This window comes from Mytilus californianus, unplaced genomic scaffold (genome assembly GCF_021869535.1).
Source record: "Mytilus californianus isolate M0D057914Y unplaced genomic scaffold, xbMytCali1.0.p SCAF_14, whole genome shotgun sequence".
Classification (NCBI taxonomy): domain Eukaryota; kingdom Metazoa; phylum Mollusca; class Bivalvia; order Mytilida; family Mytilidae; genus Mytilus; species Mytilus californianus.
The window spans coordinates 35817980-35890068 of NW_026262626.1; the positions used below are offsets into that span (position 1 = coordinate 35817980).

The window sequence follows — 72089 nt, forward strand, 5'->3', positions numbered from 1 at the left end:
TTCCATGAAACCTTTCTTTCCTGTAATCTTGCTTTGCGATGTTTGAACCAATCTTTAAGTACCGTCCAATTAAGAATTTGGGAAAAAGGATAACGGAAAATCCAAATCACATGAAAGCGGTAAAAGTACGAGAGAAAATGTCAATTCACAGAGTAAATATACCGAATTTTACTATTACTAGAAATCTGAAAACTGCAAATTTCACTTTTATTTTTAGGCTTACATAAAGAGCTGTGATATGATTGTCAATGAGACAACTTTTCATCATCCATACACATCCCCCCTAAAAATATATATATATATATATAGAATTTGTAACTGTAGCTTACTAAAAACAGTCAGATGACTATTGTTTGACTATATCGTTGTCTTACAGTGGTCGAGGAAGATATCATTGTCAATTTGCATTTATCGAAAACGAAAATCTTAATTCCTCCGATGTTTCAAATCAAATTGCTATTGAAATAATTTTCTGCAGATTTCCACAAGTTTGATTGGTATGGTAGTAAAATTTCATGAAAACCTTCAATCTAAATTTTTGAAATTTAGAATTTTCTGTCTTCTGATGGGAGAGTTGACACTATAGACATGTATGAAAAAAATACGACATGCTTTTAAGTAAACACGAAATTTAGAATAAAACAATGAATGTTCACAATTTTAACACGCTCTGTTATTACTTGTTTACTTATCTACTTTTAAATTTCCATGAATTATTTATTCGAAGCAGTTTCAAACTGATAATGATACATGCTTTTCCTTTTGTAAATATCACATTACTAAATAATCATTGTACGCAGTAGCTTTCTAATTCTTTTTGCTTGATCATGGTCTTTTGCAACTGGTGTTGTTTTTATTCTGGCAATTGCAATTCATGGAAGGTGAAATGTTTGTGTCGTCACCGTAGATAGAATATAACTCTTGAAAAATTATTTACGAAGTTTGATTGGTCGTCTTATTCTCTGGTTTTACCATCTTCTGTATGCTACATAGCTTCATGTATGCTACATAGCAGGCATGAAAGAACACATATTTATGTTATTGGAACAAAAATGAAATACCGAAAACTATAACCTCAAACTTTTCATGATTGCTTCAAATACTGTACTGTATCGCATGTGATAAAATTACTTAAGTTCCATACATGTGAAACTTGAAAAAGTTAAAGAACCCTAAGTGGTCAAGCTCACATACCCTACGCCCCTATAAAATGGGGAAAATTTTATGTATTGGCCTGATTGCAGTTTTCATCTGTTTACGGCAAGATCCGATTCTTTCAGACAATAATATTGTCACAATTGTGTTACGCAATATACAAAAATCTATTTTTAGTAATGATAACTTAAATATCAATAGCTAGAGAGAGATCTTTCTCTTTATATATGTGACCATATATCAAAGCAAGGTTGCTAACTAATATTTAGTATTTTTGTCTCCGGAACCATTTTCTATAGCTTTGACCTTGACCTTTGCTGTGGTGACCTCAAATTCAAGAGATCTTCTCATTACATGTATATGTGACCATATATCCAATTAAGGTTGTCATCCCATTTGTAGCAGTTGATTTGCATCTGGATATAACTTTTTCTGCTGTGTGCAACCACTATGCAGTTAGAATAATGTCCAGGGAAAACTCTTTGGATTAATTCAGATGAGACAAACTTAGAACCCACTATTGACAGACTGAATGATGAATGGAATGATGAATACCAAGCATTTGGCAATGCAGGTTATCAAAGTGCTTGTGAGCACCAAAAGTGATGAAGGTTTTTTTTCGACTTGCATTGTCAAGTTTTAATTAGTCATGTCACTACATTAAGCCAAGTACTGGTCTAGAAGTACTCACAGTTACTAAAAGCTATTTAAAATCACAAATTTAACTATTAATAAACCATGTTTTTTCAAAACAATAATATCAATATGTACACCTCCAATTGATTTATTATTAAGTTGTTATAAGCAGTTCACGAAAAGTATTATCGTGTGCAATGCTAACAATACAGGTAAAGAAGTTGAAAGATAGCGAACCACCCAGTGGCAATGGGGGTTTGATATTAGTAAGTCCTTCTTAAAACCCAGCTGATCAAAATGGCTCTGAAATGATTCTTGGTTCTGAATATTGATTTTATATTCCCAGTTCAGGAATATATGTAAAACTGGACATATTTTCACTTTTAAGAGTAAACTGGAGTCTCTAAAGACCCTGTTTTGCTCACCTGGATCAATGTGCATCTTCAACAATGGCAACTTTTAACATTATAGAATAAGTTGATTTTGTTAGTTGTGATGCATTTCATAAACTTGTGACATCATTTTATATGAAGTATTATGCTGACGTTTCAGGTGTACTTCTAGGTTGAAATCATTTTATGTGTCCTCTTTTGTTGACACCTTTTTAAATGTACTCTTTTGCTGACATAATTAAAGGTGTACTATTACATCATTTTAGGTGTACTCTTTTGCTGGCGTAAAATTTGGTGTACTAATTTCTGACATAATTAAAGGTGTACTATTATGCTGACATAATTGTAGGTGTACTATTCTGCTGAAAAGATTGTAGATGTACTATTATAATGAAATAATTCTAGGTGTACTTTTCTGCTGACATTATTGTAGGTGTAATATTCTGCTGACATAATTGTAGGTGTTCTATTCTGCTGACATAATTTTAGGTGTACTATTCCTCTGGCATAATTTTAGGTGTAATATTCTGCTGAAAAGATTGTAGATGTATTATTATGCTGACATAATTGTGGGTGTACTATTCAGCTGACATAATTTTTGTTGTACTATTCCTCTTGCATAATTTATAGTGTACTATTCTGCTGAAAAGATTGATGTACTATTCTGCTGACATTATTGTAGGTGTATTATTCTGCTAACATTATTGTAGGTGTACTATTCTGCTGAAAAGATTGATGTACTATTCTGCTGACATTATTGTAGGTGTATTATTCTGCTAACATTATTGTAGGTGTATTATTCTGCTGACATTATTGTAGGTGTACTATTCTGCTGACATTATTGTAGGTGTATTATTCTGCTAACATTATTGTAGGTGTACTATTCTGCTGAAATTATTGTAGGTGGACTATTATGCTGACATGACTTTAGACATGCTTTTTTGACTAGACACCATTTTAGGTGAAATGATAGGTAAAATATATGCCACAAATTACTTTTATAGATTTTGTGTGATGCATTTCATAATTTGTGATTTTGTTTATTGTGGATTTTGTTATTTTCATTGATACCAATTTTTGTTGATTGAGGAAAAAACTTTTCGTGAATATATAATTTCGTGGTTTTGCCAAAGACTGCATATATTCCTATAGAAAACTTGTGATTTGTTGAACATTTAAATTCGTGCTTCCCCTGTACCCACAAATGGTATCCAACGAATAATAATGAATCTACAGTTTAATTGAATTCATTGCAAACTAATTCTGAACTAATATGTGAGGTGTATTGCACAAAAAAGTTTAAAAACCCCACTGTTTAAGGAACTCTATAGCAGCAAAAGAGATCACAAATTGAATATAATATGGCAGATACTGTGGATTCATTTATTTTCGTAGGTACCAATTCTTTTGGATAGAAGGGAAATTGTATTTTCGTGGATATTTGATTTTGCCGTTTTGCAAAAGTTTGTTTACAGCCTATAAAAAATGTTTACTTCTTTGTGAATATTTTAAGTTCGAGGTTTCCCTATACCCAGGATATCAACTAAAATTGGTAACAAATAAACATTCATAAAATTTAACTGAAGTTAATGCTCTCAAACATTTTATCCTGCAATCAGCCAACTATTGTACAAATAACAGGTACACAAATAATTTTTTGCTGTATTTGTACTTGTACAAATAAAGTCTCCTGTTACCCCTCTTCCATGTTGAGCAAGCGGTAATGTGGATATTTCTTTTAGCGTACCAGTTCATTTTGGGGTCCTCTTCGCGGTCCGCGTTTAAACTATGTCGATTTCTTCGAAAAATTAGAAACAATGATTTAGATTTTATCAACTAAAGTTTCAAGTGTTGGGTGTAAATTTCAAATTTCAACAATTGAAAACAATATATATATTTTGGCTAAGTTTGTACCTGACGAAGGTTGTTCCCAAACTATGTGTTGAGCCTTTAGAAAGCACACCATTAGGTTTTATTTTATGAAAACAGGTGAATGACCCACTCAGTATTTTTTTAAATATTCAGATTCAACGGTATGAAAGAATTAAACATGAAATCATAAATACAAAATACAGATAAAGATTTATTAAAATTTCTTTTTTCAAATATTGACACATAGCATATGAATAATGGAGAAAAGTACTTCAATGAAAATATGACTTTCTTAAATGCAAAATACTCATTTATTCTTTATAATAAATAGATATCAACACATTCATAAAATTTAATTGCTTTTGAAATGTATATGCCAGCACATAAAATTATCAACAATGATATAGGAATCACCATTTCATGAATTTATTCCAAATTACAAAAACTATTTTTAAATAACATAACATTTAACATTCTGTCTATATAACACACTTGCACTTTGGGACACTAATAGGACAAACATCCAAATGACAATGAAACAGATCCATCAATGTCTGATACATGCTGCCTAAACAAACATAATAAATGGAACATATAAACATCTTGATGACCTTGCACACATGAAGTTAAGCACGGATGACATTAAGATTTTTGACAGATCATCAACTGGTATCATGTAGAATTTCATACAAACAGTTTGCTAAAGCTGTTGAAGATTCCACTGTACTCATCGCTGTGTAGTTTATATGAGACTCATGTTTTTTTATCAAACTGAAAAACAAAAACAAATACATGAATTGTCATCAACATTACAAAATCACAAGCACTATCTTTTGTTTTAGTGTGTGAACAATGGAGTGATAATAAAAATCTTTATCTCCTGTTTCATTGTTGAACTTAACTTAGAGAGAAAATATATGTCTAATACAAATATAGCAGCCTTCATATGAATGTTGTTTATGAAGAGGCATGTTGTAGAATTTCAAATGCATTTACTTACTTCCTATTGCTTGAAATGGATGACCAAAACTAAATAATGATTACAACATGTACTGACAAGGTTCATTGCATAATTGAGAAAACCAACCTATTTCAAAAGTCATTATATTTTGAAGGAATTTGTGTTCATGAACAAATTAAATACAACATTTCATTAAAATACATTTTAATATCTAAACATGACTAATTCAATTCAATATTTATTCAACAAAGATTTGATTTGCAATTCCCAATTTATCTGAAGTTAAAAAAATAGCAATCTTTTACACGTTTAAAAAAAATATAAGTACAATCGATCTTATTTCTTTCTGTCTGCAATTTTGAAGAAATTCAATTTTAATTGCATGAATTTTACATGTTCAAAATGAAGGCAGTATAGCCAATATAAACTCCAGTCCATTAAAAACTTACCTTCTTCCAAGAGAAGAATATCTAGCTAAATTCCTGAGTATGAGTGCAGCAGTCAGTCTGATGTGTTTTGTGACTGGTCCTTCTCTGGGTTCCTAAAAAACAGGAACCAAAGTCCAAGTCAGTCTTTATTTCTTTTCTTTCTTTTTTTTTAAATTTTTATGTTTAATTTTCTTTTTTTTTTTTTTTATTTTTATGTTTAATTAGTTGTCAAAGTATATTTGTGGTTTCAATTCTAGAACAAGTTAATAAAGTTATAAAGGGCAGTCTTCACACTCAACCACAGGCCCCACCAGCCCAGGCTTGTAAAAATCATCTCTACCAGCCAATAGAATCCAACTAAAATTTTTGTTTGGGCCTGTAGATTAAAAAGTTTATCATGAAGGGACATAAATCTGGCAACTATTCAATGATAATTCCAACAATAAATATGCACAGCTACATCTGGTGACAGGCAAATGAGTTACATTTCCTAGATATCCATAGAAAACTAAAATTCTGTTTTTTTTTTTAAATTGGATTCATCTTATTTTTCACAAAGGAACAAAGGTAAGTAACAGTTGAAAGAGGGCAAAATAATTGCCTACAATAACTTAAACTTAGAAAATAGGTGATTATTCTCAACTTTCATCACAACTGTAACAGGTAAAATTATTGTTTGTTGGTTAACTTCCAGTGGCAAATATTTTAGGATGAGAACAAACTAAAACATGGGCTAAGTTAAAATCATTGCAAAATGTGTCATTATTTTTATGTGTTTATAAATACACAATGTAATATGATCCTAACCATGAATTCTGGATATGGTGGTTTGGGTGTGAATCTTCTAATGGCCTGCCATGCAGCATCTGGTGGATATACTAATGCTGGTATCCTTGGGTTCTGAGCTGGGGCACCAGTCTGTGTAGCATGGAATCGTCGAATAGCTGCAGTCTGTAAGGCAGAGTCGGAACAGTGGTGGTCCTGAAATTATGTATTAATGTCTAGCAAATTGTAGGCAAACTGTTGTATACATAGAAGTTAAGAACAAAATCTTGGTCAACAATATACTTATCTTGGTCAATTAAATAACCCTCAACAATAAATGTAAATCACGTAGGGGGCACTTTTTTTTTTTATAATATATGTTTTTTTTTCAATTATGTTTCTTACAGCTGTTGTCAAAAATTACAAACTCCGTTATAATTTATGTTAAATTCCTAATTTATTAGATAAATTCAGGGCTTTTTAGAGATTTCATTTCACAAGCCCAAACAGAACAAGTCTAGAATAATCCTTATATGCCATTTCCAACAAAAGAGTTAAAATAAAATTAGATGTATTTAATGTGGCTATATTGAAGCAGTATGGTTTTTTTTTTCCTTTTAACAAAGATTTTTAAAACCATAAGATCTGCTTTTCCTCAGGTAAAACTCCCATAGAAACTGTCACTTGTGATTGTGTATGTTCAATGTACTTTTTCAATGATTTACAGAAAGACAGGATCATTGAATCATGTGAATCTGAACAATTGGTAAACAATGGATGAACCACTATTTTTTTTTTTAAATATCGGACTCCTGAGGAGCTCTTTGAAAAATAAAAGTTTGTTTTTTCAACGAGTAAGAATCCAATTTTTCATGTCGATTAAAGGTTAAAAAATGTTGTTCAATATGTCCTGTTGGCATTCATGATTAGAAATTGTAAAATCAATCAATCATTAATATTAGATGAAGAAGGTTAAGTTTGTTATTCTGAATAAATAGATTTCATATTCCTCAGCTTTATGTGCAAATTTTTATTCTGAACCCTAGTATCACATATAGGCAGCGATTTTAGCGTGTTACACACCGAAACCTTGGTGAGGTATTAATTATTCAATATCAATTTCCTATAGACTAGATAATGGATCAGTTCCAATAGAAGATATTATCAAGATATTAAATACAATTCTGGTTGCTTGCTCTACTTAATGACTATAATGACTATAGAACATTTTTTAGCAAGCGTGTCAAGCTTTTCATAATTCTGCACAGTATTGACACCAATGGTAGCATCTGTACTTCAACCACTTCTACATAAATATGATGATATAAAATTCAGCAATTCACGATACTATAAGAACATTCAGTACAAAGACAAATATTATACCTGTACATGTGTCGCCAATGACCATCTTTTCCGTAATAATTTTTCACAACCATCCCAAAGACAATAACCCTCTGGATTCCGACTAAGATGGATCTGATATACATGAACAAATACACTTTTGGCATTCTCAAAACATCTGAAAAAAGTTTACAAAAAATGAATAACTATTATTTTAAAGAAATACATTTCTGAAAATAAATACAATTGTTTATACTATACATATGAATGATTGCAGTCATTATCATGAGTATAGGTCATTTTTAAGAGTACAGAGTATATTCTTGGCTTTCACACATTCGCCTTTAAGCATTTCTGATGAAGGTAAATCCAGAAAAGCCTTTTGGAAACATTAAAATCATGAACTGTTGTTTCCATATTTAAAATTTTATCTCTTTGTAAGGTATATTTAATTGTTCAAGATAAAAATTCCATTAAAACAGCAAATAAAGCAGGTTCTTTAATCTATCTTTATTTTATGTTAAATCTTTTCATGTCGTGTACATCAAAACCATATCCTTTTCTCAATGTTCTCTCTTGATGTTTTAATCATGATTTAACATATCTGTAATGTACATAAGCATTGTAGATACCATTGTTCAAGTTACCTCCCTTTTTGTTGTGATTTTGGGTTTATTGCTCTTCAAGTTATACTTCAACCTGTATTATCTTTTCAGAATTCCTACACCAGGTATCCAGATGAAAAACTTTCAAAATGCTCATAGGCACTTCACATTCAGTATCTTGTTATTTTGTATTACATTGTGTACCATTGCATCATGAACACATCAAATGTCTATTTTGGCAGAACACTTGTTTTAACATGTTTCGGTGTGAGCCAAGGCTCCGTGTTGAAGGCCGTACTTTGACCTATAATGGTTTACTTTTACAAATTGTGATTGTCTCATTGGCACTCATACCACATCTTCTTATATCTATTAAAGTCGAGTATTTAATATACTTTGTAGAGACTCTCACAACAACACATTAGGGATTGCAGAAGTAACTAAAATTAGATATGTTATTAGAATAGTTGACTTTATGGGTTTTATTGTAAAGACAATACAGGATTGTATCCTATTAAAGATTTACCTGGCATAGGTTCACTCTCGTTCATGATTAGCATATTTTGTGTAAATAACTATTACCATGATTACAATAAAACCTAATTAAAGAGGTTATAATATATTACCTTTTACAACCACTCCATTCACACATGTATTCTAATGCAATAACTGTGGTAGTTGATGAACCCCGTGAATCTCCCGACCCACTTCTACTTCTCTTCTTTGATTTTTTCTCTGGAGGTTTGGGTCTACTTGAAGACACAGGTTTTGGATTACTATGGATAATGTTTATATTGAAGTGACAATTTGGTGTTGTGGATGCCACTGGTGAAGGCATGGAATGTTTATCAGAGTCCGTATTGGATGATGCGAAGCTATCACAACTTAGTTCATTATCACGAGAAGATTCAGGGGTAGGCACATGACGAGTTGTACAAATTTCATTAGTAATGCGTATTTTAACCTCTTCACTCTCAAGTAAAGGAGGGTGAGATTTTATTTGAGGTTCCTCCTTCGGTTTCTGAATTTCAGGAACTATGTTGCTAGGAGGTTGAACAATTTGCTCAGTGTTAATAATTAAAACAGTCTGATTTTTGTCGTCAGTATCCATAGCCTGTGGTGGCTGTTCAGCCACCAACACAGTAGGAATAACCTCATCTACAGTTTCAGTTGCAGAATCTGTGGCAGAACCATCCTCTTGATACATAATTGTATCGTTACTTTGCTCGCTAGCAACTGCATCATTAGTGACAGGTTTTGATGGTTGAAGCATCATTTCATTTTCAATGATGACTTCATCACCATCTGTTTCTTCTTCCGATGGCTCACCTACCAATTCGTAACAATGAGATGTATTATCCATAAATGCTTGTTCAGATTGTTCTTCCTCAGGTTCTTGTTCCATATCCAAAATAGAATTAACAGCATCAATAGTTTCAGAATCTGGGAGGGGTTGTATTATAGAATTGACAGCAGAATTTTTCATGAATGGCGTTTCTGATGTTTCTTGTGGAATAGAATTGACAGCATTAATGATTTCCAGATCTGAAGTATCAGCTTCAACAGGAGCATCATTAATCAACATGGGGTCGTCCTCCACGTCTGGGAGACCATTTACTTCAACTGTTCCCTGTGAACCAATGATTAACTGATCTCCTTCATGTACAACCAAATCTACCCCATCTGTCCTTAAAATAACTTCATCACCGTTAGCATCTACAACTCGCACAGTATTGTCTTTACACTCTACAACATCGTTTCCATTCACCATTGTATTTTCACCATTATGCTCCAGATATTCATCAATATTATGATTAATTGCACCATTCATTTTCCCAACCTTATCAACAATTTTGCTAATTGCCTGTTTTAATTCCTGTGATTTTCTAGATTCAAAGGGATCTTCTATTTCATTATTCCCATTGGTTTCCCCTGTTGGAGATGGAATGATGACCTCTGGTGAACTTAAATTACCATTCATTGTCCCAAAATTTGAACTGTCTTTATGGTTCAATTTAACACTAACTTCTTTTTTGTCTAAGTTTTGTTGAGTATCAGAATTTAATTCATTTTTAATGCCATTTATCCGACCATTTGTTTGAACACAACTGTTTTCTACCAATTTCAATTCATCTACACCTGTTTTCACACTTTTTGTAGAATCATTTATATCACATACATTTTTCACACATTCACTGTTTGTGGATGAAGAATGAGATGAAATGATTTCAGATGGATTACTCTGTTCTACTGAAAGACTTTCTGATTGGTCCTTTGATAAGTCACATGATGTTTCATTGGTTTCACACACACTATTATGACTACGGTGGGTATCATTTGTGATGAGATTAGAGGTAGATGAGACGACTGATGATGATGAGTCGGTGATTATAGCACTATCTGACAATATAGTTGAGGAATTATTTTGATTTTCACCATTTGAAAAAATGTCATTATTTTCACTTTTGTTTTCTGGCACAACTGAAGATGAGGACGGATCAGGCAAAGGATCTGACTTTGGTACGGATTTGTTTTCAACATGCTCAATTCTGGCTTCTATGCCAATTTGAGTAAGGTCTTTTGCTCTTTCAATTTTCCCACAAACATCCAGATCATAAGTCCTTGGAGATTTTGGGGAATTTGTTCTTGGTGAAGATGATCGTTTAGGAGAGGTTCCTTTCGGTGATGGTACCCTTGAACTACTCCTTGTTGGTTTCCGCTTGCTTTCAGATACAGGCGTTTGTGGTTTTTGACTAGATTCAACTGGTTTTTTAGGAGTTTTTTCAGATTTTGGTGTAACTGGTCGTGGAGGCGGTGCCACTGGTTGATGAATGATTACCTGTGGTATGATTGGTTGATTCTGAATATGTCCTTGGATAACATTACTCTGTTGTGCAGTGAATGTCAATAAATGCATTGGATTAGGTGATGGTTCAGAAATCTTTGGACAGATTGGGACTGGAGTAGATTGGGGTCGTAGCTTTTTGGCTAACAAATTCTTTATCATTTTGGTTTCTATTGGTTTATTAGACGAGTCCAAATGATCTGCAGACATTCCTTCAATAACAAGTGGCAAGTTCTGCTGTGTAATTCCAGCCACCATTGGCTGGGCAATAACAACACTAACTCCTTGAGATACTTGTGGATTAGCACCAGATGAAGTGACAATATGTTGCTGAGGTGACTGAGGCCAACTTTGCTGAGGTGACTGGGGCCAACTTTGCTGAGCCAGGGGAGATTGCTGTATTTTTGGTTGTTGCAGCTTTGCATGAAGAAGAGCCTTGGACTTGGACATGACAGGTGATGCTGCAGTTAGCTGTATTGCACTGTGACTGGAGGCTATGGCACCACCTACAGGAAGAAGTGATGGAGATGCTTGTAAGGGAGATAATCGTGGAGGATCCAGAAGACGTTGCCGTAACATTGGCGTTTGTGTTAAATCAGAATTAGCAGATGGAAAGCCTTGCAGTACACTACTAGGTTTACTGACTGAAAGCAAAATGAAGGAACATCTAAACACGCAAACTTTGAGAAGCAAACAACACTACATAACATGCATTACACATCTCATGGCAAAATCATTTTAGAACAAATTTTAAGCAAATTTCAGGACAAAACAAATTACAAACAATAGTTTGTCATGTTACCTTTTTTTTTTAATGAAAAGCAATCCTGATTATTAATTAATGAAATTTCAAGAATATAACTTCTTCAATAGATATCAGTTGTACAATTTTTTTCTTGAAAAAAAATAATTTTATTTTGTAATACTAATATGAAGAAGAACAAAAACAAAAATAACACTTTTATCAATTTCACTTCAGTCTTGCTTTTTTATATTTTTTCCCATGAAATGAGTAACAATTTGTTAGTTTCTATATACATAATCAATACATGCAGTATGATCTTTAATACAAACATCATAAACAACATGCAATAAACTTTTCTTCTTTTACAAATATGCAAAACAAAAAAAAATTTTGTTCTAATGGCAGTATGTCAATACTTTTTTTAACTCAAAATTTAGAAATCAGTGTCTTTATTTTTATCAAATCTCTACTTGTTTAAAGATGTTAATATTATCATAAGTAATGCACATGTGCTCTCGGCCATAAAAATTATACAATTTCATAAAGACATTTTTAATATTGAAATAGGTACACTTATTGTATTTTTACTATAATTTCCACAAGTTAAACCTATACTGGATCCCCATTCCAGTTTTACCTATTATTTATTGTAAAACATAAAGATAGAAAACAATGGGGAAAACTCAAAAGTTGAAAATTTTCCTGGCCTTACAAAGTAGCAATTATGCATTACACAACTTTAACACTGAATGCAAACATAACTTAAATATGGAGATATTATAAATTTCTTTATAAATCTGTATTCTTTCTAGGTCACAAAAAACAAGGTTTCTTTTAAAATAAATAAATTCCAATGTTGATCTCGTGAGTTAAGTCTTTTGGATATATCTTTAAATGTAACACAGTCATGCAGCAAGGCAAGAAGATGCAACCCCTTGTCAACAGATTTCTTTTCACAAGATAATTTACTTTCATAAATCGAAAGACTTAAATGGTTGATGCAAAAAAATAAAAAAAAAAATTAAAAAAAATTTCAGTTGTATCATTTTTGTCTTCAAGAATCAAATTTAAAATATGTAAAAGAATTCTTTTAAAAAATCTGCTTTTCAACATTGAACTGGGGTTTTCATAATTCTCTTATCACATGCATCTGAACTATTCAAAAAATGATAAATACGAAACAATTCTTTCTGCTTATACTATAGTATGGCAGGGATACATGAAAACATCTAGTATTAATTTGTCTACATTTTTCATGTTAAAACTTCCTAAATTCTTTACGTCAAAAGTAATTCATAAGACTAACAGTTTTTATCGTTTTAATTTTCCCCCATAATAGACAATTAATAAAACTAGATGCAAGAAAGGCCATAATAAAAATATTTCTAAAATCTCATTCAACTTGTAAAAATAATCTGGAGGGGAGGAAAATGTTTTACTTTCTTATTTCTTTATACTGTTTCTGGTATATATATATGAACTGTTTCACATTTAACATAGGACAGCAAATGAGATTCTAGGAGTATTTCAATTATGGTCAAAATGAAATTTTAATTTTTCTTGCAATATACACACACAACAAACAACATGCATACTACATCAACTATGCTTTCCATCTTGTGCAAATAAATTTTAAACTGACTTAAAGGCATAAAAAAAAAAATAATAGAATTTGTCAGTTAAATGTTTTTCACATGTTTAACTTCAAATATAAATAAATCTAATATCTCTAACTATTGAGTTAGTTTGAGGAGAATGAGATTCAATTGGGTTATGTAACCTACAAGGTAATAGATCTATTCCTTGTCAATCAAAAACAAATGGTATTAATGGATGATAACTGTAGTTACAAAAAGTTATTGAAAGCATTCTAGAATAATTATTTAAAAATTCAAAAGTAGTTATACCTAGCAATTGAAATTACTATAAAGATATTAAAAATTATTTTTTGTATACAATTAAGAAGTAAAATAAAAATGGTTTAGGCTCATTTTTTCTCCAAAAGTCTTAAATAAAATAAAAATGTACCTGAACAGTGAATAGTAAATGGTTGTGAAACTTGGCGTTTACTAAGACCATGGTAAGATAATTCTTTGGTTCCATCTGATCTGTCACTGGCTACAACCTGCACTCTCGGAAAAACAGACCTGAAATAAAATTTAAGAATATTATTAACATGATTTTTTATCTATTTTAAATACGGAAATAATTTCCCATGTAAAAAGTAGACATCTAAATGTAAAGTATAGTAACCAACACATAATGACAAAAAATTGTACTGAGTATGAAAGCTTGTGGGCAAACAGTCTCACAGGAGCTGCACTCATAAAGTGTCATTGAAGTACAATTGTCCATTAATGGTCAAAGTCCCATAACTCCTGCATAAATTGTTGCAAAACTATGGTCAACTACACATGATTTAGACAATCAAACTACACATGATTTAGACAATCAAACTACACATGATTTAGACAATCAAACTACACATTATTTAGACAATCAAGTAGAAAAGCATTTTGGCAAACAATCTCAGTGGAGTTGTCCTCAAGTTATCATTTTCTTAAAACAGTAAAAAATGGTAAAAGTCTCGTAACTCCTGCAAGAAAACTATTTTTATGTCCCTTGTGATGTGTACAGCAGGGGACAATAATTTGAATACTTACTTAACACTATTGTGAAATGAATGTGAAGGAAGAATTTGCGGTAGACTGTATTTTTTACAGAAGTGGACATATTCCGCATACAAATGTAATTGGGATGTAGCACAATCTCCTTTTACTTCAAAGGTAGCTTGCAACCTGCAAAGAAAATAATAAACATTCAATGTAACTAGACCAATCACCTCTAAAAAAAAGAAAACAAATTTAAGTAAGTTTTTTTGTTAAATGGTTATTAAAATATATAGTCATGATGTACACATATTTAATTGGATTTCATCTCCATGAAACTAGAAGTGTAAGTGAACTAACAAAAGATTACCACTGCACACACTTTTGATTGTTTAAACTACAAAGGAGCTGGTGTGATAGCTTAAGAAATAGTTGTTCCTACCACTCTTTTATAATGATTTGATTTTATTTATTGAATAGTTATAAGGTTTTCTGATTTGCTTCTAAAGTTTTCCATGTTAAGACTTAATTTCAGTCAAAGAGGGCAACCAATTTCCTTGTGAATAATCCACTGCTGGATTCATAATCAACATCATAAAGATATTACAATGAAAACTAGGTATTTCAGCATTCATTCTTGAGGGTGTCAAGTGTGTTGAAATGGAATAGCCCTCAGAACATGTTTAAATGTAGAATATAATGATATATCTAATATCTTACCAATTACATGTAGTAGATTCCACATCACAGGTTACACCAGGTTGTAGAGTAGGAGGAGGGGGAGGTACTGGTTGTTGTTGTGGACTCTGTAGTACTGCTGGCTGAGGTTCTGTAACAATTAACTTACATTATTAACACACTGTTAACATACTTAACTTACATTATTAACACACTGTTAACATAAGGTACGAAGAAAAGGCTCCATTCATTTCATAACAGAAAAGCATAGAATATTTAACATTTCATAAAACTTTATTCATCTACATTAAATTTATTACAGAATCTAATGAGGTAAGATTGATGCTATAAATATATAAATTCAGTGCTTAAAATATTGTTTCTATGCCTTCATATCGTTCAAGATTATATGTTGACCTCTATATGTTTCTTTTGTGTTGATATGTAGATGTCTCATTGGGGTTTTCCCTAGGTCTCTATTTATTAATAAATGTTGTTTTTTTAATTCAAAATATAATTATTAGAATCAACCAAATGATCATAACTATGTCTGAAAACACTGGAACAGATATAGCTTTCTTGCTATACTTACTTTGAACAGGTGTACTAGGAGCAGGTACTGGAACAGGAGAATTTTCATGAACTTTTCTTTCTCCAGGAACACCAGATGGAGGACAGTATTCTACAACCTTGATACCAATCAGTGAGTTAGGACCATATGACTGAGCCTCTATTGATAACAGTGTCACTAATAAATCTGGTAAGAAAACAAAGTAGCATGCAGTCAATAAACATCAATACATCAGCATTAGATATATTCTGAGATAGCCATGATATAAAACTGATTTTTCTATACAGGCAATGTTTCAACTGTAGACTTACTTTTATACAGCGGTTGATAATCAAAACTATACATTTGAAAACATACCAATGCAATTTTTCATTATTGGTTTTCCAAGAATAAGATAACTGATTTTTTTCACACAAAAAAAAAAAAGAAACAGAATTGATGAAAAGTTCTTTCACAGTAAATAAAATCCTCTGCAAAGCATTGTTTATAACTGTTAATACCAAGAAACAATGTCACTAAATACCCCAAAAAAAATTATAACCATACTGTATTGTTACATTTGGTAGCATTAATCATAGATTTGATGGCTGCATTTTCGAGTTAAGTTTTGATGCTTTAACAGAACCAGTCATCAGTTATTTTAAATCATAAAGCTAGAAACAAATGATCGAAAATATTGAAAGTTTTTTATCTACAGGGGTCAAATTTAAAGAAATTTGGGAGAGTGCAATGTTACGCATATCAAAGCATCCTTCTAACACTTCTTTGTGAGAAGTTTTGATTCTATAAATAAACAATATCCCAATGTTATATTACTTCCTTAAGATACTACAAATTCATCACTTACTGACTGCATTTTTAACTGAAGCTATTCTAGTACTGGTCTGTTCTCCAAGTTCTGACAATTGATACAAGGTTTCTAAACTGTGCACAATCAGCTGAATATCAAATACACAGGCTAGTCTGAATAACTGACTGTATATACTTTCATCTAAACCCTCAGAAATGTGCAGTTCATTCTCCTCAATTTGACACATTTTACCCAATATTTCCAAGCCTGAAAATAATGTTAAATAAAATGTTTTTTTTTAATGTTTTCAAATATTGTAATTTTCTTCTTGTCTTTTCACCATCTCTAAGTCTCTGATATAAACTATTAAAACATTTCTAGTCTACATTGATCTTAAGCATCTGTTGTCTCATTGACACATATATTCTATTTAACCTCTTCAAATTTACAGCAGGGAACTGTTTACTATAGAAATCAATAGAAACCAAAGAAATGTTTTGCAATTTTGTCAGTGGAATGAAACCTACTAAATGGTGATTAAGATTTAAATTGAAGTTGGATCATGTACAATTTACTATTATTTCACAGATCTAAAGAGTAACAAGGAACATTCTGTCTGGAAATTTCCATTAAAATGTACTACATTTGATACCTATTCAGTTTACACCCTACAATTATAAGTGGTCAATAGAAGTATGGCAACATACACTCACCCCTTACTACATCAAATTTATCATTAGATGCGATACATTTACTGATAAGATCTAAGATTAGGTTCTTGTCAGCATCATCATCAATTATCAACTGAAAAACACAACAAGTTTATAAAATTAAGGTTATATTCTACTTTTAACAATATTACAATAAAACTACTTTAAACAATATAACAATAAATCCAGTCTTAACTTATTTGAACAATTGGTGATTGACAATCATAGACTTGAATTACTACAGGTTCTTCAACATTGCAATTTGAAAGCACTTTATAATGATAAATTTTCTAAAATATATATTTTGTAGTTATTTGGATCTAACTTCTTATCTAAAATCCACCTGATCTAAAACTGTAATAACACTTACCTTTTCTGCTAAATTTCCGAATGTATCTAAAGCCAGTTGCCGCAATGATCCATACTGACAGTGTATACATAAGAATAAAAATCTAAAATGTAACATATTAATATTGTATAACTGAATTATAGCATTGATATACGATCCTCAGTATAAAACTTGCTTTCAAAATAATGATTATTACTTCATAATCTTTAATTGAACATGTTAAACTGAATGTAATAGAAACAACAAAGATTATCTTATTGGACTACATAATAAACTTAAATATAAAGCACTTGAGTATTTACAAATTGTGTGTTTTATAAAAAGCAATGCAATTGGCGTTTCAGTACTGTTGTAAACTTACCTAAATACAAGGTCACTTGATGACATAAATTTACAATTATCTTCTTCAAATGATAAATTTCTTAAAATAACAGCCACCTGCAAATATATTTAATACAATATAGCCCAAAATCATAAAGGATCTAGTGGCATCTAATGTCTCAATTAATCTTGTAACCTCAGTGTTCTCTATAGAACCTTTCAGCATTATGTTAATCAGTTTATGTGATGCTTTGTTGCTGTTTGAAATTATTTCAAAGATTGTGTTTTAGAAGTGAAGCATTAAATTTCTAGAAACAAACCCCAATTACCTGGACACTTAACAAAATTTTGAGGGTATACGCTGTACCTTCATTTCTAGACACTTGTTTTAAAGTTTGTTTCTACCTTACAGCTATTATAAATCTTTCTTATCCTATCTATATTGACAAAACACACAAATTAAGTTCATTGGAAATATGCAAAAGTCTGACCTGATTGTTTCTTTGTTTCATATTATATTTCAACAGAGTAACTCACCTGCATCACACGTTGACCTTCCTTATCATTTTTACCTAAGTCCCTGCCAAGATTTAATACCTCCTCTCCTGTTAATGTATCTGTAATAATCAAATGATACTTTTTATACATTAATGTAGATATCATAATACAAAATAATACTGATACATATTCACCACTGCAAAATTGTGCAACATAATTCTCTTTTCAGTAAATATGTAAATAAAATGCTCCGCAGGGCGCAGCTTGATACGACCGCAGATGGTCGAACCCTGAACAGTTGGGGCAAGTATGGACACAACATTCAAGCTTGATACAGCTCTGAATTTGGATTGTGATTAAATATTTGACACAGCATAGGTTTCTGACACAGAATGAATGTGGTCTAAGAACTTAAAAATTTTAAATTGGACATTCATCTATTATGGTCCAATATCCAAAATCTAAATACATGGTTAGATTCAGCATATCAAAGAACCCCAAGAATTCAATTTTTGATGACATCAAACAAAGTTTAATTTTGGACCCTTTTGACCTCAATGTGGACAAAGTTGATAACGGGCCCAAAAATCAAAAATCTAAATACATGGTTAGATTCAGCATATCAAAGAACCCCATATATTCAATTTTTGTTGAAATCAAACAAAGTTTAATTTTGGACCCCGATTTGGACCAACTTGAAAACTGGGCCCATAATCAAAAATCTAAATACATGTTTAGATTCAGCATATCAAAGAACCCTAAGAATTCAATTTTTGTTAAAATCAAACTTAGTTTAATTTTGGACCCTTTGGACCTTAATGTAGAACAATTTGAAAACGGAATCAAAAATTAAGAATCTAAATACACGGTTAGATTCGGCATATCAAAGAACCCCAATAATTCAATTTTTTATGAAATCAAACAAAGTTTAATTTTGGACCCTTTGGACCTCAATGTGGACCAATTTAAAAACGGGGCCCAAAATCCAAAAACTTATTACACGGTTAGATTCAGCATATTAAAGAACCCCAAGAATTCAAGAATAAAACCCCATTGAAATTGGTCAAGAAATAAGCAATTTATACGAAGTATCTTCTTTTGCACAATACTGTGCAATTGAATATTTCTTGCTATTGCGCAATACTGCACAATTGACAATTTCTTGCTATTGCGCAATATTGTGCTATTGGATTCTTGCTATTGCGCAATACTGTGCAATTGAAGATTTCTTGGTATTGCGCAATACTGTGCAATTGAAGATTTCTTGCTATTGTGCAATACTGTGCAATTGAAAATTTCTTGCTATTGCACAATACTTATTATATAATAATTTACACATCCTGTTTGGTGTGTATCTCCTACCATATCGTTATTATTTGCTTTTAAATATAAATCAGAAATAACCAACTTAAAATGGAAAATTTTAAAAGAAAAAAAAAGGAAAAAAAGAAAAAAAAGGAACCCCCCCCCCCCCCCCCCCCCCCCATATTTTTTGAACCCCCTTATGATTCATCACCCCCAAACTCAATCCCAGCCTTCCCTTTGTGGTATGGTACCTTGCAGTACAATTTCAGAGAGATCCATATACTTGAACACAAGTTATTGTCTGGAAACTAGAAAAATGTGTTCTTTGGCCCCTTTTTGGCCCCCAATTCCTAAACGTTTAGATCAATTACCCCCAAACTCAATTCCAGTTTTCCCTTTGTGATATGGAACCTTGTAGTACAATTTCAGAAATATCCAAACACTAACACACAAGTTATTGTCATGAAACTAGAAAAATGCTTGTTTTTTGCCCCTTTTTTGGCCCCTAATTCCTAAAATTTCGAGGCAATTACCCCCAAAATCAATCCCAGCATTCCCTGTGTGATATGGAACCTTGTGGTACAACTTCAGAGAGATCCATACACTTGAACACAAGTTATTGTCTGGAAACTAGAAAAAATGCTTATTTTTTGCCCCTTTTTGGCCCCTTATTCCTCAACATTTTGAGCAATTACCCCCAAACTCAATTCCAGCTTTCCCTTTGTGATATGGAACCTTGTAGTACAATTTCAGAAAGATCCATACACTTACACACAAGTTATTGTCATGAAACTAGAAAAATGCTTGTTTTTTGCCCCTTTTTTGGCCCCTAATTCCTAATATTTTGAGGCAATTACCCCCAAAATCAATCCCAGCATTCCCTTTGTGATATGGAACCTTTTGGTACAATGTCAGAGAGATCCATACACTAACACACAAGTTATGTCTGGAAGTTACAAAAATGCTTATTTTTGGCCCCTTTTTGGCCCCTAATTCCTTAACTGTTGGTACCATAACCCCCAAAATCAATCCCAACCTTCCTTTTGTGGTATTGAACCTTATGGTAAAATTTCATAGAGATCCATTCACTTAAACTTAAGTTAGAGTGCGAAAACCAATGTGTCTTCGAATGACGACGACGACGTCATACCAATATACGACCGCAAAAATTTTGCGGTCGTATAAAAAGGGGTTTTTTTTTTCCAAAAAATTAAGAAAATAATTCTATTTATTTGTATATATCATCATGTAACATTTGTTTTTTATCTATTTATTTTTCAGTTTTACAGTCAATTTTCCATGATTTATTTGTAAAGGCATAATGATTCAATTCTGAAGCAAATCCTGATATCACTTAAGTATGTGATTATGGTAAAAGTGCCAATTCAAACAATAAAACAAAATGATCTTTTTATTAGTTTGTTGACCTTATTTTGTAGTTAATAACGTGAAAAAAGTGTTTTCCAATAGTAAGAAGTTATGTGTTTCATATCTTTATGTAAATAGGCTAGTTTGATTGAAAGACAATGAAAGTGTTTTTTTAAAATATTATTATTCAAAGGGAGATAACTCAAAAATAAACTGAACAGAATTCACAACATATATATACTTACCAAGCTGACATTCTCTAGTACTTGATATTAACATTTTTGCTGAACTGTCTTTCACTGTGTCTAACCAGAACTGTAAAAAAACAACAATAATGTAATATTATTTAGATAAATTCATTAATGAATCTAATTTTTATGTAAAAATTCATACATTCAAAAATAGGTAAGAAATTTTAATAGCTATTCTTGAAACTCCTATGTATACATCATCATGTAACATTTGTTTGTTAGCTATTTGTATGAGACCTTCTAGTAAATTAAAGCATGAACAGCTTCAACAAAACTAACTGCCATCATAATATTAAAATATCCAAGTATATGTTGGAATTTCTTCTCGTGTTTTACACCAAATATTCTATTTTCTGATTATCTAGGACAAATTGCCATCACAGACTATGTACTCTACATTGGCTTTAACATGTTTTGTGCAGTTATACTTTAACTTTTTTCTTTACAACAGAGTGCAACTCTTCTGGGTAAAACATAATATCATCGTTTTCAAACTGTTTTTATAAACTATAAGGCATCATATAAATTTAATTCTTTAAAAAGTCGGACAAGAAAACTGTATACAGAACAAACCATACTTACTCTTACAAAATTTCTTTTAGAATGTTTATACCAACCATTCACATACAGATCTTCTAATCCATCTTTACCTAGTAAATATAATTAATTATAATTAAACATTACATGCCTGAGTAACAGTTTCCTATATAATTTATGTTCAATAATTTTTGTACATGTCTTAAGCTTACTGAAGAAAATCAACTTACTGAAATGGCTAAAATGTAATATTTTTAAGTATATTGTAATATTTGAAGCATACTGTGTGTTTATTTCATTTCATGAATACTTTGGGAAAACTATCAAGGATGTTAATCTTTTACATGTGTTTTGTTCTAATAATACTGACAAGAATTTGTGTTTAACATGTTTTACCAAATACAGAACTTTGTCAAGTAGTTTTAATGAACATGATTTAATCATGTAAATCATTTAATCATGAACAGGATTTAATCGTGTTCATTAAAGAATCAAACAATCAATAATGTACCATAACTTTATGAGGTATGGATATTTTTCTTTTTTCCAGTAGTGTATCCCCAGCATCAGTTCATTATACATTTTAAATAATATATTTAGACCATGTCTACATAACCCACAAAACAAGTATATAGTTCTTCATTAGGTGCTGGTTATTGTACAAATCAATCATTTATAAAATGATTCTAGCAAATACTAAACTACAAAGCCTTATTGTTTTAATATCTGAAGGCTTGGCAACTTACAATATTTTTATCAAAGACATTCTCTATTTATTTCTAAAATGAGTGATCTCCCCTTGATTGATAGTTTACAGAGGAACAGATTATGAACAATTTCAAGTCTTTCTTTCCACATTGGTATGAGCAAGCTATATCAGTCTGCATAAAATAAACAGCATCATGATTAAAAAAATACTGCAGCCACTTCAGACAAAAAATTCAATGAAATTAAAGTTTCCAGAAATAAACTGTTTGTGCTTAACATTTATGAAGAACTTACTGTAATCAAACAATCCTATATGAGCCAATAACAAGGTAAGTAAATATCTAGATTGATCAAGTCGTAAAATATGGCGACCTTCATTGGACAGAAGTGTACAAACATTGATCACAAAGTCCACTTCATTTGGAAGTCCAGAAAGTAAGGATTTTTCCAATTTTTCATAATCACTTGAGGCAGCAAGATCCTGAGACAGTCCATACATCTCTCTAGAAGCATCTGAAATAGAGGTAAATGTTAAATAACAATGTACTACAGACTAATTGGCTTCAGTTGAATCAGAGAAACACAAATGTATATTTATTCAACTTGTCAATAAAACAGTCAAGCCTTACATTAAATTTGTACAAGCCAATGATAAAATATTATGTAGTCTATCCTAATCTTTTCAAAACTCATTCAGACTTCGCTTTATACTTGAAAAAGAATGTAGATTGGCAACTGGAAGAAGATTCTATCAACTCATCAAATTAGATTTCCAGGTTTTACCTCAGTGATTCTAGCACTGCTGTCTCATTTAACAATCTCTATTTCCCTATTTCAAGTACATTTGTATGTCTACAGGGTAGCAGCATTTTAAATTATATTTCATCACAGATTGTAGCATTACATGTACTTTCAGTATCTAAGTATACAATAGAAGTAGAGGCTCTGAAGAGCTCCCTGTGTCGCTCACCTGCATCTTCAACAATTGCCACTTTTTAGTAAAAAAATCATCATAAAAAGGAAATTAACTCTATTAAGTCATGTTGACATGTTCGTAGATCTTATCCTGCTAATAATTTTTCATTTTTGAAAGTTTCTATTTAAATATTATAGATTTCAAGATAATAGGCATAAAAATGTTAAAAATATAATTTAAGGATGTTCGCAACTCTGTTTCAAAATAACAAGCTTTTTAAAAGACTGTTATAAATTGATAGTATATAAATAATGGAACTAGAAAAAAATGAAGGGTCCGTGACCTTGTTTTCGAGATATAAGCCATTGAAAAATTCAAATGAAATGATTCTCTCTAGATTTTTCTTACATTTAACATTAACACCTTTTTCCTTTCAAAAACCATAAAAAAAATAAAAAGGATTTTATAAGATTCTCAAATATGGCTTTTAAAAGTATATGTTATAAAATTACAAAAAGAAAAGTAGGGGTTACTGGGCAAAATATTTAGTGGCACTACATGGATAAAACCAGAGGATTCTGAATATCTGAAAAAAATCTAAAAAAAAGGAGGAGAGAACATCCTTAAGGGCAATCAATAACTCAAATAACTAGTCGACTGAAGATTTCAGCTGTTATGGCACACTTGTAGATCTTGCTGATCATTTGTGCTATTTACAGTTTCTAGCTATGTATTGCAGTTTTCAAGATAATAGGCAAAAATGTCAAATCTATTATAGTTTATAGGATATTAGGAAATAACGCAAAAAATGGTAAAATTCGTCATTAAAGGGCAATAACTCTATTAATGAGTCGTCTGACTATTTTTGTCTTGTTGACTTATTTGTAGATCTTGTCTAGCTGATAATTTTTGCTTATAAAGTTTCTATCTATCTTTTATAATTTTGGTTGACAGCCAGGGACATCGGACACATTTTTTATACTAGATACCCTAGTAATGACCGTGGCCAAGTTTGCTTAAATTTTGCCCAGTAGTTGCAGAGGAGAAGATGTTTAAAGTTAACGGACGCCACAGATGCTGGACACCAAGTGATTTGAAAAGCTCCTCACTTGTCCTTTCGGCTAGGTGAGCTAAAAAGATTGAAAATGCATATAAACATGTCCATTAACATGTAGGACTGGGATAAATCCCTTCATCTGTAGGTAGTTTTCTACAACTGTGTAAGGTTTCATCAATATCTGTCTAAGAGATATACTTATGAGAGACTTTTTTCACATATTGCAGTAAGTAAATTCTATTATCTTCCCTTTAACATGGGGACCAGGACCAGGATTATATTCCCTTTATGCATATCGTCATGTAGTGTTCTATGAATTTGTAAAGCTTCTTCAATATTCCTCAGGCAGTTTAAGAGGAGTTTTCCTTACAAAGCACATCCAGGACAAACAGACAGGATGATTCTTATATACCCTACAAAACTTTGTTTGCGTTTAGGGGTTGATACAAAATATATAGCCAACATAGGGTGAGCAGTCTAATTTCAATATCAATAATTTTGAAGATTTGTCTCTTAAACTTAGGGTTGCTAGTGTAAATTCGAAAATATATTGTTTTTTTCATGTCCTAAATATAACAAAAATTTTATTGTTCATAAAAAAAAATGAATAACCACTTGAATTATTACTTCCAGGCTTAATAGAGCTTGAATATGCAAATGATGCAATTGATCATTGTTAAGCTCATCTGATAACCTCTGCCAGATTTGATCAAACAATATCCAGCAGACAAAACAATAAATTTACTCATGCTTAATCAAATATATGATGAAAACCTCTTTTCAATGGCATTTCCCTTGACTACCTTCATTTGGTACAAAAATCAATCATAGCAGAAGTCAAGTTGAATTGAAACTGATTACATATATATTTCAAAATATTTTCTTTCTCCTCTTTTTATTTTGTCACAATAAACATTTTCCTTTTCTTCCCTAAAATATGGCAAGATTAGTCAGCTGCCTGACACAACAGTTACACAGTTCCACTCTATAGATGACGAATAACCCAGATTTCCGATAATCACACAAAATGTCAACAGTTATTGCATTCTGTCATTAATACACAAATTTCCTTTTCATTAAATCCGTTCTGATACATGGTTAAAGCAAAGATTCTCTTATTTCAGTTTGATTTACAATTCTTTACAATACCATTAAAGATGTTTTAAGAAGATTAGAACAGTGACAATATTTTTATTGATTTCGAGTCATCAGGTAAATCATTCCTTGTTTTACAGCAATGGTAATCTATTTCATTTGAAACTTGTCACCAAACCATGATTTTTCTATCTGTGGCTCAGACATGCTAAACATTTTAATATCAAATTATATTCTGTTAACAGGATTGTACCAGGTGATCTGTCAGATTCAAAATGACATTTGAGAGTGAAAAAAACAATTAATCAACCATACAACAGACACATTATACACTTCTTAGAATTACCTGTAACTTTATGTTGTTCATGGTTGTATGTAAGGGGAATTCCAAATAATGGTAGCTTAACTTTCTTCCTAGCTGGAGCATGGTCATTGTCATCGTCAAATTCCTTCTTGTTAGGATCCTCACCATGGAAATGCACACGTTCATATTTATCTAAATATCTGCAGAAAATATTTGCCAAAAATTAGTTATGAAAATGACTAACATAGCATATTTAAGACAGGGTTGCTCATAGAAAATTTATAGGGTTGTAACCAAAGAAAAGAATGAAATTCCTGTGTTGCGATGCAAAAGTAATAACACTAACATATAATTATATGATAACTAGTCCAAATTTTAAAGAATTAGCTATAGCTGTACACAGAAATAAATTTAAAAGACTTGAGTGCTTCCATTATTTCAACTAACCCAAGAAACTACAGTACAAGTGCTTTATAAAAGACTACTAAAGTCAATAAAAGACTGATGTGTTTCATCTTTCATACTAACAGTACAGCATCAATTGATTATATATTTTTTTCCATCATTTGTTTGTCTACATTTCAACACACATGAATGAAAGATCAAAAGGAGTAGCTTTCTTTGAAAAATATCTTAGGTATATAACTCCTGAGGATATATCAAATTAAGCATAACTTTACAGTAACCCTTTGAGAACAAACTTACTGTAAAATATTGTTATGTACACAGTACAATCAATTCATAGGGCCTGTGGGACAATGTATCAAATATGGTTTTATTTTCCTTGACTGGACCAAATATCCCATAAGTATAAGAAAACATTCAATTCTAAAATATCATGTTACATGTGTTAGACTTGCTTCTCTTCTCAGAATCTCCATAAAATATCAAGTAAAATCAGAAAACTGATATAATCACTGCCTGTGTCAGGGGATTAAAAACGTATACCTATAGATACTAGGTCTGTGACTTTTTAATATTGTCTGTAATGACCTTATACAGTTTTACATTGGAAGTCAAATATAACTTTCAAAATATTCAACCAAACTTAATAATAAGAATTAACAAATATTCAGAGCATCCAAAATGCCAATACCCATTTCTTTGCTCACATTACATTTATGGAATAACCTTCATCAAGTACATTTAAGCTTGAAAACCACAAGTTTGGAAAGCAAATAATTTCAAATGTTTGAAATCATAAAATTCAAAAAGGGAATTCTTCTTATATCTAATTATTAAACGGAAATAAAACTTTCACAGACTTTTGAGGCAAGTCAGAAGACCTGTAATATTTATTTCTAATTTTGGCTATTAATCATAATGTCTTACTGCACTATTTGCACCTCAGCTGTATTAAATAAAGGATTTATAACTCTTTCTGAATTCATGTACAATGTATAAATAATGTACAAAGTTCTTACCTGACATAAATATGTTTTAAGGCTTGACTTCCATTACAACAAGCTTTTGGCATTTTATGATCTGCCGATATTTGATTCCAGGTTTCTTCATCATGAATCTGAAAATAATTGCAATCTTTAAAATAATAGTTAACATAAATTACCTGTAGTCTCTACCAAGCAGACGATTTTTTATAGATATGTACACATGTACTTTAAATGACTCCGCATTCAATTCATCTTTGCAAATACTAAATAAATACACACTAATGCAATTCTGGTTAATACAAATGGCACAATCTACTCTACTTTACCCAATAACACTAATTAACACTTTTCTATTATTCACCTGTGCATTTGATATTTAAATGTAAACACTGAACAATATCAAACATGATAAAGGTAACAGCTGATCCTCAATGTAATAACTTGTCAAGACTCTTTGTCCTCACACAATGACAACTAAATTATCACCTGTAGTGTAGCCTTTAAAATCCAAGTGTACTTTTTAAGCATCTCTATTCTATTGACTAATCGCATTTTGTACTGTTACATTTTCCCACCCCATTCAGCAAGGACCTTCATTTTGATTAAGTTGAACAGCATGAATGACAGGTGTTTTACCTGTACAATATTGATTGTGTCCAAAACAGGGACAACAAAAGATATTCTTTGTCAGTTTCCATTAGGCTTTTCATTTCTCTTACATTTGATTGGCAAAGGTTTATCAAACTGACGTTTATAAGTGCCTACGTTTCTATATATCTCTAACTACAACAAAAAGACCTGACTAAATAACAGACATCATGTACATGAACATTTCTGTTTATTAATAAAGAATAAAGATTATAATGACAGTTTGACATGCGAACAAAAACTTCCAACACTGTACTGTTCAGACTGAAGAAAATCAAGATCACAATTTGAAATTATTAGAAAAATTGTCATAATACATGGAAATCAACCAATTAAAAGTGGTAATAGCTTGTAAAGCATGTTAATGTAAACTAGCATTTGCATTTATTACTTAACCTTATACTTAGCCTAATGATCACCTAACACCTTTTATATATATATATAATATCATACTTAGTTCATAATCAGAGTTTTTGAACCCCAGTTTTAAAACAATAAGTCTTATTATGTTTTAAACCCTACTTTACCTTCTTAATGTATTACCAGGTTCAACATAGACTCAGATTTGATGTACATGTATTCAGAGGTTGAAAATGGACTCCGATTTGATTTACTCCCAGGTTCAACACAGACTCAGATTTAAATGTATTCCCACTTCCCAGGTTCAACAAAGACTCAGTTTTAAATGTATTCCCACTTCCCATGTTCAACATAGACTCAAATAAACTGCTTCGCTGAGCGCAGCTGGATACGCCCGCAGAGGTCTAACCCTGAACAGTTGGGGCAAAAATGGACACAATATTCAAGCTTGATACAGGTCTGAATTTGGATTGTAATTAAATATTTGACATACATCTATTATAGGTTTCTGAATAAATGTAGTCAAAGAACTTGAAGTTGGTTATATGAATTGAATTTATATTCAATTAAAGATTTCTTGCTGTTGTGCAATACACTGTGCTGTTGCGCAATACTTAGTAAATCTGTTGTCAGACTATAAACAAATAAAATTTATAAAATTCTAAAGGGAGCTTACATCAATAGATATAAACAGTTCACCAAAGTTTCATACAAATTGCTGAAAGCATTTTTGAGTTTTTGTCTGAAAACTGAAAAATCCCCCCTTTTTTAATGAATAAACCCCATAATTCGGGAAGGTAAAATCTAAAATTTATAAAATTCTAAAGGGAGCTGAGAACTGCTGAATGCATTTTTGAGTTATTGTCCAAAAACTGGAAAATCCCCCTTTTTTTTATGAATAAAACCCCATAACTCGGAAACGTAAAATCTAAAATTAATAAAAATCCAAAGGGAGCTCATGTCAATAGATATAAACAATTAACCAAAATTTCTTGCAAGTTGGTGAAAGCATTCTTGAGTTATTGTCTGAAAACTGGAAAATCCCCCTTTTTTTAATGAATAAAACCCCATAACTCAGAAACGTAAAATCTAAAATTTATAAAAAATGAAAGGGAGCTCACGTCAATAGATATAAACAATTCACCAAAGTTTTAAGCAAATTGGTTAAAGAGTTTTTGAGTTAATGTCCGACATGTTGACGACGGACGGACGGACAGACGGACGTACAACGGTATACCATAATACGTCCCGTAAACGGGCGTATAAAAAGATATTCTGTGGTTCAACACAGACTCAGAATAAAGGTTTAATGAAAATCAATAAAGGATGAAATTTAAGATTAAATGTACACTTTCCAGTAGCCATGGGGTTCAACAAAGAATCAAACTTATATATATGTTTACAGATTACTAGGGTTAAACACAGACTCAGATTTACCAAATATAAAGTTAGACAAACTGAGACTTGAGGTTTACTAGCTTAATGGTTGACCACAGACTAAGACTTAATGTTTACTAGCTACAGCTAGTGATCGACACTGAGACTAATTAATGCTTTACAAGGTTCAGCATGGACCCAGATAAGGCAGAAGGAAAAAAAAAAACATTCTATAAAAGTCCAACATACATGTAGCAAATATTGTATAATTACAGAAGAAAATACTTAATCCTTAAAACGTCAATGGGGGGCTTGAAAATTGGGTAAAGGCCATATGACACATACAATAATACATGCATAGGAATTACTGGTGATTGAAGAACTAGTGATAGCAGGGTTTTATGTCCCAGTCACATACATTATATGAAATTTAAAGTGCTGGTGATCAGAGTTGATAGCACAGTTTTATGTCAGTCACGTACTACAGTGTATGGAAGTGCTGGTGATTGGAAGGTGATAGCACTGTTTTATGTCCCAGTCACATACTACATTGTATGATAGTGCTGGTGATAGCACTGTTTTATGTTCCAGTCACATAATACATTGTATGGAAGTGCTGGTGATCGGAGGTGACAGCATTCTGTTTTATGGCCCAGTCACATACTACCTTGTATGGCAGTGCTGGCGATCAGAGGTGATAGCACACTGTTTTGTGTCCCAGTCACATACTACATTATATGAAAGTGCTGGTGATCAGAGTCGATAGCAGAGTTTTATATCAGTCACATACTGCATTGTATGGAAGTGCTGGTGATTGGAAGGTGATAGTACTCTTGTTTTATGCCCCAGTCACATACTAAATTGTATGGAAGTGCTGGTGATTGGAGGTGATAGCACTTGGTTTTATGTCCCAGTCACATACTGTATGGAAGTGCTGGTGATTGGAAGGTGATAGCACAGTTTTGTGTCCCAGTCACATACTACATTATATGAAAGTACTGGTGATTGGAGGTGATAGCACACTGTTTTATGTCCCAGTCACATACTACATTGTGGAAGTGCTGGTGATCAGAGGTGAAAGCACTCTGTTTTATGTCCCAGTAAAATATTATATTATATGAAAGTGCTGGTGATCAGAGGCGATAGCACACAATTTTATGTCCCAGTCACATACTACGTTGTGGAAGTGCTGGTGATCAGAGGTGATAGCACTCTTTTTTATGTCCCAGTCACATACTACATTATATGAAAGTGCTGGTGATCAGAGGTGACAACACTCTGATTTACAATAATTCCCAAAACTTAGAGAAAACAACAGACCACAGCAACAACTGTCATTTATTACATATGAAATATTGAGAGAAATTTCAGAGAAAGCCACTCACATTCACCAACATTCACTATGAAAATTCCAGATCAAATGGAATCTCATTGTAGGTAAAAGATATTAAAGTTTTACAAATACAGTTTAATACCACTGTGGCTGCAGCAGGAAAAACATCTCCCATTCAGTCGCACCTACTGTTACATTTGTCGCAATCACCACATAAATTGCCTACATTTGAATTCCAAACCCCCTAGGATTACATAAATTCAAATACATATGATATTAACATCTCTCTTAAAGAAAATTGCATAATGCTTTTGAAATTTACTCACCAATTACACTGCCAAAGAAGAAACTGATTTAACTTAGCTATTCCAGACTTTGAACAGTAAATTTACACTACTGTTACATTTTTTTTAATCCAGAATATGTTTTTAATAACATCAGTATTACATCATTACGTTTGTTTTGTATCTTTAATGCAATGAATGCATTAGTTCAATACAAAGGATGGTTTCTACAATCATCACCTCTAATGGATCAGAAAGATAATCTTTTTATTTCTAACTGTTTGTAGGTATCCATTAATCTAGTGCTCAGACTCCAGGAACAGACCTAATCAATCGTATATTCACTTGAAAGAACTTCAAAGGCCACAGACTTTCCTTTTTTCTCTAATACACTTCCCGACTTTAGAAAAACTTTTATTTCAGAGAATGAAATCAATATCTAAAATTCCCATAAACTTTTAATTTTCATTTATGAATTTTCTGACACAGCTTCCACAAACACATGTTGCATTTTGATTAAACTATTGATTTTTTCCTTTGGTTTTTTTTCCCTTCTTTTATAACATGTATAACATGAACGATTATATTTTATTACATTAATGATTATTTATTATCTCCCATTTATAATAGCTGAGAAAAGAAAACATTGACACATGTGCACAAATGATCGAATTTGAACAAGGATATTCATAATCAGCACTTTTCGAGAAGTGCCCATAAGATTCATTCATTCATTGAACCACATATATTTGACTATTCTCCCTTACTCTTTCAGATGACCTTTCTAGAATAGGCAAGTATTACTTTATACAAAGCTTTTTATGGTCCACAGAATGTGTATATATATTATACAGATAGAAAAACTACAAACCTACTGCAACAGTTAATATGAGAGGTACATGTATATATGGTTCATGCATGTTACACTGTAGGTTTGCAATTTTAATAAATGTGAACTTTTCTTTCACCTCAGACATGTTACCGTTTTCACCCACCATGTGCAACAAACGTATAATTCAATCATAAATATGTTAAAAAAAATGTAATTTGAATGCACATGTACTGTAAATGAGTGTAGATTTAATCTTTCTTAGTGATATGACCATGTTGATTGATTATTGTCTGATTATTGCTTAATATTGTTTCAGTAAAGAACAGCTATATTGTCATGTGACCCATGTACAGTCTATTTTTTAAGTAAAATTTGACCATGACAGTTGAACCTTGATGTCACTTATTTCTTTGTTATTCATCTTGTCACTTTCTTCCTGAAGGGCAGTGGGTTCATCAATATCGGATTGAAGCCATATTTGGTTGCATTTGACCTGGTAGTTTCATTGGAATTTTTTTTTAAAGATAACAGAGGACAACAGACATTAACATCAAACATAAATAGTTACCAATCTCAACATGATAGTACATACCTGTGTACAATTTCATTGCATACCAAAGCATGCTGTACCAGAACTGGTTCTTAAACATTATTGACAATATTTGGAATGGACAATTCAAGTCCAATAAATAGGAACAACTAATCAAAAATGATACACAAATCTCCACATGATGGTTATCAACTGTGTAAAATCATATTCACCCTATGTTTCAGACAACTGAACAACAGACTGAAAACAGTATGGCTCCCATGTCTTTATTAGAGGGTCCTCAAAAGGGTGATTGAAATAACCAATAATCAATCAGTTCAATTGCTCTCTCTCAATACAAAAGATTGGAACTTATCAATAAACCAAACAGACAAATCTAAATTGCATGATTTTCATTTTTTGTGGGTTTTTGCCCCCTTAAAAATAATTCAAACTATATAACAATAGGTTCATCTGCAAATGTCTAACCTTCATCATTTTGTACATGACCTAGGGATAATTTGTTTCAGAAACACCAAAATTTGTCATGTGAGTCTATATAAAAAAGAAACACTAAACATTTTTGTCTGCCAAACAAAAATCAGAAACTGAACCTCTCTGTCAGGGTGTCAAAAAAATGTGGGTTACAGATTTTATCAGACCATGATATATATTCTCTTATTACATGCAAGACCTCAAGAACTCTCAAAATATTACATCCATAAATTCTCATTTGTTGGCCAGTACTGCTAAAAATTAATGTGTCTGGGTTGATTTATTTTAAACAGCAGGTAACTATAATTACTAAAGTGAGAACTATAAAAATGTATGCCAGACTCCAGTAGTTTGCAACTGTTTCAGTAAAAAAAATATATACCTTAGAGGTCAAGACAGTTGTTATTTTGGTAAAAGAAATTTTTTCTGCAATGAAGCAAAAGAGATCAAATTTCAATTCAGCTTATATGATCATATTTAAAATTTTGTTTTCTCACCCAAAACATACATGCAAGTCTTAATAAGGGGATTAATTGGTTTCACAATAACTGGGGAAAAGGCACTTTGAAAATTGAAAATGTCAATCAGGTTAAAAATACCTGTTGACAAAAATGGAATATACATTGCTTGAAAACTACATAAAATGAATGGTTTGAAAAATTCAAAATGTTCTTTTGGGCTTTCCAGACTGCGACATTTTTATTTTCTATGTAAAGTGTCATAAAGACATTACATAAGTTGTTTGAGATCAGCCCACAATTTTTACAAGACCATTTGGTATTTTCATGCAAGACTTATTATAATTAATAGCACTCCTTGACCACTTGATAAAGCGCTAATGTTTTAGGCCAAGAAAAAATGTGCCTGAAACTTTGCCAATAAAAAAATACTGTGGCGAGGTCAAATTTTTTCAGAAATATCTTATGTTTTAGATAACATTGTATCAAATATTTCATGTAGATTTCTTTGAAAATTAAAAATGCCAAATAGTATTCTTTTAAAAATCATATACTTAAAAAGTAGAGCATTTTCAATGAGTTAATAAAGTTTAATATATTGCAACTGACCAATATTAACTGCATTCTTTAAACATGTTAAAGCTAAAATTTGTCCTTAATTTTTGGTACATTGTACATGTACATGTATGCACTAGCAATAGAGGTTCAGAGTATACAGATATTTGCACACAAACAAGAGATAAACAAAATGGCAGAAATTGACATTACAACCTCACAGATCAGTATTCCAGCTTGGTCGTTTTCACAGGGCGGTCTGCCCGCCCTTTCCCAACTGCCGCCCTGTGTCCTTTTTAAGACGCCCTGCCTTTTTTCGCAAGTACATGGCTTTATTGTAATAATATTTTGATGAAAATACTATAATTCTACCCGTGACAAGTTTATGACCCTTAGCTAATTAACATTTACAGCAGGTGTTATAAGTTGTGATTACAGGTAATCCGCTTATCTCCATCAGATGGATCACTAATCCATTAATTAAACCTCATAATTGACCATCATAATTAACTGAGATGGCATATATACAGGTCTACTATACATTTATATGAAGTCAAGAAGATCTTTTGTCGCTGAATAACAAGACAAAGACCAAAAAAGATCTATTGTTCAGTTCACATTCTGTTAATAAACAGCAGACACAGAGATATGTCTTGCTTGTGTGTAGTTTGGATGTTAAAATGGAAAGCTGAAATTCAAATGGCAACTCTGTATGTCCATCTGTACAATTGGCAAAAAAATGAATACAGTACAATTAATGAAAACTTACATATTACTATGTATTTTCTAGGGGAAAAAACGTTTTTTACTTGTACTTGTAGCGCCTGTAAACAATATATGTATCAAGATAAATTTACCTTATCACTGACTTCAACATGCAAACTATGCAATAGTTTTAAAGTCAATACTAAGACCATAACGGAAGGGTATGTGTCAAATAATCTCCGTTGAAATGATATGTGCCAATGCTAATACAAATGCATACCTTGGTGTATGCAGTCATTCCCAAGGTCCGTCTGACATGTGGCAATGTCCAGTAATAAATGGTTTGGTCCAGTAATTACTGGACCAAATGACCAGTATAGATGTAAGAATTTTGTAATACTCATAATGTAAAAGACTGCTAAAACGCTGAGTGGACCAGTAAAGCTTGAAGAATTACTGGAGCAAAAGACCACTGAGGTCCAAAAAACCTTCAGAACCTCTGGTGTTCATTCATGTACATGCATCATTGACTTACCATAAGTGGTAACCCTTTACAGCCTTAAGTTTACCTTTTCACAAATTTTAAAACGTAAACTATGCCAAGGTATTAATGTCAATTGACCATCAATGACAGGTTGGGCCAAATAATCTCCATGGAATGAAGTACATCGATACTAAGCATGTAGGGCATCATGATTACTTAGAATTAAACATTATTTTCAAAGATTGTCTGTCTTGTAATATAATATTCTTTTTTCTTGAATTAGACTCTACTCTGGTTACATTTTTGTTTATTTCAAAAAGTTTCTTTTAAGATTCCAGGAAATGATTTCTCTAACCTCCAATGACAGCATTCTTAACTTGTGATAATAAATAAGTGGTCTTGGTTCCTCTATCTAATATGAAAATTAACAAAAGTTAAAATAAAGGTGAATTTCATTACATTTCTCTACCTTTCTAATAAAATTTACCCATTTTACATGTTATGTATATACAATTACAATCTAAGAAATATGGTATGAATTATAGAGGAATTTGCTTTGGAATGTATTTACAAAACATAAACAAAAATCCTTTACTGAAATCCAAATCCTGTAAGTGTGTAATCCAAAGTCTGTACATTTGAAAGTGTGAAGGATAAAAAAGTTACAAGGTTTTTAATAAATAAGAGTCCAGCTGACTAGAGTTATTTTTAGATTTAAATTATTATCAGAGATTACACTGTCACTCTAAGAGCATGGTCATTGATTAAAAGGTAAATTCCAGTTCTATTTATAGATCACTTGTACACTGTAAGTAATTATCTGTTTTTCTTTATAACTAGCTTCTGACATACAGAGGTGCTAAAAGTAAACACATTGATAGCAAATGACAATTTCTGGATGTGCAGACAACATGATTTCAATATACAACATATATCATTTAATAGATGTATATGATCAAACGAATGGGTACATTTGCACCTAAAACTTTTCAAACCGTTACATAATATTAATTACCATTTCTATTCTCTTGTTATCAGATTTCATACTAAATACACACTGTATTTGTTTTCCCCTGTACAGCTCAAAACAACATACATTAGAGCTATAACCTTCCTTTTTAAAGAATAAACAAGACGTTTTCAAAATATGCTATTTTTGTAAATTTGTATGTACATTTGTACATGTATCTAAATTTCTAGGAATAATGCTTATCTTGCTAGTATTAATATTTTCAAACATTCATCTGATGGTCTAATATGTCATGCCAAAGAAATGTTTGCCAAGCTTCGAGTTTCCTTTAGAATCTTCAAATCAAATTGAAGTTAATTCTTAGGTCAACAATTCAGTTGATTTTGTTGGCTTCTATTTACCCCACAAGAGAAATATGCAATGTATACGTTTCTTCTGGAAACTCTTTTCTATTTTTTGGCCAAAATGTCATGCAAGTTTTTCCAGTAAAACTAGTTCTCTTAATCAATTGTGGAATATATCCAGTTGGTCAATTATTTTTGAGAGGGGGTTCAACTTTCAATTTTCCACTTTCGCAACTACATTCAAGATGATCTACAAAATGAATTTGCAAATATTCAAAAAACGTAAGTTCATTTTTATAATGAAGAAGGAACTGTGTTACTGGTGATCCCATTCACATGTATCATATTAGAAAATATTTAATCCTCAAAGTATTTAATGTGCAGAAATTTTGAAAAAAAATGTTGCACAAGTTGAAATTTACATTTAGCAAGTTTTTACACAGTTTTTCATATACGTACACATACATATTTATTTACTCTAAAACAAAATTAATTCACAAATATCACAAAGTAATTTTTGCATATAAAGTATATGTATTATAAATGTCTATTTTTTTTCTTTCAGGGTCAATTTTTCAATCCTGCAAAAAATTTTGGCTCACTCACAGTTGACCTTGATTGCACCTATTTTTGCATAAATACAGACCTATTTCTCATTGACAACCTTAAAATAAATAACAAGAGATTGCATATGCATTGTTATTATCAATTAACAACTTCAAACAATTAAAAAACTAACTAAATTCTGCAGATTTTGGAATAATATTGCCAACCTGCAATACACACTATAAGCCCCTCCCCTTCAACCACAACATGGAAGCCATCTTTAAAATGGCAATGCATTAAAAATATTTTGATCTATTATTGCCAATATTTATAGATCATAATGATAATCAAAGAACAAGAGAAGCGCGAGGCTTCTATTGATACACTACTTGACTGTGAACGGAGGTAAATTCAAACCGACTTTACCTTTCGCAATCCACCAAAGCTGATCACACGCCGATACAACAAATACAGGTCGATCTCTTTTCCACCAATTTTAGGAAGTTTTTCAAATGGTGTTCTGAAATATAATAATTAAACGTGAAAATACATATATATTGTAATTATATAATAATATGACAACAATTTAATAATTAAGAAAGATGAACTTACCCTCTGTTTTTGTGGAAAATGTGAAGTTCTTTTAGAAATTCGTTCTTTTCTTGCTGGAATGTGAGCGGATCTTTGTTTAAAATATTGGCCATAATATCACAATTATACACTATTTTCCGTCACTAAATCCAATAAATATGATAAAACATTGAAGTATATTGTTGTTTGTGCAACGCGCACTCAAAAAAACGTAAACACAGGGTTGACAGACGAAGGGAAAATCCTCAATATTATCGGGGATTCCTCATTATTGTCGTCGGTTACCGTTCAGTCAACGCTTTCTTCACACACAAGGAAAACGCACTCCACAGTAAAAATCGATAATATGTTACTTTCCTTTAACTTGTCCGATGAGACCCTCTCTCCAGTAATTAGCTGAATATTCAATTTTAAATGGTCATTGTTGACCGTACGTGGACTTATTCTTGGAAAATCGTAACAAAAAACATAATAATCATGCCTGTAAGCAATTGTCCGTAGAGGGCCATATATGCAATTGACAATATCCCGGCGTAGTTATTCAAAATGGAGGGCACTTGACGAAATTTTACGTTTTAAAACTTTCTAGTCTTTGAGAACTTTGGATTAAACCTGGATTTTGTCAAAAGAAAAGAAATAAATAAGGTCGACGAAGTCAAAGTTTTATTGGCGTTAGATAGTGGGAATTAAAGACAAAAGAACTAATTTCAACGACAATAAAGACTCAAATTACTGCGCATGTGCACATTTTGATTAAGAAAGGAACCAGATCAACTGGTAGCAAAAAGACTACCCTTAGCTCACAATTTCCATAATTCTTTTGTTTCAGAAGTTTATTTTTACAAAAATATTTTTAGTGACATTAAATAGCCAATATTCCTATTTATATATATTTAAGTAAAAAGAGTTTTTTTTCTATTGATATATGTTGGGCCATTAACTTTTTTACTTACTACTGTATCGGATCCATATTTTTATAGTGAAAAATCACTGATATTATCTGATATTACTGCTCTGCAATTATTTTGACCTAACATAATACTGGAAAATGTAATCACATTGATTATCTATTTATCTAGACATCGAGTGACTTTGTTACTTTTTGATTGAATGTGACTAGTCACGTTGGTTTATATGTTTGTCATAAATCATGCTTGTATTATCTGATATGTCTGTTTTATATAACCGCAAGCGCTTGGAGCATAGACCCCCTTTTTCTTTTCCCAATATTTCAATTTTTTAATGTGTTTTTGTTCGTATGTATACCGGCGATGCAATAACACTTAGTAGTTTCTTTTTGCTGCTCAGTCGACCCTCAGTCAAACCTATGTTTCTTAAAACTGCTATTTGTAGTTTATTTTTTACCAACAAAAAGTTACAATCATTATTTTCTCGAGACACCATCGAAATAGTGTAAGGAGGCTTAACAACGAACAGAGAAGAGTTAGAACACGAATTCTGCATAAGATTAAGTTTGGAAAAATGTACTGATACAACCAAGTGACGGGTATTCTCTAAATATATTCCATAATTAAAAAATACACAAGGGACCATACATCCATATGGTATATGTCGTACCGCGTCCGCATCATCTACAGAGATTATTACTGTCTGTAACCAGGATTTCATCAGAGATTTTGAGTGGATGTCCAGGAAAACGCAACCCTAGATAAAAAAGGGTGGTAGATTGAGATCTAATTTAGTAAAAAAAAAATGATTTAACCGTATGTCGGTCTGTCCCAAGTCAGGAACCAAGTTAGTGATTGTCTTATGTCATTGATATACTTATTGTTAATAGTCTGATATCTTTTGGTTATTTTGTCCTTTGGTTGCCGTCTCTTTGACGTATTTCCCACGTGAAATGATCATTTATCAAATCAATTGCTCCTGTTCATATTTAAAGATAATTGAAGGTATATATATATAATGTATGCTACGATGAACCAACTCAAGATGACTAGTTTCTACACTTGAACGGATTGTTCCGAAATTCAACCTATTACTGCAAAACACAATACCGTGTTCTGATTTGTTGACGTATATTCTCTTGCGAGAAACAACTGAGTCGATGGAATATTTTATCATGATGGTTTGATATGAAATGTGCTTGCCATGTGCTACTTAGACTGCTTACCCTTCCGAGGAACCTTTGGCTTTTTTGGGGGAAGTGTGCTTTATCTTTAGTTTTCAGTGAAACTTCTTTTTTCGTTGTGTCTTTTTTTTTAGCCATGGTAATGTCTGTTTTCTTTGAATGGTTATTGATTACCATTCTTAGTAACTTCTCCATCTTTTTGAATGACCCTTGCAAATTTCTCTATTAGACTAATTACTAGTATATTATTTTTTTACCTTGCATATGAAATGCTAGCCACAATATTCTAAACATAGAACAATATTAGATGTATACGTGTGAACAATTTCTTTTTGGAAGTGAATAAAACGAGATGTATAGGGTATACGACAATGAGATGGCAACCTAACCCAACGACTTAAAAAGAAGAAATTATAAAGTTGAATAAGGTTTATATCCTACATGCTCTGAATATTATCTCACGAACAAACCTCTTTTGTCTTTTGTGTCGTTGGAATGTTGTATGACTATCATTTGCATATACCACCCATCTCCTTTTGATTTTCTCGAAATTCGCTTCTGAGCCTTAATATTGCTTCCGACTAAGAATCTTGACTTCCACCACAAATCAATTAAGCAGTGGTCCCCATGAAAAGTACTGTTCCATTCTGAGATTCACTTGACACAATGTATGGACGATGATTTTATAGTAGCACTTATAATTCATGATTTCTGTTTCTATGAAATGCAATATGACAATATGACAACACTACGTATCTTGATAAAAAAGTAAAATAACAAAAATACCGAACTTCAAGGATAATTCAAAACGGAAAGTCCTTTATCAAATGGCAAAATAAAAAGCCCAAACGCATCAAACGAATGGAAAACAATTGTCATATTCCTGACTTGGTACAGGCATTTCCTTGTGTAACAAATGGTGGATAAAACCTGGTTTTATAGCTATCTAAACCTTTCACTTGAATGCCAGTCGCATAGAATTCCTTTATATTGACAACAATGTGTGAGCAAAGGAACGAGAACGTTTTATAAGGCCAGAGTAATACAATATATCTAGATGATGTTATGATTCATTATTTTAAAAAATGTGCTTATTTGAATTTCAAGATCGCCGCTGCTAATGGACTGGTTTAATTTTGAACCCTACGCATGGGAAATAGATGTGAATACACACAAACCTGACTGATAAAATGTTGATTACATGAATATTGATATTAGTATTTATTATCATTCCTAAAATCGTTGATTACGGTATCGATCTGAATTCCAAGATGGCCACCACCATTGATCTTCTGGTACGTTTGTGCCAATGGAGGGTTATTTCAGCTTATAAATGCAGACATAAATATTTTTATGCAATCGCTTCAAAAGGGCGAATTATGCATAGATGCTATGGCGCTTCTTCATGAACTTTTAATTTTGATATCTGACAACCCGATGATGATGGTGATGATGATGATGATGATGATAATTAATGATGGGCAAAGAAAGATAAGCTAAAGGAATGTATAAATTTTAACACAACATAACTGAAAACTCAAAGAATTCCGGTCAAACCAGGGTTCATCTTTAGGTTGTAGCGAGGTGTGCACTTTTGCGACATGTTAAAGGCCTTACTGAAATTTTTTTTATAAAGAGGCTCTGCTCCTTTGCTATTGGTGCTGGATACTCCCCGGAGCTTAATCAAGTACGTAAAACACGTTGGTAATGAGAACGGTAAATGTTCTTTCTACATATGTTTTGATAGCTTATATAGATCCAAGTTTTGCCTTGTAGTTTTTAATTGAGACCAGTTTGGACAGCTTGCGAGAACAACTGGAATGTAATGATTGTAGTTTTTGTCGAGCCTGCGACTTTTGTCGCAGAAAGCTCGACATAGGGATAGTGATCCGGCGGCGGCGGCGGCGTTAGCTAACTTCTTAGAAGCTTTATATTTTAGAAGGTGGAAGACCTGGATGCTTTATACTTTGTATATAGATGCCTCATGTTACGAAGTTTCCGTCAGTCACATGTCCAATGTCCTTGACCTCATTTTCATGGTTCAGTGACTACTTGAAAAAAAAGTTAAGATTTTTTGTAATGTTAAATTCTCTCTTATTATAAGTAATAGGATAACTATATTTGGTATGTGCGTACCTTGCAAGGTCCTCATGCCTGTCAGACAGTTTTCACTTGACCTCGACCTCATTTCATGGATCAGTTTTGGTGGTCAAGTCCATCATATCTCAGATACTATAAGCAATAGGTCTAGTATATTCGGTGTATGGAAGGACTGTAAGGTGTACATGTCCAACTGGCAGATGTCATCTGACCTTGACCTCATTTTCATGGTTCAGTGGTTATAATTAATTTTGGGTTTTGGTCTGTTTTTCTTAAAATGTATACAATAGGTCTACTATATTTGGTGTATGGAATAATTGTAAGATGTACATGTCTAGCTGGCAGATGTCATCTGACCTTGACCTCTTTTTCATGGTTCAGCGGTCAAAGTTAAGTTTTTGAGTTTTGGTCTCTTTTTCTAATACTATATGCAATAGGTCAACTATATTTGGTGTATGGAAATATTTTATGATCTATATGTCAGTCACGCAGGTTTTATTTGACCTTGACCTCATTTTCACGGTTCATTGCTCAGTGTTAAGTTTTTGTGTTTTGGTCTGTTTTTCTTAAACTATAAGCAATAGGTCAACTATATTTGGTGTATGGAATGATTGTAAGGTGTACATGTCTGCCTGGCATGGTTTATCTGACCTTCACCTCATTTTCATGGTTCATTGGTCAATGTTCAGTTTTCCTTGTTAACTTTTTTTCTTAGATAATATAAGCAATAGATCAACTATATTTGATGCATGGAATGATTTTGAGGTGTACATGTCTGTCTGGCAGGTTTCATCTGACCTTGACTTAATTTCATGGTTCATTGGTCAATATAGAATTTCCATGGTTTGGTCTGTTTCTTTTATACTATAAGCAATAGGTCATCTATATTCTGTGTATGGAATGATTGTATTAAAGGTGTACATGTGTTTCTGGCTTGGTTTATCTGACCTTGACCTCATTTTCTTGGATCATAAAAGTTAATGTGATACTTGCAGTAAAACTTTATATGAAGGACTAGCAACATAAAATCAATGGTCAGTATAGTAGGCGAGACATTTCAGCGTGTGCACTCTTGTTTGCTATAAGAAAGATAACTCCAATTTATAAAACAAATACAAATATTTTTATTGGCACAAACTCATTAACAATAAATGGTTAGGACCTATTGCGTATATATATATAATTATATTAATTGACATGGTAGAATGAAAAGTTACATGATAACATATCATGATAGAATGAAAAGTTACATATTGATGTATCATATTAGTTCACTATTCCTTATATTCAGACACTCTGATATGCAAGCACTGATCATAAATTCTTTGTTTTTTACTTGTCCCAAGTGCTGCTTTGTTAAACAACTTTTTTCTACAAGATATGAATATCCTAATTTTTGTAAACTGCATTTAGTTTTTTTGATCCAGGGGTTTGGAAACCTTTTTGCACAGAAAATTTGATTTACAAGTGTATTTTCTGATGAAAGTATATGCTCTAAAAAATTTATGCTTGAAAATACAATTTTACTTTTGAGTGGAATTCGACCAAGCTCAGCACGACAAGCATCATTTGAAGCCTTGAACTTCATATTTCACGTTGATGTTTATTTTTTTTTTGGCTTCCTGAACTTTTTGTCTAAAGGGAAGCAGCACAATTTATGAAGATTTTGATAAATAAAGGATCTTTTAAAGTCCATAAAAGTGTTATATAGTATATTCATATATATATAAAACATTATCAACAGGAGGTCGTGAGTTCAATCCCCGACCGGGTCAAACCAAGACTTGAAAATTGGTATTTACTATTTCTCCGATAAGCGCACGACATTAAGAAATACAAGCAATGACTGGTCGGCTTGAAGTCAGAATAATGTGTTCTGGGTGGGTGACACGTCTTCCTGTGTACCGTTACCTTGTGAGATAGAACGTTATAAATCTTGCTGAGCGTACAAGTCTAGTACAAAGCAGGGTTCATGTTGATATCACATTCCCATGTTCTCGTCCTGAATATACATTAAATTTTCCACTGAACGTAAAACAGCCACTACCTTCATGTGTAATTTTAAAATTTCATTACAAGAGTTTTCTAGAACGTTGCCACTTCTTTATTTGTGTAGTGCTGACTTACATATCGTATTGAAGGATAGTTCTTGCCCAATTTGTCAGCAATTCTAGGGGATAACGTTTTATAGTTGGTATATAATTGTGCAATAAGCAGTTACAGACGACATAAGCATTTTTTTCAATTGATTTATTCTTTAACTTTATTACTACCCATAGAACTCCCCACTTCTTTCTAAATGTGATTCCAAATAATTTTCCTTTCATTTTTGGGCTCATGCCAGTTTTTCATTTGAGCATTTATGTGTGGTAAATTACTCTAAGCCATGTTTTCATGCTAGTTTTTCATTTGAGCAGTTATGTGTGGTAAATTACTCTGTCTTGAGGCTTGCATGCATGAAGGTTTTTTTTAGGTTTCTGTTAGTTTGCTCTCCCAACTGCAAAGCAATTTTATTTTTTTAATCAAACAGTATCAAAATTAATTAATTCCAAATAAGCGGAAAGGCTCATTTGGGAGACATTTAGTTTGGCTTTTTCAGTGATGTTGGCTTACTGACTCATTCACGTATACCCCATGCACATCTTTTATACAAACAACATACAACCAACTGCCAGTTTTAAAAATATGGACAAAATCGTGGTAGACATCGTCCATGTCGTCCAGCGGCTAATATTATTTTATCTATACAAACAGAATCAGATGATTATATATTATATATACATCTATGTACTAGACAATACTCCTAGGCTCACACAGAGTTCCTGTGATAATTATTTCACATGCAAATAGATTTGTACTTCCAATACAGGATTTCTAAATAGATATACCAGAGACATATGATACACTATTGTATGTCTCTGGTTATAGCAATAAAAAATTCTGTAAAACATCATTATATCAGGGTCAAGAACTTAAAAACCATTTCGCAAATTTAAGTGTTTAAAATTCAGACCTTTGTAGTCCCAATTAACACTAGCAACTCAAAAAAGAAAAAAATCAGCAAAAATAAGTCATTCCTGACTTTGTGTAAAATTTTAAACTTTTTAAATGATTAACTTGAGTTTGTTGAACATCCAACAGCAAATATACAATTATATACTGGATGATAACATATGTCTAACACTGGAACATATGTCACTGACATATGTATATCCAATTTAACACTGTCAAATGACCTGCTAGGTTATATATGGTATTATTCCATAGGAAGAAATGCCATCCTACCTAGACACCTGCATTCAAATTCTTAGCCGACAAGTCTTTTCCTTACTCCAAAATGCTGCGTACTTGCCACTCGAGAGCACATATGTCCAAATTTAAAGCCTTTGGTTGACCCGGTTAGAGACTCACGCGTTAAATAAAAATAGATTTATGGAAACCTGGATTTACGCATGCCAAACTCTCAGTCGAACGACGCCAACAGTTCCCAATTGTCAATACAACCAAAGTAAATGTTCTTATCACATAGAAAGTTTTAAACCTGGGCTTTATATAAGAGGCAAAACGGTTCGAGCATCTCTTAATTTCTCGCGAATCTACGAGTATAAGCAATCAAACTATTTAAATTTATACCATTTGCCTTACAGCAGACCGAGGGCCTCGGTGCCCGAGTGGTCTAAGGTTGTGAATTCGAACCCCGCTCGTGCGGGTGCACTCGACTCCAATCTTAATTGACTAGGATTGTCAGTTTCCCTATCGAAGGTCGGAGGTTTTCTCCGGGCACTCCGGCTTCCTCCACCAATAAAAACTGGCCGCCACGAAATAGCCCCAAAGTGGTGCTTAAAAGTGGCGTTAAAACACAAAAAATCATAAAAAAAAAATCAACTTACAGCAGACCAATTCAAGACGTCTTGTAAAATAAACGTTTTGTGCCAGTTTAAAAAGAGGTGGATACATGGGCAATTCGAAAGACTTTATCAATTTTGGTGTTCAACTATAGAGAATGGGGAACATTGACATCATCTAGCATCATTTTATTTGCAAATTTATACAACCAAATGGGTCAACCAAAAACTCAAAAAGCAACACAGTATTAACACAACAGTATAAACATATAACAAAAACATACTAGTAGTAAAAGATATGAGAAAGTAACTTATGATGATCAAGGACCTCTTTTTTGTAATTCTAAAGATTGCTTTATAAATTATTTATCTATTGTACTTCCCTGGGATACAGATGGTGAGACATCATTATTATATATATATAATATTGGTTATCTTGCATTCTCAATGGAAACAAAAACATCTTTGGTAGATCATCCACTAATCGCTGTTATTCCGAACAATATCTTTGGGAGATCTTTTTGGGGATCTCATGGGGGGGGGGGGGGGGGGGGGTGTTCTGATCCCGGACCCCGCTTTTTGTTTTCCTGTATCCCGCTTATTATTGTAATAATAACGATTGTAATTTCACGTGTCCCAATCCCGCGTCACGCTTAGACCCCAATGAGACCCACATCTTTGGTAGAGGGTAATCCACTTATCGCTTTTATTTCCACAACATTTTTTGGGAGATCTTTGGTAGAGGTTCATCCACTTATCGCTGTTATACCCAACAACATCTTTAGGGGTCATCCAATAATCGCTGTTATCCCTCAAAAAGTTGTTATAATTTAATAGTTCTGAAAAGTTTGTTTTCAGTTGTAAACGTTATAACATGGATATAATAGACATATACCTATACTAGATGTCATGCATAAACATGATAACAGGAAAACAGCATATGACTTCTAAAAGAAAACAGATATATACAAACGAAAACAAACAACAACACTACATGTTTCTGGACATTATCAGGTATATATTACAGCGTATAGGACAGCATAGTTTTAAATCAACAGGTTATTTGCTTTAAGGAACCAACAGCATTCTATGATATTACTGTATTGTTTTTGTTATGTCTTTTTTCTTTTATTTGTGTTTTTTTGGTATACATATATCGTTATACATGTGCAAGTAAAAAAACAGAGAGGAGAAGATTCAGGAGGCAATCGAAACCATGAGTCAATAATGTCAAAAGAAAAATGACAAAAAGTCACAAATTTCAACAATATACGTCAACACACTACCCAGAAAACTAAGGAACCACCATTCAACTTGTGTGTGTGTGTGTGTGTGTGTGGTTAGGGGAAAAGGCGGGGTAAATTTACGTTATATCTTACAAACAATTTTTTTTAATATTGAAAAAAACATGCTAACACACACATAAGATAAATAGATCGTGTCTTAGGATTGAACAAAGACTGGGCGGGGCGTATTCAGGTTGCTCATGAAAAGTACAAAATCGGTGATAAATCGCATTCGGTGATGTAACATTCGACGAAAAGAGGACAGGATTGACATAATCAAGAAGGCATCTGTTTTAACGTTCGAAGGGATAACTTCAACTTTACCATTAAGAACTCGTGGTTCCATAGCATCCTTGTAAGCATGCAGCAACACCTCTACCAAGAAAATCATGATACAACCGCAAGTCCTGGAATATTGTATCAAGTGAGAGAGATATACTCCATATGCAGGAATGCACAATACAAAATTGTAAAAATATTATGATGATGATAGATAGTTTATATTGTAATAAGTTATATTTCTGTGCTAATTCTTAGTGTAGAATTGAGAATGGGAATGGGGAATATGTCAAAGAGACAACAACCCGACCAAAGAGCAGACAACAGCCGAAGGCCACTAATGGGTCTTCAACGCAGCGAGAAAATCCCGCACCCGGAGGTGGTCCTAAGCTGGCCCCTAAATAAAATTGTGTACTAGTTCAGTGAAAATGGACGTCACTCTAAACTACAAAACATATAAATGAACTAAAATTAAAAAAACAGACAAGACTTACAAAGGCCAGAGGCTCCTGACTTGGGACAGGCGCAAAAATGCGGCGGGGTTAAACATGTTTTGTGAGATCTCAACCCTCCCCCCTATACCTCTAGCCAATGTAGAATAAAGAAACACATAGCAATACGCACAGTAAAACTCTTTTATGATTTTTTTCTCAACTGATCGATATTTAAAAGGAAAAGGCTTAAGAATTCTCAAGTACTTTGGCTATTCCACATAACCTTGTCAGTGGTTTGTTTAAGTTATATTTTTTAAATATTTTTGCCTCGTCTGCGACAAATGTCATATATGAATGTAACCAGGCAGCGGTGACGGCGTAAACTATTTTGTATAAAGCATTATATTTTAGAAGGTAGATGAGCATAATCTATATCTTAGTTCTTGACCTCATTTTCATGGTTCAGTTAGGTAAGGACTGCTAATTGGTTTTGATAAAAAATACATAACATTGAAGATGAATTTGTTCTTACACGAGCTACAACAGGACGGATGCCATATATGGAGCAGGATCTTGCTTACCCTTCCGCAACACCCGAGGTCACCTTTAGTTTTGTTTGAAAAGAAGTTCGTGTTGCTCTTGCTTTAGTTGTAAGTGTTGTTCCTTTGCGCTTTTTTTTATTTTTCAATGTATGTGATGTTGATACCGGTAACTGTCTAGTATATCTTTTGTCACGAAAAAAGTTTTTCAATATTAAATTATAAATTCGGTCAAGTTTCAAGGTCAGAAAATTTATATACATGTCCGATAGTTTACGAAATTGGTGATGTCTCATGGTTAGATAACAGTCAATTACAAATCCGTTATTGCAAGATGTCTTGTCACTTAATAACCCTTCCGGAGCACCTGAGATGACCCCGGTTTTCGGTGGGTTTCGTATAGATTAGTCTATGTTGTGTTTTGTAGACTGGCCTTATTTCGTGATTTGTCATGGCGTTGTCAGTTTTTCTTCGACTAATGAGTTTGAATATCTCTTTGCCTTTGGTATCTTACGACTAATGAGTTTGAATATCTCTTTGCCTTTGGTATCACTACAAAAGTCTAAAAGTCTGAAAAGACCAGTTTTTGTCTTAATTTGCATGAACTTTTACTCGACATTCTCCAAAAGTATGACATGTGTCTTAATTTTTCTTGACAAATTCTCATTTATATCAAATTTGTATGAAATTTACTCGACATATTCTCGACATTCTGAATATGGTCTTAAAATTTCTTGACAAATTCTTGACATTTGAATACTGTCTTGAAATTTCTCGACATATTCTCGACATTCTTATTTTTTCTCAGTATGGCTTGACATATTCTGAACATTTTGAATCGTGTCTTAAATCTACTTGACAGTTCTGAGTTTTACAAATCATAACCAATATTCATGATATAACTTTAATCTTTATTTCTCTTTATATGATATACTGTTGTTTTAAGTTACACTTCTTTACAACAAAAATAAAAGTTGGGCATGTAAAATAATTGAAAATTTGAGTATATAAATATTTTTACAAATGCAAATATGGCTATGAAATCTAAAGTAAAAAATAATTCAAATGTGGGTGTGTTGATATAAAACAATTTCAATGTGGGTTTTTAAATAATTACAAATTTTGATTCCTAAATCTTATAAATTAAATGATTCAAACCAATCATACTGTAGACATATTCCATTCGGTAAACGGACAGAAAGTCACAGGACAAAAAGTCACAGGACATAAAGTCACAAATTTGATAGGACAAAAAGTCACAGGACAAAAAGTCACAAATAATTTGTTGACAATTGTTTGAATATATAAGAGAAAGATCTTGAAATATTTTCTTTTTATTACATATATTCATTTTTAAGTTTAGGAAATTGTTCATAAGCCTTGATAAATGAAAATTTATTAAATTTTAATCTTGCAAAGGATATATTTCTTGGCACAATGAAGCCATTTAAGTACCAAGCCACTTTGACATTTTGTTTTCATAACAACTATTTGATCATAATTGATATTTATTGAATAAATGTTAATTACAAAGTTGCTTCCTATATAATAGTTCAAGAAAAAAACAAAAATTTTAAATTTGTGTTTTCTTGTTTAAAGAAAAATAATCTCAAAACTGAATTGTGACTTTTTGTCCTGTGACTTTTTGTCCGTGACTTTTTGTCTGTGACTTTTTGTCCTGTGACTTTCTGTCCTACATTCATTTCATTCTACATTCATAATATTCAATGTTGATATGGTAAATAATTATTATACCAAAATGTGGTTTTTATAAATAGCAAATTATGATGATATACAAATCATTCATTTAATAGAAGAAAAAATTGTGTAATGTCATCTGTTGGAATATATTAAGTATTACACATGGACAGGATGTTCCCCATAAAATTAAGGTATTCCACACCCCAGAGTACACGCAACTGTCAAATAGAAGTTATTGCTTTACCTGTAATCAGCCATACAACTTATCAGTTGACCGACCATGCCACTACAATTTAAAAAGTTTGTTGATAGATGAAAACGAAAATCATCATTTTGATGAAAAAAAATTGAATTGAAATGGATTTTCTTCATCAAAATTATGAAGTTAATTACTTTAACATAAAAACAAATTGAATAATTCCCAAAGATTAAAAGAAAATTATTATCTACTCCAGGAATAATAAAAAAAATGTATTTATAATGGGTCCCATCAATGATTTCTATAGAAATCATCGGTCTTATGAAATGGTTCTCAAACAGACATGCATAATATAGATCTAAACATTTTTTTCTTTTCAGGAAGGAGTTATCACAAATATTTATTTTTGATAAAAAATTATAAAATTCAACACTCAAATTTGAATAAAAAATGTTTTTGGGTTGTTCTAAAAAATGAATAAGGTTTTTGAATCAAGATGGGAACAAATTCTTTGACCTAAACGAAAGCCCTCCCCTCTTTTTTTAGCCACACAAACCCAAAAGATGAATTGTGGGGTCCAAAAGAGATACAAGACACCTATTTTAGTAAAGCAAATTTGACTGGCAGTTTTTCAAAGGGCAAAAATCTAAATGCTGTTTGTCAATACCTTCGACTTATATTCCAAGTGAAAACAATTACTTAAATGTTTAATAAAAATAAATCAAAATTAAACTACATGGGGGATTATTCAGGGTATTCCAACTTAGTTGCACCAAAAGGGTATCTTACTATACAAAATTAATCCTTGATTCTTCAAAGTTTGGTTTAGCCATAATAAAAAGGAGTATATAACAGCAATAGAATGTCATAAACAGTGCAGAATAAGTCTGTTCACATTTCAGGCGAAATTTATACTGTTGAGATAGTGTCAAGACATATTTAAGACTGTAAAGAATGTGTCGAGACATATTCAGACATTATTTAGAATGTCAAGAATATGTCGAGACATATTCAGACATTATTAAGAATGTCAAGAATATGTCAAGACAGATCGAGACAAATTTAAGACAGTCAAGAATTGATCGAGACTAATCCAGACTCTTATCAGATGATACAGGAAGTGTCGAGAAATTTTAAGACAATGTTCATACTGTCAAGACACTTGTCAAGAAAAATCAAGAACCTTATTAGACGGTACGTCTAAACACTGCTAAGGAGTCTTAAGTGCACTAAGGACGTATACTATGCCACTAAGGATTAGATGGAGTGCTGTAACATGTATTATTTTTCCATATTAAGTAAGAGATAGATATTTAATGCATAAATTTAAAAATTTTATAGAAAAATAATCACAAATAAACGAGTTATTAAGCATTGTTTAAGCACGTGCCCATTTTTCTTTGATATGCCGAAAATCAGTGAACCGATTGACATGTGCCATATAACATACCAACTGAATAAACAATCATAATCTTTTTATTTTAAGTAATTAACAATTGTATCGAAAAGATTAATGCTTAATAATTTATAATTAAATATGTTGTTCTTATTTGCAATGATTAAAAGGACAAATAATTTTATTTATTTTTTATATCTTTCTCGACAAAGTTATTTCCCATTTGTGCACGACTTTGATGTGCGCCAACTAATAAGTTAAGAGTGTGGTCAGCTTGTTAAATGTTTATGTAAGAGCATGGAAGTAATATTTAGAGATACCAAGACAAAAGGAATAGATATATTTATAAGTTTTTTGTTTTAATTTTAATTCCAACAAAGATGCGTGTTTCATTAAAATTTATGAGTAAATTCCGAAAAAAACTATCAAAACCTGGTGTTTGCTACTTTCTATTGCTACTTCATACTTAGTACGAATTACGATTGAATTGAGAAAAAAAATCATGTGACGTCCTTGGGGTTATTCAAAACCACTAGTTTTCAACCAGTTTGATAGCTGTTTACAAAGGCTTCATACCGTATTATTTTTTTTGTAATTGTTCGACATTTTTTTTGCTAAAAGTATAAGAAGCTTAAATATCATTATCGAACTTTGAAGTTTCATTTTCAAATATATAAAGGAGACAAATGTTTTTTTTAAATGTTCCACAGTTTTTAGCACATTATTTGCGAAAATTACCCCGTATGTGTTAATTTAGAGCTATAGATATAATTTTCACATAAAAAGGTTTTGCTTCGCACGAATGCCTTGAAAATATGCTTTTTTCATGATGTGAAAATAATCATTTTTTGTAATACAAGATAATTTGAATACTTTATACCTAAATCTATCACGTGTAAAAATGAAAAAAACATGGATCTGTATAGCATATTACTATACAAATCCTTGAAACTAAACCAACAGAAATATTTTCAAATATTATAAATAATTTCTTTAAATCTATTTTTTCTTTAAGAAGAACAAGTATGTCAGAAGGAAATCCGATTTGTATTTTTATAACCAAATTGTCTGTTTAAGATATTGTATGAAATAATGACTATGTTGTATGTGCTTTACTCATTGTTGAAGGCCGTACTCCTTCTACGACTACATGTACAATTTCAAGCTTGGACTTTTATATTGCGCCGAGTGTGCATATATATTCTCAGGACTTTATATTGTATAATTTTTCACGAATGACAGAATGTTGAACTTTGTCTTTTCAAGTGAAATTTTGAATTTAATTTGTTAAAAATGTTAAAATGAGCAAACTCATTAAAAAAAAAAAAAAAAAATCACACGTTTACACCATACAGTATACTTGATTAAGAATATGTATTTCATCAAGATATTGTTTGTATCTATCATTTTTACAACTAACAGAATGTTTAACCTTTTTTGATGGTTGCATTAAATGTGTCTTTTAAACACAACTATTTCTAATTGTATTGAATCGTCCTAAACACAGAGGCGGATTTAGATGGTATTTCAGGGGGCCCGGCCCCCCCCCCCCCCTTTTGTGGAAAAAATTTGGTTGATTATATAGGGAATCACTGAAGCATGACTGAAACGGGCCCCCTCTGAGGAAGTCAGTGGACCCCCCTTATAAAAATTTCTGGATCCGCCACTGTAAACATGCATGAAATATTTGACACACGGAAGTTGCGGTGGCATTACCCTTGTCTATTTTGGCTAGTAGGGTTAAGTTGAAGATTTTAATTTCTTTATAAGCTAATAATGCACCCGGTTAGGACAAAATGTAAGTAACCGGACAGGGGAATTGAAAACAAAATAACAAACACCATTCAGATCCCGTTACATATTTTCATACCTCTCCGTAAAAATAACGTTATTTGATATGCAGAAGCGTCATCCCTTTTCTGTCAAATTCTTTGCATATCGGTCAACTTTGACGCAATTTATCTAAAAAACAGGGATGGTAACATGTTTGTTTCTATAAAAGCACGGATTCAGAATACAATCATTGATATTCTGTTAGTTTTTAGTCTTTCTTCGTATATAAGAGAGCGTAATGATTGAATAAGTGACGTCGCTAGGCGTATTTATGAGGTCGTTTTTTAGCGCTTTCTTCAAGCTTTGTATTATCTAATTTAATAAAATAATCAATTTCCGACTCACTTTTATTATTTTTTTATAAACATTTTTGTCTCCCTTATCTACCCCCCTTTCTCCTTTCTCCCGCCCCTTCTCTCCTTTCTCCCGCACTTCTCTCCTTTCTCCCGCCCCTCTCTCTCCTTTCTCCCACCCCTTCTCTCCCTGTCTCCCTTTACCCTGTCCGCCCCCTCACAGATAGCAGGATTCCCGTGTAATCAGTTATGTAATTTGACACGTCTCTAACGGTTCATTGATTTTCGGCATATCAAAGAAAAACAGGCACGTGTCTACACAATGTTGAATAACTCATATATTTGTGATTATTTTTCTATAAAATTTGAAATTTATGCATTAAATATCAATATCTACCATAATATGAAAAGACATAAAAGGCAATAGCACCCCATCTAGTCCTTAGTGGCATATCATAAGTCCTTAGTGCACTAAGGACTCCTTAGCAGTGTTTAGACGCACCCTTATTAGACAAATTCATACTATGTCAAGAATTTTTAAAAATTATTCAGACAAATTAAGAATGTCGAGTAAAAATTCATGCAAATTCAGACAAAAATTGGTCTTTTCAGACTTTTTGACTTTTGTAGTGTATCTTACGACTAATGAGTTTGAATATCTCTTTGCCTTTGGTATCTTACGACTAATGAGTTTGAATATCTCTTTGCCTTTGGTATCTTACGACTAATGAGTTTGAATATCTCTTTGCCTTTGGTATCTTACGACTAACGAGTTTGAATATCTCTTTGCCTTTGGTATCTTACGACTAATGAGTTTGAATATCTCTTTGCCTTTGGTATCTTACGACTAATGAGTTTGAATATCTCTTTGCCTTTGGTATCTTACGACTAACGAGTTTGAATATCTCTTTGCCTTTGGTATCTTACGACTAATGAGTTTGAATATCTCTTTGCCTTTGGTATCTTACGACTAATGAGTTTGAATATCTCTTTGCCTTTGGTATCTTACGCTTCTCTTTTCCAAGATGAGGAAATTTTGTTTATAAATTTTAAAGGCAAATACTTGAATGATTCCACATGTTCCACTTTGAGGAGCTGCATTGCTTTTACATCTTCTTCTTCTCTAAATATTTGCCATTAGTGATCTTGATAGGGTTGGAAAGAAAAATTTTCATAGGATGCATGAAATATTTTTTACGTTTTCTATTTTCAGTTTAGTATTTACAAATGCACTTTTTCAACAACAAACGCTTTATTCAAATTGCAGTAATTTCGAATACATTTATGGCCCCAGTTCCCATGTTATAACAGGAGACCTTAACATCGTCCATGACCAAGAGTTGAAATCAGTCCTTAGTAAAGCACCCAAATATCGTCCCCCGTCAAATATTACTTGGAAAGAGTGTCGTAACATCATCAACGACTCACTTTGTACTTAATGTACGAAATGGATAAAACGAGAAAGAGCTGACAAAAATCCTTAAGATTCTTTTTTTTTAATTCAGTAATGAACATTATGATAGTTAATATTCGTATCAAACATTCATTTTAGAGAACATTTTATTCCTAACAACAACCATAATAGCCCTATTTCTCCTATCAAAAAATAAAGTAAAAGAACTCGACAAGGAACTTGTTTGTGTCCTGACTGATAAGGCTGCCAATACTATCATTATTGTTTGACGTATATTTTACACTGAGGTTCTGCAAAATGAAATCACGAATTCACCAACATTCCAACCGACACCATTTTCGGAAAATAACATCTGTAACAAACATCAACTTTTATCTACCCCTTTACAAGCAAAACCAAATACAATGAAGTTCCAAATATGTACTGGCTTCCAAAGCTGCACAAAACACCTTACAAATTTAGATTTATTTTGTCTTCAAGCCATTGTTCCACTACTAAACTGTCAGTTCTACTTACTAGTGCACTTGGTACACTCAAAAACCTGGTAATAAATTGTTCAAATAAGGCCTTTGAAAATAGTGGAATTAATTACTTCTGGAGTGTCAAAAATTCGTAAGAAGTACTTGATAAATTGCATACTCATATTGGTGATTTCGAATCTGTTCAAAGTTTTGATTTTTCTACCCTATATACCACTTTACCTCATAATCTCATTAAGAAATGAATGTGGATAGTGTTCACATGTGGACACAGATGATGTCCCCGCTTGCATATCATATAGTTATAAAGGGATATAGCTGAGGAACGGTAAAAGTGACGCTACCCAAATTTGAACTTGATCTGAGTTTTGTGGTAATAAGCATTGTGCGTAAGTCTCATAACATTTGGTTGAGGCTAACTTAAGTAGAGAACAAAAACTAAAAATTCAGCAATATTTCTATTTGTAAACACGCATAACTCAAGAACGGTAAGTTTTATAACATTTGGTTGAGACAAACTAAAGTTAGAGAACGGAAACGAAAAATTCGGCAATTTCTATGTTTATAAAGGGACATAACTCAAGAATGGTAAAAGTATTCTCACCAAATTTCGTACTTAATCTGTATTATGTAGTAATAAGCATTGTGTATAATTTTCATAACATTTGGTTGAGGCAAACTAAAGTTAGGAAACGGAAACAAAAAATGTGTACTTGATCTTTGTTTTGTGGTAATGAATATTGTGTATAGGTTTCATAATGTTTGGTTGGGGCAAACTTAAGTTACAGAATGGAAACTAAAAATTTTGCAATCTTTCGATTTATAAAGGGGCATAACTCAATAATGGTTAAAGTGACACTACCCAAATTCAAATTGATCTGTGCATTATCAGTGGAAGTCAAAATTAAACATTGCCTTGTATAAAGCATTGATTGTAGTTGATTCAACTATAATCATGGACAAAGGAAGATAACTCCAATTTTAAAAATTACTTGATATTTAGAAGAAAATAAACATTTTGCAATTTTTCCATTTATAAAGGGCATAACTCTAGAACGTTAAAGTGACAACTCCAAAATTCAAACTTGATCTGTTTTTTTTTTGGTAATAAGCATTGTGTATAAGTTTCATAACATTTGGTTGAGGCAAACTTAAGTTAGAGATTGGAAACTAAAAATTTTGCATCTTTTCCATTTATAAAGGGGCATAACTCTAGAACGGTTAAAGTGACGCCACCAAAATTCAAACTTGATCTGTGTTTTGTGGTAATAAGCATTGTGTATAAGTTTCATAACATTTGGTTGAGGCAAACTCAAGTTAGAGAACGGAAACCAATTTTGGGACGAACGTACGTTTGTGCGAACAGACGGACAAGGGTAAAACTTAGCGTAGCGGTGGGGGCATACAAAATCACATACCTAATCAAATGGGCATTTAAAAAGTAAGAATGCGAATATATATGTTCAAACTCTTTTAGGTCATTTTTTTGTAACAACAAACAAAAGAACTCTGTCAATTGGACTTGATACGATAACTGCACTTCAATTTTTACTAGATAACATTTTTGTTCGCTATGGAGATTCCGTATATTGTCAAGTTATTGGAATTCCAATGGGGACTCACTGTGCACCACTTATTGCAGACCTGTTTCTGTATTGTTACGAGTTACAATTTATGACTAAAATCAGCAAAGACCCATCGAAACAACATCTGATACAAAAATTTAATAACACTTTCAGATATTTGGATGATTTATTGGCCATCAATATTGACGACTTCAGTATGTATACTAAAAAGATTTATCCTGCTTAACTGACTGTAAATAAAGCTAATACTAACAATAAACTCTGCCCTTTCCTTGATCTTGATATCTATACCTTTAACAGGTAGCTTAATATCAAAATTTACGATGAAAGAAATGATTTTTCATTTCCTATTGTTAAATATCCATTTTTAGATGGCGACGTTCCCTTGTCACCATCTTATGGTGTTTATATATCTCAACTTTTGTTTAGATGGTGATGTTCCCTTGTCACCATCTTATGGTGTTTATATATCTTAACTTGTTCGATTCGCTCGTGTTTGTAACAACGTATTTGATTTTAACGAAAGACATCTTTGTATTACTGAAAAATTATTACACCAGGGTATTCGATATCACAAACTTGTCAAAACATTTACTAAATTTTATAATCGGTACAGAGACATCATTCGTAAATATAAATCAACGTGCAGACATCTTATATGTTCAGGCATTTATATCCCTGCCACCTTTTATGGTAATATTCTATACAAAGCACAAAAATGTCGTCATTCACCTCAAAAGCTAATCAAACCTTTAAACAGGCTTATATATTCGATGGGATATATATAGTTAGGATACTGTTGTCAGGTTGTTAAAGATGGCATATTTGGAATTTATATTGATTCACTCATAGGGTCTTTGCATCGGAAATAAACACATCTATTCTAAAACCAGTTGTTGGCATGATACGGGTTATGTTCTTCTCGAATATTTTATGATGGTATGATACTAAACCCCTAACGGGAAGAATTGTGCTTGATTTTCATATGATGAAGACATAAGTTATTAATCTTTCAATCAGTTTAATTGAGGTCTGGAGCTGGCATGTCAGTAACTGCTAGTAGTCCTTCGTTTACGTTGATCATTGTCAATTTGCTTAGTTTCTTCTGTTACTTATTCTAACATCAGACTCGGACTTCTTTGATCTGAGTTTTACTTTGCGTATTGCTGTGTATTTGTTTATTCTACATTGGCTAAAGGTATAGGAGAAGAGTTGATATCTTACAAAACATGTTTAACCCCGCCGCATTTTTGCGCCTGTCCCAAGTCAGGAACTTCTGGCCTTTGTTAGTCTTGTCTGTTTTTTAATTTTGGTTAATTTATATGTTTCGGAGTTTAGTGTAACGTTCATTTTCTCTGAACCAGTATACATTTTTTGTTTAGGCGCCAGCTAAAGACCGCCTCTGGGTGCGAGATTTTCTCGCTGCATTGAAGACCCATTGGTGGCCTTCAGCTGTTTTCTGCTCTTTGGTCGAGTTGTTGTCTTTTTGATACATTCCCTGTTTCCATTCTCAATTCTATTTATTGCAAATAAATACGTTTCCTATATTCAAATATACTTATAACATATACTTTTAAAAAGATAACGGAGAATAAACATACACAAAAAGTATTGCTGTTTGCTCAGGTTAGAGTTATGCAATTTTGATTTTTGTTTAAAGTGAATCACTGATAATTTTCACCTAATGGTTGATTAATTATAGATCATTATAGCACTGAATTAACGAGTTAAATAGACCCCACTTGCAATTTTGTTTATTAACACAGCATTTTTTTTTAATTCATCTTATTTCTGATACATAATTTACAGAAACAGATAAAGTACTGTTGATCAATAATCGAATCTATCCCATTTCTATATCAAACATTTAAAGATGCATTAGCTACGAGATATAAAAAAAAAAAAATACGTCTGACGAGGTTAATCTGATCTTGATCTTATTTTCATTGTCCATGGGTAACTGTACGGCCATTTCTCATATACTTTAAGCAATAGGTAAACTATAGATTGTGTATAGGTTCAAGGGAGGGTTCAGCTGACCTTGACTTCATTTTCATAGATCATCATTTAGTTGAAGGGTGAAGGTTGGCACCTATTAAAACGTTTAAACTCGCTGCTTTCCTTTTACAAATTGTGACTTGGATGGAGAGTTGTCTCATTGGCACTCATACCACATCTTCTTATATCTATGTAATACCTAATAGGGCTCACTACTTCAGAATCATAGGGAGAAGTGACTTCTCTTTTTGAAACTGATAGGAAGAAGAGGTGAGACTTAAAAGAGAAGATTCGTTCACTTGCGGTGCTACATTGTTTGGTATTTAAGCTATAGTAAGACATTTTCCTCTTAATGACTTTCCACTAAAATTCAATCATGATCAATAAAGCAGAGATGTTTCAACGAGAGCTCTCTTGATTTATTATATGAATTTTTGGAATTTATGACACATCTTTGATAGTCTATTAAATATACAAACTTCCCTAGAAAATAAACTCGTCATAGATACCAGGATTAAAATTGTGTATGCCAGACACGCCTTTCGTCTATTAAAGACTCATCAGTGACGCTCAAATCAAAAAAATTAAAAAGGACAAGATTAAAAGCTGGAAATATTGTAGTTTTAAGATTGCTCTGATGTCTAAAAGTTGGGTTTTGGGACTGGCTAGGGCTATAGGACGTCAGAATAGTCCATTTAGAAAACATGGAAATTGCAAACCCAGACTTGGGGCAGTTAGTTTATGTCCCGATACTTAATAAAATCAAGCAGATTGAGAGCAATAGTACATCACTGAAAATGGAGAGTTGAGGGCTATTTAAGGGATATAGGTGAATAAAAGGTAAATATTTGTGTAAAACAAAAGTGCACACACTGAAATGTCATGCCTTCTTTACTAACCATTGATTTTATGTTGATAGTCCTAAATACAAAGCTTTACTACAAGTAACACATAAACTTAACATGATCCAAGAAAATGAGGTCAAGGTCAGATAAACCAAACAAGAAATACATGTACACCTTACAATCATTCAATAAACCAAACATAGTTGACCTATTGCTTATTGTTTCTAAGAAACAGTCTTAAACAAGAAAACTTAACATTGACCAATGAACCATGAAAATGAGGTCAAGGTCAGATGAACCATGTCAGACAGACATGTACACCTTACAATCAATTTAGGCATTAAATATAGTTGACCTATTGCTCATAGTATCTAAGAAACAAACTTAACCATGAAAACTTAACATTGACCAATGAACCATGAAAATGAGGTCAAGGTCAGATGATACCTGCCAGACAGACTTATACACCTTACAATCCTTCCATACATCAAATATAGTTGATCTATTGCTTATAGTTGAAGAAAAACAGACCAAAACACAAAAACTTAACACTGAGAAATGAACCGTGAAAATGAGGTCAAGGTCAAATAAAACCTGTGAGACTGACATGTACATCATTAAATATTTCCATACACCATTTATAGATGACCTATTGTATATAGTATTAGAAAAAAAAGACCAAAACTCAAAACTTAACTTTGACCACTGAACCATGAAAATGAGGTCAAGGTCAGATGACAACTACCAGTTGGACATGTACACCTTACAATCATTCCATATACCAAATATAGTAGACCTACTGCTTATAGTATCTGATATATGGACTTGACCACGAAAACTTAACCTTGTTCACTGATCCATGAAATGAGGTCGAGGTCAAATGAAAATTGTCTGACGGGCATGAGGACCTTGCAAGGTACGCAATACTAAATATAGTTATCCTATTACTCATAATAAGAAAGAAATTAACATTACAAAAAATGTTGACTTTTTTTTCAAGTAGTCACTGAACCATGAAAATGAGGTCAAGGACAATGGACATATGACAGACGGAAACTTCGTAACATAAGGCATCTATATACAAAGTATGAAGCATCCAGGTCTTCTAGCTTCTAAAATATAAAGCTTTTAAGAAGTTAGCTAACGCCGCCGCTGCCTTAGGATCACTATCCCTATGTCGAGCTGTAGGTGGAGTAGTGTAACATAAATATTGATGTTGCCTGATTGCAAGTGCAAGACCAAAGACAGAGATATAGGTGGGGTAGTGTGACATAAATATTGATGTTGCCTGATAGCAAGTGCAAGACCAAAGACAGAGATATAGGTGGGGTAGTGTAACATAAATATTGATGTTGCCTGATTGCAAGTGCAAGACCAAAGACAGAGATATAGGTGGGGTAGTGTAACATAAATATTGACATTGCCTGATTGCAAGTGCAAGACCAAAGACAGATATATAGGTGGAGTAGTGTAATATAAATATTGATGTTGCCTGATTGCAAGTGCAAGACCAAAGACAGAGATATAGGTGGGGTAGTGTGACATAAATATTGATGTTGCCTGATAGCAAGTGCAAGACCAAAGACAGAGATATAGGTGGGGTAGTGTAACATAAATATTGATGTTGCCTGATTGCAAGTGCAAGACCAAAGACAGAGATATAGGTGGGGTAGTGTAACATAAATATTGACATTGCCTGATTGCAAGTGCAAGACCAAAGACAGAGATATAGGTGGAGTAGTGTAATATAAATATTGATGTTGCCTGATTGCAAGTGCAAGACCAAAGACAGAGATATAGGTGGGGTAGTGTAACATAAATATTGATGTTGCCTGATTGCAAGTGCAAGACCAAAGACAGAGATATAGGTGGGGTAGTGTAACATAAATATTGACATTGCCTGATTGCAAGTGCAAGACCAAAGACAGAGATATAGGTGGAGTAGTGTAATATAAATATTGATGTTGCCTGATTGCAAGTGCAAGACCAAAGACAGAGATATAGGTGGAGTAGTGTAATATAAATATTGATGTTGCCTGATTGCAAGTGCAAGACCAAAGACAGAGATATAGGTGGGGTAGTGTAACATAAATATTGATGTTGCCTGATTGCAAGTGCAAGACCAAAGACAGAGATATAAGTGGGGTAGTGTAACATAAATATTGATGTTGCCTGATTGCAAGTGCAAGACAAAAGACAGAGATATAGCTAGAGTAGTGTAATATAAATATTGATGTTGCCTGATTGCAAGTGGAAGACCAAAGACAGAGATATAGGTGGGGTAGTGTAACATAAATATTGATGTTGCCTGATTGCAAGTGCAAGACCAAAGACAGAGATATAGGTGGGGTAGTGTAACATAAATATTGACGTTGCCTGATTGCAAGTGCAAGACCAAAGACAGAGATATAGGTGGAGTAGTGTAACATAAATATTGACGTTGCCTGATTGCAAGTGCAAGACCAAAGACAGAGATATAGGTGGAGTAGTGTAACATAAATATTGACGTTGCCTGATTGCAAGTGCAAGACCAAAGACAGAGATATAGGTGGGGTAGTGTAACATAAATATTGACATTGCCTGATTGCAAGTGCAAGACCAAAGACAGAGATATAGGTGGAGTAGTGTAATATAAATATTGATGTTGCCTGATTGCAAGTGCAAGACCAAAGACAGAGATATAGGTGGAGTAGTGTAATATAAATATTGATGTTGCCTGATTGCAAGTGCAAGACCAAAGACAGAGATATAGGTGGGGTAGTGTAACATAAATATTGATGTTGCCTGATTGCAAGTGCAAGACCAAAGACAGAGATATAGGTGGGGTAGTGTAACATGAATATTGATGTTGCCTGATTGCAAGTGCAAGACAAAAGACAGAGATATAGCTAGAGTAGTGTAATATAAATATTGATGTTGCCTGATTGCAAGTGGAAGACCAAAGACAGAGATATAGGTGGGGTAGTGTAACATAAATATTGATGTTGCCTGATTGCAAGTGCAAGACCAAAGACAGAGATATAGGTGGGGTAGTGTAACATAAATATTGACGTTGCCTGATTGCAAGTGCAAGACCAAAGACAGAGATATAGGTGGAGTAGTGTAACATAAATATTGACGTTGCCTGATTGCAAGTGCAAGACCAAAGACAGAGATATAGGTGGAGTAGTGTAACATAAATATTGATGTTGCCTGACTGCAAGTGCAAGACCAAAGACAGAGATATAGGTGGGGTAGTGTAACATAAATATTGATGTTGCCTGATTGCAAGTGCAAGATCAAAATAACTTCCAACTTTTAAGCACCTGTCCTCTTACTCAGATTTGATTGATTTTTTGTGTTTAAACGCCACTTTTAAGCACCACTTTTGGGCTATTTCGTGGCGGCCAGTTTTTATTGGTGGAGGAAGCCGAAGTGCCCGGAGAAAACCACCGACCTTGGATAGGAAAACTGACAATCCTAGTCAATTAAGATTTAAGATAACAAGCGGGGTTCAAACTCACAACCTCAGTGTTGACTGGCTTGTGATTACAGTAGTAACTACTTAAGACCACTCGGCCACTGAGGCCCCCCTCTTACTCAGATAACTTATACAAGACTCTGACAGCTGATATGAAGGTACCTAAATAGACAGTACTGTGGATTCATCATTGTTTGTGGAGTACCATGTTATTGTGGATTTGGTGGGTATTGGTAATCCACAAATTGAAATGTTCAACAAAGTACATTTATTACACGTTTGTAAACAGACTTTGGCAAAAACTAAGAAATCAAACATCAATGAAAATACAATTTTTCTTCATTCCATGAAAATAAATGAATCCACATTACATGTTTGGCTAAACAAGTCTTGTTTAAAAAAAAACATGCAAAAAGTAAAAATAATAGCCAACTTTGAGAACTATTTTATTATTTAGTAAGTATTGATACGTCCTCTGAATGAATGATATTTTTACAATAACAAATACAGAATAACAATGATATTTTATTACAAAAATAGAGCTTAGCATCTTCTCTGACCATCACACTGGGCTGTAATTCTTATATTATTCTGCAGGAGTATACAATGTTTTCTCAATGGTATTATACTATTTTGTACATCATAAATTATTAATGTGAGCTTAAAAATTATCACCATCTTCAAATGATCAATGCCAGAAGAATATTTTTATTGTTCTAACATGTTCAAAAATAGCAATCTGACAACATTTTTAAGTTGTTATGCTAACAAAGCCTTTATTTTTCTCTTCTCTCATAAAGTTATAATTAAACTATTTTAAATACAACATTCATAAAACTTCTTTACTACTTTTAAATTTATGAAAAAAGTGAGCCTTTCATATAATATTTAGCAAATCAATCAAGAATAAACAAAAAATTTGTTCATACAATTTGATAACTTGAAAAACAAATTTAACCTGAATTTTAACTAAAACACTTACTATGCAGACTGATTCTCACTTTCTCATTCAATATTTATTTATTTTTGAAATATCTTCCGGCAGAAAAAAATCATGTATATCTTCCTAACAAAAAAAATATTGGTCGTGCCCAAAAACATTGAAAGGAAAATCCATACATGAAAGATTAGCTTTATCATACAAGAACTAATTGAAAACTGTTTTCCAAAAATCACACTTAGAAAATTGAAAAAAGTAACATACCTACAAACTAAAGTCTATATATTTTGCATTCAGAACTCAGTTGGATTTCATTTAAGTGTCTGACAGGAAATTCTTGCAGTTAAACTATGAAAAATTGCTAAAGCAATGACCACTCATCTATTATCAAATATTCTTGGCAGTGGTAAATGTGGATAAAACAGAAAATACTTAAAATTTCTTTGCCTAAAAATGAAAATGGCACATAGTGTAATTCAAGTAAAGCAGCCTTATTTAGTAAAAATCCTGTATATGTAATATGCTAATTTTGAAAAGGAAAAAATCCAATAATCTTTACAACTTTATAAGGTTACACTATTTAAAAGTTTTATATACAGACTAGTTTTACCTTCAACTGTTTCTACTTAGCAACTTTTCAAAGCTACTTGATTTTTTTTTTAATATAACTATAGCAACAAGTTTTTTTGCTTTAATACCAAAATACAGCTCTGTGTGATGGGGAATTTACAGATACATGTACAAAAACTATAAATACTAGACAGCACAAAATACACCTATAAATATGTTTTGTTCTATAAATCATATATGGGAGCCATGGTAACAAAAAAGCACTTAATATAGCACTATATGATGCATGTGAGTAAAACAAAAATACTAGTAACATTATGGAAGTCATCAAAAACATGATGATTCAAATCAAAAATAAAAACTCAAGTGCCAAAAAATGTTTTTAGAATGTAAGAGACAAAATGCATTTATCAAAGATTCAAGATTTATTAAAGATAGGATAAGGGATTGACAAAAAAAATATGAATAAATAAATGCATCCAGTAAGTGAAAAGATACCAAACATCTTAATTGCAAACACACTTCAAATTATCTTCTCTGTTCATGAAACTTTTTTAAAAATTCCTAATAAAGAAGAAATTTTAACTTTCCCCCCAATATTATGCAAAATTTTCTCATACCATTGTCAAGTAAAGATATTTGTTGTTAAAAATATTGGCCAGTATGAGTAAGACATTTAGATCATGTAGTTAAAGAACTGTATGACCTGTATCACTAGAAGAATAAAGCTTTTTTAACTGTCAGAAAACTGATGATATAATTTCTATATTTGAATTTTGGCATTTTCTTTTTATAAGATATGTATTTCATAAAGAATGAAGATTGTATAAATATACGATAATTCTAATCATATGCTAAATCATAAGCCCTGCTTAACAGTTGTCCTAAATGTAATACATGTTTGTGGAGAAAAACAATAAGATCACTTGTGCTCAAGTCAACAGATTCACTCATGTAAGCTCATCTTTCATCCTTGACATAATGTAGATCACAAATACAATTTCCCATCTTTTCTTTCTTTCTTTCAATCGATCAAATCTTTTCAGATTCTATTCCTTTCACAGGAGCTTTTTAAAGGAAGTAAAAGCTGATGAATCAAAATTGCTTGCTAGAAATCAAATTAAATATGATGAAGTTGCCTAATTTGAATTTGGACAATAATAATATAAATAACTCTCAATATAACCTGATTACATCGGATCAGCTGCTAGAAAACATGGATGTGGTATGGTGGTCGGACCTATAAATGATTTAAGTAAACCTACTATACATGTACTATTACATGTATTTAAATACCTAACAACCTATTTTCATCCTTAAAATTAACTTTATAAAGGTATTGTTGGACAAGTAAAGCAATTGTCAACGCTACCAAATACATTTTTGTCAAACAAAATTGACTTGTGGTTAGTTTTTTAAACTTCTAAGACAGACACAACTGCCCTCAATTGTCAAAAGCCTCCAATACACCATTGAGCTTCCTCTTGTACCTACTCAAGATTGTCACATGATCTTCAGAGGATTGACAACTAAAAATTAACAATCTAACAATTCAAAGATTTCTAGTATTTGTATGGCACAGTTAGTTATCGGACAAAGGACATCAGAGTGTGTATCAAAAATAGACAAAATGTTTGATCATACTTAAGGGTTAGGGCAACTTTAAGTTAGTTAAGTTGGGGTTAGATCCAGAAATTAATTCACAACAAATCAATGATGCATGATTGTGGAGTATGGTATATCGTTGTGGAAGTTTTAACAAATTTATCTATGGTTTTTCAGGTGTTTCAATAAGTTAACTTAAAAGAAAGCAAATACTTATAATTCTCCATTTGATGCGGCCCTTGCTTTCTTTCATTCATTAATTTTGTCAAGATGTTATAAGAAACTAATGTTTCTTCCAAAATCAAAAATACTTAACCTCCATTTGCTGTCAAACTGTTAATTTCAAAATTAAGACAATATTTTTATTACAGTAATATGTTTATCTGGCGGAGTTCAGATTACATAATTTAAATCTATCATTGTAATCATGCATATTCTAGATTAGATATAAATTTCATTATTTGGAAGTGTTATAATCCAGTAAAGCTGACAATTATTGGACATGTCCACATTCACCTTAACAACTTTTCATCAGATAACTTGTAATAAAGACAGAAATATTATTCATTTTTTTTTAAGATCAAGTACCCAGTCCATATTTAACTATGACATAGAAAGGTATATTCCTTAATTGGTGTGATTTTACATACTCTTTGATTTTTCTGACCTGGATAAAAGCAATTATGACAAACTCCTTCCTTCCTGAGATTACTAAGATTAATAATTCTAAATGCTTAACATAGAAAAAACAAAATGTATATTTGAATTTACAATTTCAGAAATGTATCAAACAATAGTAACATACTTGATTTGAAAATAATACCATATTGTTAGGTAAGCATATCACCCTTAATCTGAGCAATCCTTTTTCAACACGTATTGTTTTTTTTTAATAGTTCCTATTAGAATCTAAAAATAATTGACCACTCAGAAGAAAACAGGTTAAAATATGTCTTGTATTCTTAGGATGTCATAAAAGGTAATTCATTTTAATATCTTCAGCAAAATATAACTAGCACTAATTTACGTCGATGTTAACAACACACATTAAATGAAGGGATTCAAAGCAAGTTAAAATCTGCTATTTATCATATTTTGGCAAAATTGGAAGTCAAGCCAATGTCGTAATACTATTATGGTATCACGATCGCCTGTCCATAAATATGTACTGTTAAAAAATAAGTGTTAACTGACATATTTCATTTAAATACAATTTGGTAGTTGTTTATTATACATGGAATTCTAGACCTATTTATAACTATTATGCAAAAGAATTTTGATTTAAAAGTCAAAACTGATAAGACACTTTATTTGAAATAATATAATATAGATTTTCAATATAAACTGAAAAAGACTTTTTGATGGAAAACGTACAATGTACAGAATTTATATCCAAAAATGAAGAAAATCTTAAATATTCTGGTTTTTTAGTTGGTCATTTAAGATAAGCTTGGTTGATTGTTGTTTGCTTTATGTCCAGTGGCAAATGTTTCATGCATATCAAGAATGATTATAAGACTGGAAGTGATGACAATTTTTCGATCAGTTTAACAGCGTTGATTCATAATCTAATATAAAATAATACTACATGAAATGCTTTAAAAAAAATGGAATGCAGCCAGATGAAAAAAGAATACAGTTGTTTAAGATTATAGGAGTCATCTGCTTTCAAAAGACCTTAAAAAAATGTTACAAAAAGTAAATCATTCCTTCTAAGTAACTAACAAATCCACTCAAATCCAAACTGTACCATGGTGTATAAAATGGTAAAAGATGGTAATACCTATGTGAAAACAATTTATAAAAAATATGTATAACAAGCAGTTGATAAACACATCAAAGTTTTATTACATTTGTCTAATTGCACACACACACATATTAAGTTAAATGTTTTGAAACTATGAATTATTCAAGCTAACTGAAGTTTGAAGAGAAAAACATGAAAATGTGTTAAGTCATGTACACTTTGTGCTAATAATTATATATGTTTTATACATTATCGTTGATATTTCTCGTCTGGATAACAAAATTTAAGCAAGGGATATGTTGAAACGTTTTATTCATGATCTCTCTCTCACCGGTACCATCTTACAAGCCAACCATACAGAAAACATTCAGTCACAAAATAACTCTTACACAAATTAAACTATTATAATATAATATTTTTATATCTTCTATTTTACAGTTAGTATTCAGGAATGCTACCTTTTATATTAATAGAAAAAGTATAGTGTTACATAAAAGCTTAATATATTGTTTTTGGAAATATAAAACCTTATTTAATTCATTATCGAATTAACTTAAGTTACCAGCTATAATCTTGTTTGTTGTTCTTTTGTTATCTTATTAAAGAAAAGATGCCTAATGGGACAAAAATATTCAGGCCTGTCACCTTGAAACGGTTCAGTTATACAGATGGTTTCAGAGGTCTCTTCACTGATCCATATCAGTGTTTACCATGCAGAATGCCTGAATAGACCTACAGTTATTTTTTTAATTAATCATAACCTACCTTTAAATCTATCTTGTTATTAAGTTGTATTTAGTAACAGTCATATAAAATCAAAACAATGCAATTTACAATGCAGGTCATTGCTCAAATACTTCCATTTTTGTATAAGTATTAATACTAGTATTTGAGTAAATAATGCATGTAATGTATGGTCATCACATGTTTGCTCCCTTACTGAATGGAGAGCTTCATGAGGTATGGGTTCTTCAGAATAGACAGCCGTCAAGGTTATCATATCCGAGACCTGAAGTAGGCTTTGCTCTCCTGCTATGAATGATGCATGTCATGAGGTATGCTTTATTCAGATAGCCATCAAGGCCATCATAGCCAGAACCTAAAGCAATCTAGTAACAGTAATTCTATAGTTTTATCTAATAAATAAATGTTATACATGTATAAATATGGAAGCATTTAATGTAAAACAATGTGAAAAATTTCAAAAAATTGACCTTAAAATATAACAATTTTGTGAAAAAAAACTTATAACATATAAACAATAAAGTGGGAACAAATATTTGATCATGTAACATGGTAGAAACTAACAAACTGTCAAATTTCTAATATGGTAGTAATTGAAATTCTACAAGCTTGATTAAAGGTACAAAAATACCAGAGAATTAAATAAACTTGATTTTATCAGGTACTATGACACATGAATAAGACCTGTAGACCTCGGTATTAAAGCTTGGTTGCTTTAAAATTTTTGATAAAATATATTCAAATATTCAAAAAAAGGAATTGTGGAAGTGTTTCAGTGAACAATGAATTTGAGACTTTAGTTTGCCTTCTAATTTACATTAACATATTGTTCCTTTTCACCTATAAATAGAGTACTATCCTGTATAATACATGGACATCTGTTTATCTCAATAAACATTAACACCTGATAAACAAATGTCCAGGTTTTATTTCAGGGTTCAATAAACACAATGCAAAGAATTGTCAGAGTCAGAGAGAAGTAGCACTATCTGTATATACATTATGCGACCTGCCTTTCTCTTACTTTTCTACTGAAATGGCTGATAAGTACAGAATGTTGTTGATTTGGTCAACACACATCTGATCACGAGTCCTGAAGGTTAGTCTGATCATGCTAGGAAGACAATCACACTGCTGTAGAACTGTTTGACCTATTCTTGCCTCGTCTTTGTGCTAAACGGGAGGCACCAACTGGTTCTAGAACAGGCTTTGGCGAGTTGTTGAGAGCATTGAACATAGCCCTAACTTCACCCTGTAAATAGATAATGGTTTTATACAAAGTAAACATGAACTGCTTACTTAAATAAACAATAGTGACATAGTATTAAACTGTTTATTTCAGAATTTTCCTTATAATAATAATTACATTATGATAATTCTGTAAAAGTTGAAATTTTCCCACTTTTTCACTCTAATATATTGCAATATTAAGTGCTGTGGATTCACTATTATTCATGGGATACCAATTTTGTGGATTTCGTGGGTACCGTTTAACCAGGAATTTAACTTTTTAACAAAGTTCACATTTTCTATAGGCATGTATATAGACTTTCGCACAACCACGAAATCAAATAAATACGAAAACACATTTTTTTTCTTAATCCATGAAAATTTATATCCACGAAAATAAATGAATCCACAGTAAAATGCATGAAAATACTTTGAACAAATCAACGGTATTGAGTCTTTTGACATGAAGGACACTCAATTTTTTTGTTTTTGTTTTTATTTATCTAATATTGATAATTTTTTTATTAAGCATAAATCATCTACAGAATAAATTGCTTCGCTGAGCGCAGCTGTATACGGCCGCAGATTCCAACCCTGAAAAGTTGGGGCCAAAATGGACACAATATTCATGCTTGATACAGGTCTGAATTTGGATTGTAATTAAATTTTTGACACATAATAGGTTTCTGACACAGAATAACTGTAGTCAAAGAACTTCAAATTGGTTATATGATTTGAAATTATATTCAATTTTTTGCTTTTGTGCAATACACTATGCGAATTGACCCCCCCCAAAAAAAATTTTACCCCATTTTTTTGCGTTTGTGCAATACACTATGCTGTTGAATATTAACCCCCCAAAAAAAAATATATGAAGAAATTTTCTTTTAATTTCTGAAATCTGAAATGAGAAAAATTGTCCCCCTCCAATTTTTTTCATCTCCCCCCTTTCCCTTATTCCAAAAAATAAATCTTTCCCTCAAGTTATGTTCAGTATCTCAGACAATCATCATTTCTTAATACATAATTTACAAGCAGTGTAAGGGAGGTTATCAAACATTGTTATTTATATTGATTTGGATTACCTCCCTTACACTGCTTTTAAATTGTCTCAATTGTCCTTTAACCAGAAAAACCCTTGTTTTTCACCTTTTTTGCCCCTAATTCCTACATGGTTTGAGCCATAACCCCCCAAAGTCAATCCTAACCATCCCTTTGTAGTATGGAAACTTGTGGTATAATTTCAGAGAGATTCATACACTTTAACACAAGTTATTGTCTGGAAACTACAAAAACGCTTATTAGGGCCCCTTTTTTGGCCCCTAATTCCTAAACAGTTCGGACCATAACCCCCAAAATCAATCCCAACCTTCCTTTAGTGGTTATAAACCTTGTGTTTAAATCTTATTGATTTCTATTTACTTATACTAAAGTTATTATCCGGAAACCATCTGTCTTCGGACAACGCTGACGACGACAACGTGATACCAATATACGACCAAAAAAAATTTAATTTTTGCGGTCATATAAAAAGACCTAATTTATGAAAATGTTGCTTTGAATTTCAGCAGCAAAACTCTCTTACATAGTTTGATGAAAAAGGGCATAATTGGATTTTGTCGCAAGTCTTACCTTTAGAGTAGGACCATTTAATATCAATTGTTTATCGGACAAATCTTCTCGCTGAGCAATCCATGGATGATTGAGCACTTGGGTAGCAGAGAGACGTCTTGATGGATCAACATGTAACATTTTTTGTA

The 72089-nt window shown here is 32.1% G+C and overlaps 2 protein-coding genes across 3 annotated transcripts in view; both read right to left on the bottom strand.

The window, feature by feature from the left end:
- Positions 1-4246: 4246 nt before the first annotated feature.
- On the bottom strand, positions 4247-38309 carry LOC127724641 (AT-rich interactive domain-containing protein 2-like). 2 transcript variants are annotated; one of them, XM_052231665.1, is made up of 21 exons: positions 37736-38309; positions 37550-37643; positions 27237-27334; positions 25855-26012; positions 22735-22953; positions 21778-21845; positions 21190-21259; positions 18311-18390; positions 17814-17890; positions 17474-17555; positions 17107-17197; positions 16451-16660; positions 15625-15789; positions 15075-15183; positions 14409-14543; positions 13774-13892; positions 8782-11644; positions 7593-7728; positions 6252-6425; positions 5466-5557; positions 4247-4826 (listed from the first exon to the last, which is right to left on the bottom strand). In XM_052231665.1, the coding sequence occupies exons 1-21, from the start codon at positions 37825-37827 to the stop codon at positions 4718-4720; spliced, it is 5241 nt and encodes a 1746-aa protein (XP_052087625.1). In that variant the 5' UTR covers positions 37828-38309; the 3' UTR covers positions 4247-4717. The 2 variants fall into 2 exon arrangements, with proteins under 2 accessions (XP_052087625.1, XP_052087626.1); XM_052231666.1 differs by having other exon boundaries at positions 8782-11506; positions 37736-38308.
- Positions 38310-63922: 25613 nt separating this feature from the next.
- The window catches only part of LOC127724658 (ribosomal protein S6 kinase 2 beta-like), a 52315-nt gene continuing 44148 nt past the window's right edge, over positions 63923-72089 (bottom strand). Inside the window, exons 20-21 of the mRNA XM_052231692.1 lie at positions 71962-72089; positions 63923-70351 (exon numbers count right to left, since the gene is read on the bottom strand). The exon at positions 71962-72089 is cut by the window's right edge and continues 7 nt beyond it. Coding sequence (XP_052087652.1) covers positions 70226-70351; positions 71962-72089 — 254 coding nt within the window. The 3' untranslated portion in view covers positions 63923-70225. The remainder of the gene's footprint in view (positions 70352-71961) is intronic.

Coding starts and splice junctions, on each gene's coding strand:
- LOC127724641 (XM_052231665.1), bottom strand. CDS start 37,827: ATGGCCAATATTTTAAACAAAGATCCGCTCACATTCCAGCAAGAAAAG. Junction 27,335..37,549: donor GCTTTGGTGGATTGCGAAAG/GTAAAGTCGGTT, acceptor AATTATTTTCAG/ATTCATGATGAAGAAACCTG. Junction 21,846..22,734: donor TATAGGATTGTTTGATTACA/GTAAGTTCTTCA, acceptor TATATTTACTAG/GTAAAGATGGATTAGAAGAT.